Source organism: Rhipicephalus microplus, chromosome 5 (genome assembly GCF_043290135.1).
Source record: "Rhipicephalus microplus isolate Deutch F79 chromosome 5, USDA_Rmic, whole genome shotgun sequence".
Lineage (NCBI taxonomy): Eukaryota > Metazoa > Arthropoda > Arachnida > Ixodida > Ixodidae > Rhipicephalus > Rhipicephalus microplus.
In genome coordinates, this window is record NC_134704.1 from 30,832,511 (window position 1) to 30,888,024 (window position 55,514).

General features: G+C 45.1%; 2 protein-coding genes across 5 annotated transcripts in view; both read left to right on the forward strand.

Annotated features, from left to right (window-relative positions):
- Window positions 1-9,952, forward strand: part of LOC119174775 (SEC14-like protein 2) — a 33,803-nt gene extending 23,851 nt beyond the window's left edge. The window contains exons 6-12 of the mRNA XM_037425835.2: window positions 1,102-1,196; window positions 2,652-2,730; window positions 4,144-4,224; window positions 5,131-5,217; window positions 5,535-5,641; window positions 7,217-7,526; window positions 9,585-9,952. Of these exons, the coding sequence (XP_037281732.2) occupies window positions 1,102-1,196; window positions 2,652-2,730; window positions 4,144-4,224; window positions 5,131-5,217; window positions 5,535-5,641; window positions 7,217-7,526; window positions 9,585-9,697 (872 nt within the window). The 3' untranslated portion in view covers window positions 9,698-9,952. The remainder of the gene's footprint in view (window positions 1-1,101; window positions 1,197-2,651; window positions 2,731-4,143; window positions 4,225-5,130; window positions 5,218-5,534; window positions 5,642-7,216; window positions 7,527-9,584) is intronic.
- Window positions 9,953-26,265: 16,313 nt separating this feature from the next.
- On the forward strand, window positions 26,266-54,087 carry LOC119173934 (SEC14-like protein 4). Of its 4 annotated transcripts, XM_075895134.1 has the most exons (14): window positions 26,303-26,415; window positions 26,870-26,959; window positions 29,941-30,010; window positions 31,163-31,206; window positions 33,220-33,282; window positions 38,296-38,389; window positions 39,448-39,542; window positions 41,873-41,954; window positions 45,603-45,683; window positions 46,863-46,949; window positions 48,172-48,278; window positions 49,453-49,557; window positions 51,014-51,218; window positions 52,403-54,087. In XM_075895134.1, exons 2-14 carry the CDS (start codon window positions 26,945-26,947, stop codon window positions 52,528-52,530), a joined length of 1,176 nt encoding a protein of 391 aa, XP_075751249.1. In that variant the 5' UTR covers window positions 26,303-26,415; window positions 26,870-26,944; the 3' UTR covers window positions 52,531-54,087. The 4 variants fall into 4 exon arrangements, with proteins under 4 accessions (XP_075751248.1, XP_075751250.1, XP_075751249.1 ...); XM_075895133.1 differs by lacking the exon at window positions 26,870-26,959 and having other exon boundaries at window positions 26,266-26,415; XM_075895136.1 differs by lacking the exons at window positions 26,303-26,415; window positions 26,870-26,959 and adding an exon at window positions 28,202-28,382.
- Window positions 54,088-55,514: the final 1,427 nt, after the last annotated feature.

A 55,514-nucleotide genomic window follows, 5' to 3' on the forward strand; every position in this document is an offset into this window, starting at 1 on the left:
GCCACTATTTACTACTAATACCGTAACTCCCCCTCCTCCTCCTCCTCCTGCTACTACCACTACTGCAATCAGTACCAGTTGATTCGCTACTACATACTCCTAAAAGCGCGACTCCTCCTCTCTTTTTCATCCTCCTCCTACTAACACTATTACAATTAATCCTCCTCCTCCTCCTCTTCCTTCTCCTGCTACTACTACTACTACTGCTACAATTTGCTTCTACTTCCTACTAATACCATTACTCCTTCTATAGCTCCTCATCCTGCTACTACCACTACTGCAATAATTATCAATTGATTTGCCACTACTTACTACTAACACCCCGACTCCTCCTCTCTTTCTCATCCACCTCCTCCTACCACTACTACAATCAATACTACTACTACTACTACTACTACCACAATTTGCTACTAGTTCCTACTAATACCATTACTCCTCCTCTTTCTACTCCTCCTGCGACCACTACTTCATTCAATACCAATTGATTTGATACTACTTACTACTAATACCGCGACTCCTCCTCTTTCTCATCACTCTTCTACTACCACTACTACAATCAATACTACTACTACTGCTACTACAATTCGCTACTGCTTCTTACTTATAATGCTACTCCTCTTTCTCCTCTTCCTCATCCTACTACCACTACCTAAATCAATACCAATAGTATTACTACTACCAGTGCTCCTACTGTAATTAGCTACTCCTTGCTACTAATACCACGACTCCTCCTCCTCCTCCTCCTCCTCCTACTACTACTACTACTACTACTACTACTACTACTACTACTACTACTACTACTACTACTATCAATACCAATACAACCACTATTGCAACTTCTACAATGCTCTACTCTAACTACAAATACCACACCTCCTCCTCCTCTTTGCTGCTGCTGCTGCTACTACTACTATTACTACTACTACTACTACTACTACAATAAATATCAATAATACCACTACCACTTATACTTCTACAACTCGCTACTACTTACTATTATTATGGTGATTCATTCTCCTCTTATTTTCCCCTATACTACTGCTACTACTACTATATGGCGCACCACCTTGTTACTACAACAGCAACTGCTACCACTTGCAGGCTTTCTGGAGTTGGTTCCGGCGGATGACGTCAAGCGTCATGCCCTGTATTTACTCGAGGGTATCATGGATCGTCTCAGGCGTGCTTCGAAGCAGGTGAATTCTGGCTTCTGCATTAAGGAAAAACAAATCGCTTTACAGAGGTGCTGTATACGGCTAGGCTTCTGTTACTTATACCTGTGCACCAACAAAAACGTACGTACCACACTACTTGGTGAAACTTCCGCTACTCACCACCGGTTCACAGAAAAAGAATCAAGAGGGGAACACACGAGTGGCGAACACCAAATAAGATAGCGCACAAAAGGGAAAGCGTGCGCGGAAAACCCGACAAAATGACGCGTGTTGCGGAGCGAACAATGCCGCAAGAAGATGCAAGTATGAATGCGGTAGACTCGCTCGCTGCATTTATTTCAAATGGAAAGCTTTCAAAGAGCATACGAGAAACTCAAAATGAACTTTCTGAACAGAAATTTTTGAATTTAGTTGAAGGGTGCGTGATAGGCCTATGGTTCGAAATTCTATGCCATCTCAGTGTCCTGCGCTGAACAGCTTCGCTCTGCATCCGCCTTCACTGAATAAAATGGCTCCTCAATTTCGTGGCATAAACACGAAACTCGTATAACACGCATGTGTCACAACATCCACTACTCATTTCGCCGATCCCCTAAAGATTACCGATACCTCTCGATTGTTTGGACAATTTTGTAATGTAAACACAAAACACCAGGTTAAAGGACCCCTAAAGCACCAACAGACGCTGGGCGTGCTCTTCTGCTAGCAAATTTCTGTGTTTTCACCTTGGGCTTTGAGGAAAGGCATTCGGAGAGGTATAGACGGACGAGCCGACGAACAAGTTTGCTGTAGACTCACGCACAACTGCAACGCCACAACCAAATTTCGACCTCTGGGTGGTTTATGGGCGCTTAAGACTCTTGAAGGGAAATGGCACATCTTTCTTTGCAGTGAGGCATCCAACATAGAACTCAGTATTGGTTTCAGTAAAGAACCACAAAACAAGGCAGTAAAGAACCTGAAAACGATGGGAACATTTTCCCACACGTTCCCGGTAAAGAATAGGTTCCAGCTGATTTGCACTTCACGCGAGAGCTTTGAATGACGTCAGACAGCTCTTATTTTTTCCCGTGTGTGTTTTCTGCCTTCATATTTCAAAGGGAGACACATCTAGCAACTCATTCAGTTCATTGTAAGACCGTCAATAGCTTTACCACTGAAATTAAAGACAGCAGACGGACAGCGTCATCAAAATGCTCTACAAAAGGAACAAATTTGTCTTGATGAAAATGGTTGCGTAACCAATCCATGTTTACCACAGCGACCACGAAGAGATCGTCACTACAATTACTCTAAAGCAAAAGTAAAGCGATTCCATTATTTACTTCTGCCTTTAAAGTAACTTGAGTTTTTCGAGCGCATTCAAGAAAGGAAACATGAGAGAGGACAAACGCAGGGAGGCTATAAGAGCGGTGGGAGTGTGCCGTGCTCACTATACTGATCTTCCTTGTAACTGTTTGTGCGTGGACTTTTCAGAGGGACAAGGTGATCGAGACAGTCTTCTTCATCGCCGACTTTGAGAACTTCACGATGCGCCAGATCTACTCCTGGCAAGGTAAGGTCGCCCGAAGTCTCCTCACTCTGTTGTGCCAGATCGTTTACCTCGAACGAGCAGACAAAAGAATAGATCGGCACGAAATGCGGTGAAGAGAACTCGTCGTTGCTGTGTACACAACCCACACACAAAAAAAAAAACATCTGTCAAGAGTTGAAGGTATAGATTGTTTCACAATGACTGAAAGTTATTCGTGTTCTATTCTTTTTTTTTGTCTGAAACATTTTCACATTTCAGTGAAGAGAACTCGACGAATAAAGAATCTTGCCGCACCAAGGTTCCGTTTCAATTCAGGAGCAAAGAATGACCGTGTCCCTAATTCAGTACTAGTGTTAAAAGAACGCTAATGTTTATAGAGTAAAAGCTAGTCAATTTGACTCACGTTAAATCGACAAACTGTATCCCTTTGACGTTTTTTTCAGGTCGCGGCAAGCATGTGCATTGTTTAATGGCATCAAACTCTCGTTTATTTAGTCCCGTTTGGCCACAACGTGGGTTATTCGGATGACCTACAGATCACGCCAAGAATTGAGCGCCGTCAACGGGCGAGGCAAAGGAGCGAAAACGTCGTTTGAGAACAACCCAAACGGCCGTGGGTCTTCGCGATAGGCGCTTTCGCCATCTGCAGTCTTAAAACAATGACGTTGCTGGCGGCAAAGACGTCAGGGGCTGCGGGAAACTTCTTAAGCTTTCGTTTTCACCGCGTGCCTTCAGAGCCGTGTATTCGCCTTTTATGATCGCGCATCAGCGAGCCAGGCTCACTGAACAGCAGATGCGGTGCTCAGCGGTTTGGTTTCGACCCTGGGCGTAGGCCACACGTTCACCTTCGAAACTGCTTGGACGCTGTGATGGTGTCGTTAGTAAGCGCAGTTTCAATTGACAGCGGATGTGGCACTCCGTAGATTCATTTTGATTTTAGGTAATGCGCGCGCAATCATCACAAAGCAGGTGGAAGCTGGTGCAGATGAAGAGCTTCAGCCGCAGTTCACATGCTCGCATGAAACTTGCTTGCTACATTATTATGCGTCAACGATCAGTGGTCAGTCGTGTTTTTTGTTTTCTTTTTTTATTTCGAAGGAATTACTGTCACGGGCACGTGTTGGTGTTCATTGTGGCTGTACGTAATGAGACTCGGGATGGTCATGAGCCGGAGGTCACATTAGGAACAAAGTCAGGAATGACGAACATTACACGTTTTACACTGCTCTCATACAACATAAGTGCTAAAAAAAGAAAATAAAAATCGATTGATTTAACAGGCACTTGTTTAAAGCTTTCTTAAAGCTTTCCATTACTCAGCCTTCTTTTAATTCGGACAATTCTTCCGGTCCTGTAAAGTTCGAGCTAACGAGCTTTTTACGGCGTTTACGTAGATTCAGCCATCAAAATGGTTAAGCATCTTCTGCATTGCAGTCATCACCTTGCTGACGGATTTGCTCAAGGCATACGAGGACAACTACCCGGAGATCCTCGAAAAAGCTTACGTCATCAACGGTGGGTTTCCCGCCCTTTCATCCCGCGCTTCTACCACATAAATCGTGTTTTGACGAAGTATAGCAGCGTAGCGCTCGCAACTTAAACAATCTACAAACTATGCACAAAAAGGCCATTGTCTGCAAGGCTCTGTTAAGGACAAGCGAATTGAAAATGTTTACAAATCGAAGTTTGCTATAGGGACCAGTACATGCTGCCATGAAAGTACTGTCCTGTTCGGAATGTGCCGAAATTATCATACTGAACAGTCTAATAAAAAGTGAGGCCAAATTTATTACTTTGATATCATTAGTTATTAGTCATATCACTATTTAATAAACAGGACTCCTCTTGCTGCCTTTGTAACAAATATTAGAGGAAGCTACAAGTGACTCGCGGACTGTTACTGTGGCCATAGAAATCTATTGCCACAGCTCGACGTGCTGCTTCATTCTTAATTACTTCTACACCTTGTGAATTGCGTGAAAGCCCCGCCGCGTTGGTCTATATATAATGGCTAAGGTACTCGGCTGCTGACCCGCAGGTCGCGAGATCAAATCCCGGCTGCCGCGGCTGCATTTTTGGTCGAGGCGAAAATGATGTAGGCCCATGTGCTCAGACTTGGGTGCACGTTAAAGAACTCCAGGTGGTCGAAATTTCCGGAGCCCTTCACTACGGCGTCTCTCATAATCATATGGTGGTTTTGGGACGTTAAACCCTACATATCGATCATCAATCAATTGCGGGAAATATATAGTCGCCAGAGTTATGCTCGAAAGTCTGTAACGTTACTTGCGGTAGTCCTCATGGCAAATTTGTGTCATCGCACTTCATGAACATTGACAAAGCTGCTTTGCCGACAAGGTCCATGTATACATGCATGGTGCAGCATACTCCCAACTGACTGTTTGCATTTTACCTTCGCAGCGCCACGGTTCTTCCCGCTGCTGTGGAAGTTCATACGGCCATTCCTAACTCAGCGCACGGTAGACAAGGTGGCCATTTATGGCACAGGTGAGCGCCCGGTGTTGAAACACCTGCGGAAACAACGCTGCTTTCACTACCTGAAGCGAAAGAACACAGTGCCATGGCTGTTAATAGGTGGCGCAGCCGTAGTTTCTACTAGTGCATTCAAGCAGAGAATCTTGAATGAACTTTCATTAACAACTGTGGAAATCGCATGATCGTGACACAGAGCTCCACACCTTTTGCCAGGGTTTCAGAGATCCGGTTATACCCTGTGGTTTAACCGGAAAACCGATTTGCTCGTGGCTTTCTTGTCGACGCTACAATCGATAATCTATAGATTGATTAGCACCCGTTCAATGCAGACGACTGGAAAAATGGCCTGATGGAACGATTTGACCCAGACTTCGTGCCACAGCACTGGGGCGGGAACATGGTGGGACCGGACGGAGACCCTCGATGTCCTCACATAGTGAGTGGAACTCCTTTACGGAAGAATTCCGAACCTCTTTTGTCACGTTAAATATGGGCCATGTACTAACGCCACCTTGGATGTCATTTTGTGTACAGTTATCTCAGTCTCACTTTGCCTCTGTATGTTTGTTTCCGGAAGCATTGAAGAAGCTGTGAGGCTACAAAAAAACATTAAAAAAAAAAAACAAAAAGACGTGCGCTTAAGACACGCGAGCATCGTCTATGAAGGTACCTGTGTAGAATCTCGATGCCTAGAACGCTACCACCACGAGTGATATTCGCGCATTCTAGAATGTTTCTGCGATGGAGGGACATTGCGTGGCTATCGGAATATGATGATCATGAATTTCAATGGCATCTTTTTTTGGAATGGGAAGGCCACCAGTAGCGTCCCTGCCTGTTTTTGTTTTTTAGACCAGGGTGTTCTTTGCATTCCAGCAAATTATCTCTTTTTTTATTTAAAAGTATTGCAAAGATAGTTTTCAGCGTGACCTTTTGAATGGTGGTTTTTGAACTTAAAACCTCAGACACCAACCTTCCAAATGAAGCACTGCTTGGTGGCAATGTAACGGGACAGCTGGGCCGTTTTAACGTTCACATCAATGCAGCCAAAGCTTCAAGAAGATTTTAAAAAAATGCAGCATTGTTCCCTTTAGATCTCAAGCCAACAATTCTCCATTTTTTTCACATTTTTTTTTTGAAGACAATCCTATATACTCGGGGTCAACTTTCTGTAGAAATGAAGAGAAAGCTACAAGGGCGGAGCTACTTCTCCTGTACTTCTCCGCGAGGTAGTTTGATTCGGCTCGCGTTTCAAAGGACGGTCGTGTTCAGTCAGGTAATCCCACTGCACACAATTTGACACGTCCGCTTGCACAGCTGTTTGTGAGTGAAATTCGACACAACCTCCTTCGGCGAGTCGTCGCAATAGCTGGAGGGAGACCCGCGCTTGCCTAAAGACAAAGACGCCATTTTGACTGTGAAGTGCACGTAAAACGTGCGATTTTTTTTTAGACGCGCGAAAACGCGAAGCGACTCCTCAGAAACCAACAACAGATATGAATATCTCCTCGGTGGACGCAGCGCCTCTTTATAAACAGCACCCAGTAGAAAATTATGTATTCTTTTTTTATTATTTTCACGCGAAAAGCAGGGACGCATTTGTGGCACTATATTCTGCAGCGGTTGCACACGCCAACTTTGGCTCCGTAGCCTTCCCTTCATTACCGCAGAAATTTGTTCCCGAGTATAGAAAAACAGTTTGTACCAGAGTTAAGGATGCTCGTGACTGATTTGATTGATATGTGGGGTTTAACGTCCCAAAACCACCATATGATTATGAGAGACGCCGTAGTGGAGGGCTCCGGAAATTTCGACCACCTGGGGTTCTTTAACGTGCACCCAAATCTGAGCACACGGGCCTACAACATTTCCGCCTCCATCGGAAATGCAGCCGCCGCAGCCGGGATTCGAACCCGCGCCCTGCGGGTCAGCAGCCGAGTACCTTAGCCACTAGACCACCGCGGCGGGGCAAGGATGCTCGTGACTGACTTCATGCGTGTTTCCTCCGCAGATCTGTCCCGGCGGTGATGTTCCAGCCTCGGTCAGGGAAGAACTGGCCAAGCGAAGGTTATCCCGCGAGGCGGGCGTCTCAGTGCAACGCATCGAGCGTCGTTCGCGATGGGAGTTGCCCATGCGCGTGGCCCGGCCCGGCGAGCAGCTCTCTTGGAGCTTCCAGACGGCCACGGGGGACCTGTCTTTTGGCGTACGCTACGAGTCGCCGGGTAGCTCGGTCAGCGAGTACCTGATTGAGCAACAGAGGTTGCCATCGTGCTGCCTGGTGCCCGAGCGCGGTTGCCTCGTCTGCGAGAAACCCGGGACATGTGAGTTTATGAAAGGTTGTTTACTACCATAAATGTTGGCTGCCACCATTTAAACGAAGTCGTGCAGATGAAATGAATAGGACACTGACACAAGTGTAGCTGGGGAGAGGGAGCATGTTCAACGTCTTTGTTCCCTAAATATTCGATTTGGCACGTATATATATCTACAACCACACATACAAATGCATCCACGAACGAGCAATAAGTATGATTGAACCCTATTGCCTTCTGCCCACCTCCCCCGAAAAAAAATTAAGAAAAACAATCCTTGCTGCGCTACTGGAAGAGGACGTGGAAAAAAATGAAAAGAAGAAAATGTAGGGAGGTCGAAATGGATGAAGGGATTAAAAGAAAAAAGTGAGGGTAGGAGGTACTGTAAGAGTGCATGTGCGCCTGTCCACGCGTACAAGCGATTGCTTAACCTGACTGGCACTAAAAATCGCAGCATATCCACGGAGTGAATGATGATGAGTGGGGCGAAGCGTCCGTGCTTCCGTCCGTGCTTCCGTCCGTCCGCGCGAATACCCGTGCGTCAATCCATGTGTCCGTCCGTCCATCCGTCTGTCAGTCCGTTCGTGCGTCCATCCGTTCGTACGTATGTGCGTCCATCGATCCGTCCATTCGTGTGCTAGTCTGTCTGTCCGTCCGTACGTGCATCCATCTAGTGAACACTTCAAGTACCGCCATCTCTCATCTCGCAACCCCTGTATATGTGCCACCAGTGGCTACATACATACATACATACATACATACATACATACATACATACATACATACATACATACATACATACATACATACATACATACATACATACATACATACATACATACATACATACATACATACATACATACATACATACATACATACATACATACATACATGTGGGACGTTAAACCCTACAAATCAATCATTACATACATACATACATACATACATACATACATACATACATACATACATACATACACACATACATACATACATACATTCCTACATTCATACATACGGAGGAGCGACAGACCCACGTCAGAAGGAGCCTCACCCCTAAAGTAGTATCGATGCCTGCAATAAGAAAGACTGCGCATAAGGAGCGGTAAGCTCTTTTAGATGCAATACTCAGACCCGTTATGCATGAAAAAAATAACTCTAACCAAGACATCCAAATCCGCTGGTTTGCTGCACACATGGGGTCTGCCGATTCATCTCGGGCAATTTTAAACGAGGTGTCTGACGCAGCTGCACGAGGGCTTGCTATCCGTGCACTATGTGACCAGGTTCCCAATAAAATGTCAGAGCAAACAGGGACCGATTGCTTACAAATACAGTGAAATAACAAAGCATTGCTGCATGAATAGAAGGGAATTCCCAGGGCCACGCGCTAAGCTCAATAATCTCAAGCGGTGACATTGCGATTGTTACAAACATGAACTTACCCGAATGGAAACTTCATTAACAAGTAATATCCAGAAAGAAAGGGCTAACTTCATAGCGAGAAGTGTAATAGCATCATTACTCAGGATCGTACGTTTCCACGGTGTCCTGTGGCTTTCAAAGACTGTGATAAAAAAAGTGACTGGTGGCAAAGAGTCCTTTACAGTGGAGATCATTGAGATCAAGTACAGCCCGTCCAGAAGACCCACGATACGGCATAAGTTTAAACCTTACTGTTCCGACGTGGGGCCCGCCTGCGTCAACCTAATCGTTGATCTTCAGGGCCTAAATAACGTTTATCGTACCATACCATCGATCATGGGAACATTTCGAAAATAAAAATTATAAAAAGGTGTCGCTTAGGCAAAGTAATTTCGATTTCATTTAGATGGTAAAAATGAAGCGGGTGTTCCGGAGAGCACAGAGCAAAAATATTCCAAAAGTCAGTAAAAACCTAAATGCTCCAGACAGTTTCAAGACACATTGATGAAGCGTGTTCAGTTGGGCGATTGGTCTATTGCCGTATCTTGAATCGTGTATTAAATTCATGTGGTTGGAAACTATAATGTGCAACCTCCCCTTGGTGCCTAAGTAAGCGTGTTGCTGTCCACCTCTTTGCAGACATTCTGGAGTTCGACAACTCTTACAGCTGGATCAACAGCAAGACCTTGGCTTACTTCGTCAATCTCCTACCTCCGGGAGACGAGAAAGAAAGTGGCTCGGCGTTAACTTAACCGTTAGGACAACGCACTGAGTCACCTCTCCAAACACGGCGTCCATGGTCGATCGACCGAAACACTATGCGGCTCCCGGGTCTCCAGGCCACACCTGAGATGCAAGGCGTAGCCACGCTACCGAGAACTGACGCGTGCGAACCACCTTGAAACATGTGTTTTACGGTTATTTCGACTGTCCTGCACTTCTGGCGTATACAGAGCGACATTTACCTGTACTTGACTGGTGCCTGACGTTAAAATGAGCCACAGTTATGTTCTAGTGTGAAATCAACATTCAGTCTGCACAAACTTTGACGCACAACCATTTCGTACCAACGAGCTTTTTCATTCTAAAGCGAAAGCCGTAGGCACTTCATTAACAGCAAGAATTGCCAGTTGGCATCCCCCGGAGTGGCATCAACACTACTGACACAAATAGATCATCGCGCGATGACGTCACATTATTACGTCATCACTCGACGTTATCTCTTGGTGAAAGGTTGGCGGACCACGGAGGAAGTGCGAGACTAGGTAAGGTGTGGAAAGCTTTAGGAAGGAGTGCAGGGGATGACCCACACACTGAATGAGGAAAAAAAAAAGGAGATGGCGATGATGGCTATCGTATTCTAGTCGTCTTATGTCAATGCGTAAAGGACCCTGTGAATATATGTTTCCTGCTGCATAACCGTGCTCGAAGTTAATTGAATAGTAGGCAAACGAGTAAATGCGTTGTATCTGGGGTTCTCCCAGTCATTAAATTCATTGCAATATTCAATGCACTGGTCGTAAGGAGGCTCATAAAGGTTTAGAACCATTTGCACCATTTACTGAGTTTGTGCATTTACCGTGACTGTCCTCTGGACAGTCTCGGTAAATGCTAAAACTCAGTAAAGAGCGCAAACTCCTGGGTGCATCATAAAAATTATTGGGGTTTAACGTCCCAAAACCACCGTATGATTATAAGAGACGCCATAGCGGAGGGCTCCGGAAAGCCCCGCCGAGGCGGTCCAGTGGCTAAGGCTCTCGGCTGCTGACCTGCAGGTCGCGAGATCGAATCCCGGCTGCAGCGGCTGCATTTTTGATGGAGGCGAAAATGCTGTAGGCCCATGCGCTCAGATTTGTGTGCACGTTAAACCTTGGCAGGTAAACTGCAGAGCTGCAGGACCCATTTGAAAAGCGCCGGTGTTGATTTCTTGGGCATCAGTGATTTGTAGCGATCTGAATATATATGTCGCCATGACTTATGCCCCCCTCCCTCCCCTCCGATGATGGGAGACTTCAAGCCTTGGACAAAGGTAAAAAATATGGGTGAGTACGTTTCTCTAACTTCATGTGCATGAATCATTCCAGCATCCCCATATTACTTGCCTTCATCTGCTCGAGCGCAACCAAAGTAGACGTGTTTAGTCACTTTGTATGAAAACTCATGCAAATGCACTTAAGTTTGCTGAATAAATAATTCCGGCGAAGGATGTTTGTTGACCGCACATGTAAAAAATTGGCCCGAATCTACATGTTCCACTGTAAATGTCGTCGAAAGACGATAGTCTTGCGTCTGGAGAGAGTGAACAAAACGTTTATTTGATGTTCTGCGCAAGAAAATCTGGAGGCACTTCGTTGGAGGGCCTCGAGCGTGTAGCCGAGGTGAACAAGCGCATCTAGGCACGTTAAACACGAGCGCCATCTGGCAGTTATCTTCAAAAACGAAGGCATGCGCGACCGCGGAGAAAGATGCGTGCCAGTCACGGAGGTGATGATTGATATGTGGGGTTTAACGTCCCAAAACCACCATATGATTATGAGAGACGCCGTAGTGGAGGGCTCCGGAAATTTCGACCACCTGGGGTTCTTTAACGTGCACCCAAATCTGAGCACACGGGCCTACAACATTTCCGCCTCCATCGGAAATGCAGCCGCCGCAGCCGGGATTCGAACCCGCGACCTGCGGGTCAGCAGCCGAGTACCTTAGCCACTAGACCACCGCGGCGGGGCGGTCACGGAGGTGATAAGGTGTAGAATGCAAAGCGACGGGCAGGTGCCACCACCGTGCCGTCGTAGCGAAGCGTTGGAAACACCTTCTTGAGCATCTCGTTGCACTGTCACCGCAGTGCGTTAAACGCTACAGTCCTTAGAGTGTTTTGTGTGCGTCCTCTTCTAGTATAAAGGCAGACATAGAAATCATCCAAGCGTTGTGGCGCCTCAGATAAGCGCAATAATTGCTTTTTAATTGACAGTTGCACAACTATGAACGCTAAACCTTGAGCAATATTGGTGGGCGCTGCGGATGGAGTTGGCCGTTCGGTGCCGTTTGAGGTATCGTTAGAGCGGACAAACAGACAAATGTACAGACAGACCAAAATTTTTTTTTTTGTCGAAGGTCCCCAAGGAAGAGTATCGTCTTTAAAAACGAGGAATATTACGTCACTGTCAATGTGAAAGAGCCACTCGAAAGTCTTAATGACACGCGCACGCCACCTAGTTTTGTGTTGAATCTCGTAACAGGGTTAAATAATCATTAAGCTCAGTAGTTCATTTCCAGTAGAGCTCTTTAACAAAGTAGACCTGGCTGCCATCTATTCCGTAGAACTTTTGACGTGGTTTGATGTTACATGATATCTCGGATAAAATGCAGATTGGCATGTGTTCTTCAATACCAGCGGCGTGAGATTTTCTTAAAGGTGCACTAAGAAGAAAAAAAATGAATTGGTTTTGATTAGTCTAATCTGTTCTGAACATGTTAATGACGTTATTTACACCATTAATATTACAGAATGAAATCGAGAAGTTTTATTTCTGAATTTCTTCACCGAAATTCCATCACATTACGCCACGGATTTCAAAGTGTATAGTTTTGTATTTTGGAAGCACTGCAGCTAAACGAAAGTTCCTGTAACTTGCCATATGAAGTCTTGGGCTCCTTCAAAAGACAATGTATTTCAAGTTCACCGATCAGGAACTACGTAGAAGGTAGTAGGCGCCGTCAAATTCAATGACATCACAGTAACTGATGCAGAAATTCCACGGTGCACATGACATCGCCACCCTACCATTCCTTTTAGCGCATTTTCTCGCTTACAAGAAATCGGTATTGAACTTAGAAATTAGAAACTGGTGAAAATTGGTATTGTGAAACAGTAATAATAATGGTACAAACAATATCACATTTGTTCATTCTTTAAGCCTGCCTTTAAAGATAGACAGTCGATATTGAATTCACGACCTAAGCCGACTTGAGTGCCTGTTGTTAGGCGCACATAATACACCTAGTTAATCTGTCATCCACTCGTTAGTACCACGAGAGAAGTACACATAAGTGTGCGCAGGGTTCCCTTTCACAGGGGGAAGGGGCGAAGGTTTTTTGCAGCGCCCTCCTCCCTATTATGTCCATGTATGGGGTTGACTTTGCGCCCCCCCCCCCTCGCCATATGCGGTACAGGGCTGACTTTGCCACCCCTACGCTGACTAGAGCTCCCCTTCCCCTCTACCCTGCGCGCACGCCTATGAAAGTTCATATACATGGTTATCCCAGAAAGAAAGCTGCGTGTTGGAAAAGAGCTCTCCCCAGTTCAGAATTATGACGATTTCTTTCGGCAATCAGGAATTTACTTTCGTGCTTATGACTTCGTACGGATTTTCAGTGCCGATTTGTAGGCTACGGCAGTTTTTTTCCGTTTACTAACCTTGCTCCACCTTGTGGACTTCCCCAGAAAGTACACGCCATATTCACCCTTCTTCTATGTCGAGCTCAGCCGAAACGAGACAGCCACGGCAAGTAATTAAACGCGCGAACGCAATCGCGCGCATATGGGAGCAAAACGTGAACGCAACGGCAAGGTCGGCATAAACAACTCTCCTCAAGCTTGAGTGCAGTGGCCGTGACGCTATGTATGTTTCGCCTGAGCAGCGTCGCATGTTTCGCAAGTGAGTAACTTGCCGCCATAGTCACTACAGATCTTATATCGAAGGCAGAGCCAGAAGCACAGACCACTGTACCAAGGCTGCCAACACCACACGGAGGGTGTTCATGGCCTCTGAGATTCTGTGCGAGTTGCGTGCGTAATCTCGTAGGCAAGCGTATACGCCTCTCGCACCCATCACGTGGCGGCGCTTGGTCACCGCGCAGCGGCGCGCGTGTATATATATATATATATATATATATATATATATATATATATATATATATATATATATATATATATATATATATATATATATATATATATATATATATATATATATATATATATATATATATATAAGGGAAACAAGTCTATACTTAAGGGCTCGTTTTTCGTGTTTACACAATATTAATGAGACCTAACAGACAATAATGCCAAGGAAGGTATAGGGGAAGTTATTAGGCCAATTGTAATGTAAATGAGAAGAAAGAAAAGTGGGTGAAAAAATAACTTTCCTTGGGCAGGATCCGAACCTGCGACCTTCGAATAACGCGTTCGATGCTCTACCACTGAGCTACAACGACAGCTATACCCCCAGCCACTTTATTGGGTATCTATGCCAATTTAAACGTGGGAGTGTCAGTCAGCGCCACTAGTAGCCATGGCGGCGAGTGTGGCACACTCTTTATGAGCCTGTTTGGCGTCGCGTAGCAAGTGAACTTATTACTAACTGGCAGCTGACCAATAGTCCCTCGTATACAACCTAAAGGCACCAAGTCTGCCAGTACGAGACCCTCGTTAATGAATAAGGGAAACAAGTGTATACTTAAGGGCTCGTTTTTCGTGTTTACACAATATTAATGAGATCTAACAGATAAATAATGCGAAGGAAGATATAGGGGAAGTTATTAGGCCAATTGTAATGTGAATGAGAAGAAAGAAAAGTGGGTGAAAAAATAACTTGCCGTGGGCAGGATCCGTGCGTAATATATATATATATATATATATATATATATATATATATATATATATATATATATATATATATATATATATATATATATATATATATATATATATATATATATATATATATATATATATATATACTGATTTCTGTGCAACCCAAATGTTCCGCTAACTTTAACTATGACGTGAATATGCTGATGCGGTTGTATCAAATGGTGTGTTGCTTTTTGCTTTAGTACGGACGTTGCCGTGGAACGGCAGAAGTAGCTATCCAGATCACAAGACATCGCTGCATGTTGTTGACGCCGGGCTGTATGAATCATACAGCTCGCGATTCTACTTCATTGCCTACGTTCGTGCTTTGCAAGTGTTCGATTTCAGAGCCCATGACGCGCCAGCGTTCCAAATCTCGAGAAAACGCTGCCCCTTGAAATTGGATTGGATTGGATAAACTTTTATTTGGTCCTCCAAAACACAGATCACTGCGTTGCGGGCAGCTCCCACGTGGGGACTGAGATGCCAAGCTCCTCATCCACCTCGCGGGCTTGGTGGACAGCCCAGAGCTGATCTGCCAAGGACGAGCTGCGGATTGCCGCCTCCCATCTGGCAGAGGTGATGTTCGATAAATGAGCGAATTTGGTGCACTGCCAGAGCATGTGTTCTAATGAAGCTATTTCCCCACAATGTGGACAAAGATTACTTGGGTATAGGTCAGGGTACATGATGTGTAACATTTTCAAAGTAGGGTACATCCGCGTTTGCAAAAGCCTTAATGTAAGTGCTTGGGGCCGGGTTAGATTTTTGTGAGGTGGAGGGAAAATCCTTCTAGACAGGTAGAAATGTTTAGTGAGCTCGTTATATGTTGTAAGAATTTCCCGGTTATCCCCTTCACCGGTAGAACGCATCCCCGGGGAGGTGCGGTTGGAGAGTTCTCGCGCCGCCTCGTGTGCTGCTTCATTGAGATTGGGAGGGGAATCCTTGATCTGCCCAAGGTGAGCTGGGAACCAACTCAGAAGATGATGCGTTATGTTCTTGCCTTGCAGTATTCTCAGCGTTTGTTCAGAGACTGTCCCCTTGGCGAACGCCCGTAGTGCTGCCATGGAATCACTGTAGACGACTTCAATGTTATCCATCTTGAGTGCTAAGGCGATGGCCACCTGTTCCGCAATGATTGGGTCTTTCGTCCTGACCGTCGCTGAGTTGACGACATGGCCAGCCCCATCGACCACCACTGCCACAAACGCTTTCCCATTGGCGTAGGAAGCCGCGTCAACAAATGCGACCCCTCGTTCCTCGTTTGAGACTTGACGAAGTATAGTCCTGGCCCTCGCTACTCTTCTTCCGACGTTGTGTTCTGGATGCATGTTTCTTGGTATAGGAGACACCGTGATATTCTCCCTGATGTTGTCGGGGATATCATTGTAATTGCGTCTGATTGCCATTGGGTGTTGGCCCAGCTCCTGCAGGATCATTCTCCCCGACCTTGTTGTAGATAACCTTGCAAACTGTGCTCTCTCTTGGGCTTCTGCTATTTCTTCGAGCGTGTTGTGAATGCCAAGCTCAAGCAGACGCTCGGTGCTGGTATGTATGGGTAGGCCCAGGACCTTCTTGATAACTTTCCTGAGGAGCACATTCAGTGTCTCGGACTCTGCTCTTGACCAGTTGTGCATTGCTGCCTCGTACGTGAAGTGGCTTAGAACAAACGCATGCATCAACCTGATGAGGTTGTCTTCCTTGATCCCCTTTCTTTTGTTGGCCACTCTGCGTATGAGGTGCACCGCACTGTCTGTTTTCCAAGTTAACTTGGCTATAGATTTGCTGTTGGCGCCGGTAGACTATCAGCATGCCCAGGACTTTGATGGTATAGGAGACACCGTGATATTCTCCCTGATGTTGTCGGGGATATCATTGTAATTGCGTCTGATTGCCATTGGGTGTTGGCCCAGCTCCTGCAGGATCATTCTCCCCGACCTTGTTGTAGATAACCTTGCAAACTGTGCTCTTTCTTGGGCTTCTGCTATTTCTTCGAGCGTGTTGTGAATGCCAAGCTCAAGCAGACGCTCGGTGCTGGTATGTATGGGTAGGCCCAGGACCTTCTTGATAACTTTCCTGAGGAGCACATTCAGTGTCTCGGACTCTGCTCTTTACCAGTTGTGCATTGCTGCCTCGTACGTGAAGTGGCTTAGAACAAACGCATGCATCAACCTGATGAGGTTGTCTTCCTTGATCCCATTTCTTTTGTTGGCCACTCTGCGTATGAGGTGCACCGCACTGTCTGTTTTCCAAGTTAACTTGGCTATAGATTTGCTGTTGGCGCCGGTAGACTCTATCAGCATGCCCAGGACTTTGATGGAGTCGACCCTCTGGATGGCATCCCCTTGATTTGTATGGAGGTGGATGTCTATCTGGTTTAACGGCTTCCATCCCCTGGGCTTCGGTCCCCGGCGTGCAGTGCGATACAGTAAAAGTTCTGACTTACTCGAGGAGCACTTGAGCCCGGAAGGACGAAGGTACTCTTCTACGGTGTCAATCGCCTCTTGCAGAGCGCTCTCAATCTGCCCCTCGCTTCCACCTGTGCACCAGATGGTAATGTCATCTGCGTAGATGCTGTGCTTCTATCTTTCAATGCTCGATAATTTCTTTGACAGTCCAATCATGGCAATGTTAACAGCATTGGTGAAATCACTGCCCCTTGCGGCGTGCCCCTTGCTTCTAGTTCGATTGCTGCTGTCTCGATATGTACAATCTTCATCACGGCTTTCCGATCTGTAAGAAAGGACCATACGTAGTCATAGAAGGCTTTCCCCAGATTAAACTTGGAAATTGCTTCGAGTATGAATGAGTGGTGGATGTTGTCAAACGCTTTTTCTAGATCTAGGCACAGAATGGCTCTCACGTCTCTGGTTTCATTGTCGATGACCTGGTGTTTGATAAGCTTCAGTGCATCTTGTGTGGATAGCCCTACCCTAAATCCAACCATATTGTGTGTATATATATGTCGTTATCTTCCAAGTACTTGTTTATCCTGTGCAGTATGGCATGTTCTGCAACTTTGCCGATACATGATGTCAAGGATATTGGTCTCAAGTTGTCCAAGTTAGGGGGCTTTCCTGGCTTAGGAATAAGGATCGTGCTGGCCAGCTTCCACTGCTCTGGCACCCTGCCTTCTTTCCATGCTGCATTTATCATATCTTTCAGGGTTTCAATTGAATCGTCATCAAGGTTACGAAGGGCCTTGTTTGATATACCGTCCGGGCCAGGGGCCGACCTGCCGTTGAGATCATGCAAGGCTCTTCTGATCTCGATGTTAAAGTCGCCCTCAAGACCTGGATTGGGCCTGCCCTGGTACTGTCTACTTGGTGGTGCCAATCCTCTTTTGATTGGGAGGTACTTATGCACGAGCCGCTGCACAACTTGCTGTTCTGTAGTGCGCCCTATCTCTTTATGCAAAATTCGAGCGATAACATGCTTTTGATTTGTTTTGGTGGTGTTTTCGTTGAGGAGATGCTTCAACATATTCCATGTCTTGCCATTGCGCATCTGACCATCGACAGAGTTGCAGATTTCGTCCCATTGCTGCCTGGATAGTGCGCGACAATGTTCCTCGACTGATCTGTTTACCTCAGCTATCTTTTTCCTCAGTCTTCGGTTCAGGCGCTGACCCTTCCAACGGTTCAGTAGTGCTTTGCTTTGCCTCAAGAAGATGAGCGAGCCGGCTATCCATTCTTTCAACCGGAAAATCTGTGGTAATGGTGGAAGAGACGGATTTGATGTCATCTTTGCTGCTCCAAGCCTTGTCTGTGGCCATCTTGTTCCCTTTCCATCCTTATCTTCCTGAACTTATCCCAGTCTGTGAAGTGAAATTTTCTCTGCTTTTTACGCTCCACGGAGAAGGTAGTGGCAAGAATACAGTGGTCACTCCCTAGGTATACAGCAAGGTTCATCCACTGGGCCTTCTTGATGTTCCTTACAGATGTAAGGTCTGGGGTGTAATCCCTGCAGCAAGATGTACCAATCCTTGTTGGTAGGCTGGGGTCTGTGATTAGGGTGAGGTCAAGTTCACTGGCACATTGCCAAAGTCGATTTCCTTTCCCAGTGTTGTACTTGTAACCCCATGTATGATGAGGGGCGTTGAAATCACCTGCTATGACGAGTGGACATTCTCCGGCGATATTAACAGCTTTCTTTAGAGCCGTCTTGAACCCTTGCTTTTGTTCCTTTGGACTGCTGTATATATTAAGAATGAAAATGCTCTGACGGTTGCTGGTACCTGGCACGATCTCTACCATAACGTGTTCCAACCGGCCTGCTTCTATCTTGAGGTCGTGGGTTACGTGCGTTAGTTTGTTGCATACGAAGGTGCAGACTCCCCTCCCTTCAGTATCCCATATTACAGGCCGGAATCCAGGCAACGTTGCTTGCGGTGAAAGGGTCTCTTGTAATAATATAATATGAGGCTTTTCTTGGCTGCTCCTGATATACTGCTGTAGGGTTGCCTTCTTTTTAAGGTAACCTCTACAGTTCCATTGCCAGATACGAAATGCTTCACGTGGCGCTGCCATCATGGTTATTACATGGGCGGCCAGAGCCTGATGTTGCACCTGTCGACAGGTTTGGTACCACTAGTATTGGTGGCCGAAGGGGTGAGTTTGGTGCATGAGGAGGCCTTGCTGTGTTGTGCAGATATGCTTCGACCTTTGTAATGCGCAAAGTCATATGCTCTTCCAGTGCCGCCACGCTTGATTGTAGCCTACCCATCTGCTCGCTAAGATTAGCTACTACTTTGCTGAGCGTGTCAAAGACCTCTTTCATATCTGACATGGTCGTTTGGTTGGCTTCCACGTGTTCTGCCATGACTGCCCTCTTTTTTGTGGTTCTCGAGTCCCCCACGTTTTCAGCCACAGGGACATCAACTGGCTGAGGCATTGGCTGTGAAGACTTCGTGCTGGTTAGCTTAGTGAGAAGAATTTTTATTTCCTTTAACTCAGCTGATAGCCTCTGATTCGATTTTGTAAGTCTCGCGTTTTCTTGCTCTAGCTGTGCAATTCTATCATGCTCTGGCAGCTTACCTGTCATCACCTCTGCCGCGCCGTTGCGCACTCGCTCAGCCCAGCTGCCTTTCGATGTAACTGCAGGCGTCCTCCCCGGGTGAAAAGCCGTGATCTCGAACTGAACGCCAGGCTGCTGGCCATTCGGGTGCCGCCCAGGCTGATCCCTACCCTGATGGTGACCTTGAGAACTCGAGCGCCCCCGTGATTGGGAGCGGGCCTTGGGTCTAGAACCTCTTCTGGAACGCGACCTCCCCCTGGAGTGGGGCCGCCTTTCCTGTTCTTGTGTAGTCTGGATGCTCTGGGTCCCGTAGGCTGGAGTAAGCTGCTTGTTGTTGATGTCCGGACTCGATGTGATTGATGCATCCCGGGCTTCTGCGGCTGCTCGCGATCTTTCCCAACGTCTGCGTCTGACGACGTATGGCACTAAAAACCTGTTCTTGCACTCCTTGTCTGCCGTGGGATGGTGACCGTCGCACAGCCTGCATCTTGGATTGCACTGGTGCAGGCTATCTGGGTTCTTGATCTCGCAGCCTCTGCAGATGGTTTCAGCTGGGTTCGGACAGACGTCAGACCGATGTCCCAGCTTTCCACAGACGTAACAAATATCGATGTTCTTGCGGTAAAGGGAGCACTGCAAAAGTGAAGGTCCATATCTCACGAATCTGGGCACCTTGTGTCCTTCGAACGCTATGATGACTGTCCCGGTGTCCTTGATTCTCTTGGCCTGCAGCGCGAGCGGGTTGTTCGCGTTCACAATCTTTCGGGTCAAAATGTCCTGAGTATCGCTTACGGGGATCCCGCGAATCACTCCTTTACAAGTATCGTGGGGTGCCGTGGCGTACGCGCTAACCTCGAAAACTTTGCCTCCAATTTCAATTTGCTTGACGTTGAGGTATCTTGAAGCTCTGTCTTGGTCCGGAGTGCTTGCCACCATAATGTTCTGCTGCAAGTTGGAACAGATGATGTCCTGCATGGCCTCCTCCTCTTTGATGCCGGCCGCCAGTACTATCGCGTCTGCCACGGCTCCAGTGCCAATTCTCGAGATATTTAATCCTCCACGTGGTCGTAGCACAATTTTGCTGAAGTCCTTGGGTAGTGGCGGCATGCGTCCAGCTCGCACGATTGTATGCTTGGTATCATACCTACTACGACTGGCTCGAGCGTCTCCCGCAACGCCAGCCTTGGTCGACCCCTTGGCAGCAGGAACGCTAACCGCGGCTTGCTTATTCCTTGAGCGTCTCGTTTCGGCTTCCTTCCAACCCATGTCTTCCGTGCGATCCTCTGGAGAGATGTCCTCTCCATCTACTTCGTATTCCATTCTCAGTTGCAGGTCTTGGAACGCGCAGAGCGTTGCGTCACGTTGGCGCCGGGTCGGCGCATCGGCGACAATCGCCTCCTTGGTTAGGCTTAAATTCCCCGGTGGCGTTGCCGTGTAAAAATGTCCCAAAAATGGTTTAAAAGTCCACTCACCAGCACAAAGGTGGTATCTGCTGATTTCTTGAGAACTTAGGCACACGATGGGACTGAAAACTGGGCGACAAATTCGTGAATACCACAGGAAAACATTCTTGAAAGCAGGAGCCGATCTTCGCGCGTCCGCACTGGTCGGCACCTAGAGCGTCTCCCGCCCCTTGAAATGTGATCTCACTTTCCGGCATTCCACTACAAGCGCGGCTGCGCGCGAGTGCAGCTTGCCGCACTTTTAACGCTAGCAGCTCTGAGTTCAAGCTGGCGTGTTGTCCTTGTAATCACGTCATAGTAATGACACTTCATTTTGTTATTAAGTAATGTTATACTAAATTATTCTGCCTTCGTTTTTTTTTTCATTATATTTTTTCATGTGGCTGTCATATTGGTGTGGCAGTGGCAATCACAACGTTCATCTTCCTCGTGCCCGAACTGCTCAAACAACGTTCATTCACCCTCGAACATCCCTTCTGCATGATGGAGCAATGCTTGTACCTGCTGACTCATATTTATACGATTTAACGCAGTCACGGGCTTGAAGCATGACACATTTGTTCCTACTCGTATGTGACGTGTGTAATATCACATACCTTTCAACCAAACACAGATCCTGTGTGTCTAGAAAAGATGTTTAACACTTTCGAGTACTTTGTACTCAAATATGGCAGAACACTGAGCCATCCCGCTTAATGACATTCGGTTTTGTCTACCAATGTATACCTTCATAAAATCAGCGGGCAAGAAGTGCTTTAGAAAATAACCTGCTGAATTTCTACACTTTCCTTCCCTTATTTCACGAAATATATTCAAGTAAATGTTCTTTTGAGCTACATAAAAATTATTAAAATGTCCCTTGCACTTTGCGCACGTTCCTTTTATCTGAAAAACCAAACAAAGACTTTTTCCCTTTCTTGAAAGAAACTTGAAAACGTGCTTTTATTTCGACGTTAGGAGCTGGTAAATGAGGTGACCGGAAGTGTTTTGGGGTACAACGCTTGGATTGGATTGGATAAACTTTTATTTGGTCCTCCAAAACACAGATCACTGTGTTGAGGGCAGCTCCCACGTGGGGACTGAGATGCCAAGCTCCTCAGCCGCCTCGTGGGCTTGGTGGACAGCCCAGAGTTGATCTGCCAAGGATGATCAGCGGATTGCCGCCTCCCATCTGGCAGAGGTGATGTTCGATATATGAGCGAATTTGGTGCACGGCCAGAGCATGTGTTCTAATGAAGCTATTTCCCCACAATGTGGACAAAGATTACTTGGGTGTAGATCAGGGTACATGATGTGTAACATTTTCAAAGTAGGGTACATCCGCGTTTGCAAAAGCCTTAATGTAAGTGCTTGAGGCCGGGTTAGATTTTTGTGAGGCGGAGGGAAAATCCTTCTAGACAGGTAGAAATGTTTAGTGAGCTCGTTATATATTGTAAGAATTTCCCGGTTATCCCCTTCACCGGTAGAGCGCATCCCCGGGGAGGCACGGTTGGAGAGTTCTCGCGCCACCTCGTGTGCTGCTTCATTGAGATTGGGAGGGGAATCGTTGATTTGCCCAAGGTGAGCTGGGAACCAACTCAGAAGATGATGCGTTATGTTCCTGCCTTGCAGTATTCTCAGCGTTTATTCAGAGACCGTCCCCTTGGCGAACGCCCGTAGTGCTGCCATGGAATCACTGTAGACGACTTCAATGTTATCCATCCTGAGTGCTAAGGCGATGGCCACCTGTTCCGCAATGATTGGGTCTTTCGTCTTGACCGTCGCTGAGTTGACGACATGGCCAGCCCTATCGACCACCACTGCCACAAACGCTTTCCCATTGGCGTAGGAAGCCACGTCAACAAATACGACCCCTCGTTCCTCGTTTGAGACTTGACGAAGTATAGTCCTGGCCTTCGCTACTCTTCTTCCGACGTTGTGTTCTGGGTGCATGTTTCTTGGTATAGGAGACACCGTGATATTCTCCCTGATGTTGTCGGGGATATCATTGTAATTGTGCCTGATTGCCATTGGGTGTTGGCCCAGCTCCTGCAGGATCATTCTCCCCGACCTTGTTGTAGATAACCTTGCAAACTGTGCTCTCTCTTGGGCTTCTGCTATTTCTTCGAGCGTGTTGTGAATGCCAAGCTCAAGCAGACGCTCGGTGCTGGTATGTATGGGTAGGCCCAGGACCTTCTTGATAACTTTTCTGAGGAGCACATTCAGTGTCTCGGACTCTGCTCTTGACCAGTTGTGCATTGCTGCCTCGTACGTGAAGTGTCTTAGAACAAACGCATGCATCAACCTGATGAGGTTGTCTTCCTTGATCCCATTTCTTTTGTTGGCCACTCTGCGTATGAGGTGCACCGCACTGTCTGTTTTAGGAGCGAAGCTCCTTAAGGCGTGGGCTGTGCGTCCCCTGTATGTAGCCACCTCTCGTTCAGTTCTAAGTATTACGCTAGCCACCGCCCGATCTAAAGGGTACAGCCATATCCATCCGTCCATCCGTCCATCCATCCATCCATCCATCCATCCATCCATCCATCCATCCATCCATCCATCCATCCATCCATCCATCCATCCATCCATCCATCCATCCATCCATTCATCTATCCGTCCGTCCGTCCGTCCGTCCGTCCGTCCGTCCGTCCGTCCATCCGTCCATCCGTCCGTCCGTCCATCCATCCATCCATCCGTCCATCCATCCGTCCGTCCGTCCGTCCGTCCATCCATCCGTCCGTCCGTCCGTCCGTCCAAAAGATGCAAGATGTTATAAACTAGACGGCGGTACGTGTAGTTGATTATGAAAGATGCGAGGTGTTATAAAATAGGAATGATGCCACATATGGCGCGTGTCATCGTTCGATATAGTGCGGCGACGTACGCTAGGGGGAGCGTTGCAATAAAATCGAGTGGGCAAAATGTACGGAGGATTCATGGTTTACCAGGTTTACCTCCGGAGCTTCGCCCACTCATCATCATTCACTTCGTGGATATGGCGGCATTTTTTCCCAAGTTAACTCGGCTATAGATTTGCTGTTGGCGCCGGTAGAATCTATCAGCATGCCCAGGACTTTGATGGAGTCGACCCTCTGGATGGAATCCCCTTGATTTGTACGGAGGTGGATGTCTATCTGGTTTAACGGCTTCCATCCCCTGGGTTTCGGTCCCCGGCGTGCAGTCCTATACAGTAAAAGTTCTGACTTACTCGAGGAGCACTTGAGCCCAGAAGGACGAAGGTACTCTTCTACGGTGTCAATCGCCTCTTGCAGGGCGCTCTCAATCTGCCCCTCGCTTCCACCTGTGCACCAGATGGTAATGTCATCTGCGTAGATGCTGTGCTTCAGTCCTTCAATGCTCGATAATTTCTTTGACAGTCCAATCATGGAAATGTTGAACAGCATTGGTGAAATCACTGCCCCTTGCGGCGTGTCCCTTGCTTCTAGTTCGATTGCTGCGGTCTCGATATTCAATTGTAGTTGTTCTAGGCGAATCCATCGCAGTGGGAGTGAGCCACAGCTGATAGGTGAACATGGTAAGGACAAGAATGCCTCACAGTCTTGCACGCGACGCATACTGATAAAGTGAGGCAGTCGGGCGTCTCTTCCGAGTAATGTGCGCGAGAGAGAGAGAGAGAGAGAAGGAATGTAGGAAAGGTAGGGAGGTTAACTAGACTATGCGTCCAGTTTGCTATCCTACACATGGGGAGGGGGAGAGGGGAGTAAAAGAGAGAGTCATCCAAGCCAGTAATGTGCGCAGTTCGTGACAAACCAAGGACATATATATACGCCAAAAACGGTTTATACTTCTGTAGTTTCATCTGTTGCCCCTGCCCAATCATAAACCTAAACAATGACACAAAACCCGTTGCAGTGGTCTATAGTGTTTGTAGCGCTCGACTGCTGATCCACGGGTCGAGAGATGGAATTCCGAAAGAGGCGGCCGTATTTTCGATAGAGGCGAAACTGCCGAGGCATAGGTTTAGGTGCCTGTTAAGGAACCCCGGGTGGTCGAAATTTCCGGCACCCTTCACTATATACGGCTCCCTCATAGTCATATCGTGATATCAACGCGTAAAACCCCAACATTTACTATATAACATAATAAAACAACGTAAATGTTGCCTTGACGATAGTTATAGCGCGAGAACAGAACGACGACACGGAGACAAGAAGGACACGAAGGACACTGTGTCTCTGTCTGTGTCGTCGCTCTGTTCTCGCGCTATAACTATCGTCATGTCGTACTAACTCGCCCAAGCTGCCACACTTCTGAGTAAACGTTGCGTTCCCGACGGCTAAACGTGCGCAAAAAAAAAAAAATGGCAGCATATCCACGGAGTGAATGGTGGAGAGTGGGGCGAAGCATTCGTCTGTTCATTCGTTCTTGCTTCCGTCCGTCCGTGCGTCCGTCTGTGTGACCGTCCATGCATCCATCCGCCCGTCCGTGCGTGCGTCTGTTCGTGCGTCCGTCCCTGCGTTCGTCAATGCATCCGCCCCTGCGTCCGTTCATGCGTCCATCCATGCATCTGTCTATGTGTCCGTTCGTCCATCTATTCAACACTCCAAGTACCACCATCTCGCATCTTTTCATCATATATTCCCCATATAGAAGCACCGCCATCCAGCGAACATTCCAAGGACTAAACGAGAGGTGGCACACGCACACTTTCTTACGGCTTGAGCTTCGGGTCCACTTCCCACCTTTAACCACCTCGAGTTCATGGTATATACTAGTTCACTGTATTCATGGCACTGCGGTTCAACGCTCGCTAAACCTTTCTAAAGCTAAGGAGGTTACACCCAGCGAGTATAACGTAGCAACCCTTTCTTGTCAGATAGTGCTCAATGTACATGCTAATGGCTGCTAATGGGGATCGCAGCCTGCGCGTTAACTAAAAGCCAAATGCTCCTGTCTCTCATTCCTCATTAGCAGCCAATGACATGTACATTGAGGACTATTTTTTATATTTCAACAACGTACAGAAGAAGTCTCTCACCGGCACCACCTTGAAGGTCAAAATGTTATACTTGTTACATACTACGGGGGACGAACGGGTGCCGCTAAAGAAGTTTTGTTCAAAAAAAAAAAAACGCTCAAGCAGCTGTTCAGATGTCGGGGCTCCACGATGAATGACATGGTGCCGTCGTGAAAGACACACGATTGACGGGCTCCGTTCGGCGCGGGCATGTGTGTGTGTCTCACTTAACGGCGACCTACAGCGCCGCCGCGGAGCGCAGCGCGAGACGACGGTGATACGTATACGGCTCGCTACGCTGGCCTTGGCACAGTGTAGGCGCCGTGAGCCGCCATGAACCCCGAGAACGCTGTCGCCACCGAACAGCTGAGCGCCTGTGAGCGCGCCGCGCTTGACCAGGTGAGACACCGCATGCGCGGTTTTTAATTACCACGTGTTTCAATTAGCAGCAGGCGAACGCGAGCGGAGAGATCTGTAACATTTTCCATTCCCTATAACGAGAAGGTGATCGTGATGCATCTGGTTCGAGCTGTGTTCGTATCAATCGGACAATAACAAGGCAAAGAATAAGCGTTAACTGTACCACCATTAGCTTCTCGGGGTTATGTCAGAGCCAGTCAATGTTTTAGAGGTAGTTCCGATGACTCGAATCAGTTTTGCTATAAGGTGCCTCAGGGTTTTGGCTTATTATTTCCCGAGAAAAGTAACAAACAGGTCCCCAATCACCTGGAATAAGTTTAGAAGACGCCTGGATAGAAGACACAGCGGACACATATTTATTACGCGATGTATTTACTGTCGGAACTCTTACATTATCACTCGTATAATTATATTTTCACATGCACCTTTGTAGTGTGAACGTCTTTGGCTGTCTTATGCTTCAAGGACTGAATGAAACTGCCTGGAGCAGCTTTTTGTTCTGAAGACTATGAAGAATTTTCCGGTGAAAAACTTTTTGATTAATTGATTTCGGATGGTGCCAACTCTTGAAAGAGGGGCGGGGGGGGGGGGGGGGGGTTCGCAGCCCTTTCCCTGCAATGGTTTACTTTCCGCAAGAAAATACGTGTAACCTAATTGAAATAAGACATAAGTTCCCTGCTCACCCCTCCCCTAAAAAACTCACCTGTCTAAGCCCTCCTCCCCCTTTACGTGACAAATTTCTGTGAAACACGTAAACATATAAGGTTGTGATTTTCTCTTTCGAGTCAATTTTCCTTACTATGACAATCGTGTATTCAAGACGCCTAGAAAAGTCTGAATGACTCTTCAGAGTGGAGCTGACTAGTTGTAGTTGGAGAACGTAGGATGCCCACGACATTAACTTATAAAGTATCTGCGAGAAATTAGCGGTAGGAAAAAAGTGCTTGCAACATGTTAATAACGAGTGTACAGCTGTGCGACGAAGGTGCACCTCCTGTGTGTAAACTAGTCAAGCTGGCTTACACCCTACTGTTGCGGTGTTTGACAAAAACAAAGAAAAAGGTAATCTATTGGGCGAATTGGGAATGCCTATTTGACCCCATAGGGACACGATTGCAGGTTTCCGGAAAAGAAATCAATCAAATCAAAAGAAACAAAAAAAATCAATCAAAATAGAAGGCGAATGTTTGTGGCAACTCGTAAACTTTTTCGGTGTGACCTACTTCGAGAAAAAGTGCATTTTTTTTATAGGTAGTGGTACACTTCGAGAAATTGTCCGAGATCACACTCTCAAATGCTATTTTTATTTTCACGAGAAAATGTTACGCCTAGTACGTCGTTAATAACAGGGATGACTTGAACAGTACTGGCTGGAGTCATTCGTCAATACCTCAGTTAACGAAATTAACTGCGTAATACAGACAAAAAAAAAAAACAGCTGCGTCATGAATGTTTGGAGTTGGGACGCTAAACCGCACATATCAATCGTGAATGGTCGTTGTCTTCGATGTAACTGGTACATGGGCGCAGGGGAAGCATAACAGATAAGGTTTCAACAGGCCCTAGTTATCAGTAGATATCAATCCTTTGTTGCGAAAAAGCAGAACACGCAAGACGCTATAGAGTCGTATCTGATATCGATGGAGGTAGTATATACACAATGGAGAGCTATCCGCGTTGTTGTTCCCGCTGCTCTCAATCAGTACCTATTGATTACGTTTTGATGCCTCAGCTGTAAGCTTTGCGGTAAGATAAACTCTGTCAGCCTTTTCGTGTGGCTTCGCTGCTGATAGAGACACATATCATGTGCTCCTTGCTGCTTTTGTTTCAAAGTACAGTGACCTCTATTTTCGAACTAAATCGCGATTGACTACAGTCTGGTACAACTTTAGACCGCAGTGACATTTCTACTTAAAAGGCGGGAGAATACGAACGTGCACTAATAGGTAGGTGCTCTAGAGTGACATCATAAGTTGGGCGGTCAGTGAGCGTACCGTCGGGTAACGCGGCCGAGAATATGATAAGGACGTTTACTCTTAAATAATTGCAGGCCTTACTATTTTATCACCGACTCCTTTAACACTAGCGCAGTAGAGGCTGAATCACTATTACGCTAGTTACTGACCGAACGACTGACTAATCAAGAAGAGAATGGCGGGGCCATTCCTGCTTCTTAAGCCGACTGTATAACGAACTGTACAGTGCATGGTTGGAGCGTCGCGCAGTCACAGCCATTCGCGAGTCTATATTCGTCTCTATTCATGAGTCTCATTTTGATCTCCAAGCCCCTTCTGGTTTGTTTCAAAGTAGCTGATCTGTTTTGTGATGGCTGCGTTACGACTGAGCGAGGCGCGTCCGCTGCACCCAGAAAGGCACGATCTTTAATTGCGCACACGTACGTGTGCACCAACTACGGAGCTGAAAGTGACCTTCTACGTGTCAAACGAATACTTTAACAGACCGATATTATGTGAAGCAGCTGCGAAGTTTGTTTGAATTTTGCGCTCGGAGTGCTCAATAACCACTCGTACCGTTTCGTGGAGAGTATGGCCGGATAATCGTTGCGCGCACAGACGCTAAACCAGCTGGTTCCTGCCTTCTACATGAGTGTTTTATGACAACAGACGAACAGGCAACATCACTGACTTATTTTGTGCACATTACCAACGTCGCGTGACCTGAAAAGCACTGCCAGTACAGTATATATACGGCCTTTCACAGAAACAAACGTTTGACATGTGTGACATATATATGTCATGCGTGTCATATAGTATATATGCCTATATACCACAGTTGCGAACGTATTCGTCCACATGCCTCGACAGCCCACAAGGCAGTGAAAGCCCTGCTTTGTTTCCTGAGAAAAACAGGCTTGTGTGAACGCCTTTGACATGCGGTAGAGTTCTACACGCTGCAGCGAAATTACTGTCAGTCTCTCCCCCCTTTTTTCTTTTTCCTTTCTTCCCTCTTAATCATCTTTCTTGTCCCCTTCCCTAATCCCCCAGTGTAGGGTAGCCAACCGGATGTCTTTCTGGTTAACCTCCCTACCTTCTCTCTTTTGTTGCTTCCTCCTCCTCCTATTGGCCCACACATGCCAATACGTTCACAATACGTTTCAGTAGATCCCGCTGTACTGCTGCTGAGCAAATCAATCTTATTACTCGAAAAAAAAAAACCTTGAATTATTTGCTTACCTAAGTGCAACAGACGTATTCCACTAAATCACGTGTGCGTTCAGTAACGTAGCCAGAATTCATTTTTCCCGGAAAGGATGGGGGGGGGGGGGGGGGAGGTCAGCCATACTTTATGTTCGTGTGTGCGTTTGTGCGTGTACGCGCATACATGTACTTGTGCCAAACTGAAACTTTTCGAGAGAATAAAATTTAAGCCCCCCCCCCCCCCCCCCCCCATCTCGTGTGCATTGTGTGCTACAGCACTGTGTACCTTGTTTTCCTTATCATGCGTAGTGCATGGGTAACATGCATGCCGAAACAAATATTGCAGTTTCGAGCCGCAGTGGCCGATCTTTCACCGCCATGTAGAGAAGACTGGTACCTTCTCAAATGGCTACGAGGTAAGTGCTCTGATAAAGGCGATGACTTGCAGTATAGTGTTGGATTGACTTGGTATATGCTGGAACTAGATATTGTTTGGCGGTTTTATGCTCGGAGGATTATGCGAGCTTTGTAACAGTGAACGAAATCTCGGGACTGCATGGATAGCCTTTGCTTTGAAATTAAAACAAAATGTTCAGACTAAGTCCTAGTTTAACAGCGTTTTGTGTCATCATACTATCTCAACGTTAGAGTATGTTTATATCAACTGTGAGCTCTTGTTTGGTGTTTCGCGCGAGAGGCCAGGCAGCTGATAAGGTAACCACGTGTTGAATTTTTCTTATTTATGCTGGTGTTAGCCGTTAAATTCTATTAGTCTTTGTTAGCAAGGTCGCAGTCTGAAATCAATTGTCAAGCCTTGGCCGTTAAGAATATTGTCTCTTATGGTAGTATTACGTTCACGTAAAAGGAATGCTTGGTAATTCATTGCGTTTGACTAGTGCAGCAGACGTCTTCATTTGCAGAAACAGATGTAGCGAAAGGAACAGAAGTAAACCAAGGCTTGACAACATTATACAATGGCATAGATGAGGATAAGTGATCAACTCTCGGACACTAAACACATCTAACCAAAGTGTCATGCAAAGCCTTGCTGCCTTCAAGAAGCCTACAGTGCCCATTGAGTGTTTAGCATTTTGCACATTTGTATAACTCCAAGGCAACGCTACCAAAATAGTTTAAAACGCTTCAAAAATTTGTGTTAGACCCAGTACATGCCGTGCCTGAAACATCGCGTTTTCCAAGACTGTCCACCAACTTACGGTTACAGCCATAATCCGGACAGAAAGCATGCCTACATAGTGAGCTATATGGCGTGGCCTCTATTACGTGCCGTATAACAGATTTTATATCATACACGAACGACAGAGGTGCGGGCTTGTGGTACAAAATGGGTAGAATCCCGGCTTCTTACAGCAAGCAGAAATATTTGCATATGTAGGCAATATAAACAAACGCACGTGCTTTTGTTGGACTCGTGCTAACCTAGTTAGTCGTCACACTCACAAACTCCTAACAAATACCTTTAATATTTGTAACATTGCAATGTTTATACCTCTTCCACGAGCGACACACCTCTTCACGATTCATATGTATTTTTTTTTTTTTTACAGCCAGGAAATTTGACCTGGACGACGCAACGAAAATGCTGCGTGAGGTGAGTGAGATCGGAGATGTGTTATCAGAAGGCCGAGCAACTTGTCTTGTATTTACTCGATCGTAGTGATTCCACCAAGGTGGCGCTAGTGTATCATACATGGTTGTGTCGGTGACTGTCAGTGACAACAAGCTAGCGGAAGGAATCGGGCTGGCGCGATGTGGATTCACGACTAATACAATTCAAGTGTATCGATTCAAGTGTATCGAGTCGTAACGAATAAACTGGTCAAAACATTGTGAGAACACGTCCGCTACTGTCGTTTAATTGAGAAACAAGAAAGAAGTAGCAATGGGGGGAGTGAATGATGATGATGCAGAGGCAGGAAAGTTAACCAGACGTCCGTTTAGTTTGCGGGGACGTACGCATCGTAAACTGACATCACCAGACGCTTGTTGACGCTAGGATATAGCTCTATACTTATAGATGCTAAAGTACAGAATTCGACATTTTTGCTTTATTTACAACATGATGTTGTCGATGCATCCATATGTCGCGAAATATCCGGAGACTGCATGGGGTTCAGTTACTCGGCACTAATTAAGCCCGGCCAAGGAAGGAAAATAAGAGGAAGAAAAAGACAGGGAGGATAACCAGCCTATAGGCAGCCTGTTTGCTACCCTGCGCGTGGGAGGGGATGGGAAGATGAAAGATAGAGAGCAGAGAGGGAAGAGAGATAAACACGGCACATTCGGCAGCACACGCGCGCACACTCAAAGGTTTGCGTAAAACACGCATAGTTGCTGAAAGGACACGCACCAACCGTGGGATGCAAAGAATAATGAAATTATGTAATGATCACCCTGAAATAATTGGACTGGCACGATCGTGCACCGACTCTCGAAATTTAAAAAGAAAAAAGAAAAAGTCTATCTCTTTTCAAAATTTTGGATACATTGTACTTTTGGGCTCACTTAAGTGAACTGCAGGCTCCTACAGAATGTTTGTGTATATATATCTGTGTCTACGTGTGTAAACGCATGTACAGCCGCGGCCACGTTTGTAGAGCACGCGACCAGCCGGTTTTTGCTCTGCGGGGCGAATGCCTTCGGACAGTATCAGGCTCTGAAGTGGTCAGCCTGACAAGTATATGGCCGTGCATGCTCCCGATACACTACTTCAGAGCCCAAAACTGCCTCAAGGTTTCGGCCCGCAGATCAAAAACCGGCTGCTCGAGTGCTCTACACAAACGTGGCCGCCCGCGGCTGTACAGTGTCGGTCGAAAGTTCGTAGGCCAAGCTTCCATAGCAATACATGAGATATTGGCCTAAAAACTTCTGACGCCTCTCCCCCTCCCTCCCAGTATATATACGCGAATTGTAATAATTTTTATTCTGCACTTATTTTACCTACGTGTACCCCTGTGCAACAGGTATATTAAATAATAGTAGCTGTTTCTTTTCACCTGTAACATTGCATTGTTTAGAACTGCTTTGTTGTGTAGCTATAGCTACTTGTTTGGTGATTTTGCATATTTTATGCATTTTGCATTTCGATTGTGTATAACTAAGTAAGCACTGCTACAGTTACACATAGTGCGAGCACGCATGATTACGTCAGGAGGCTAACCACCTCCTTAGTCTTTTTGTCCTGGCTGTGGACAGCTGCGTGTCGGCAAGATTTTTTCTCGAGAGGGGGTCGGGGTGAAAACACATCCTCCATTGCAGCTGGGGTCGGGGGGAGAAGGGCAGAAGCGCTGGTGTCGCCAGGGTAGGTGCAAGTACTGGTGTGACTTGTGATGACCCCTTGTGCCTCTTTTGTACCCCCTTGCCAACGCCCATGGCCTTGTATGACTAAAAAAAATAAACAAAGAAAATAAACTGCTGGAGATTCCAGGTAGCTTCTGTATATAGGTAACGTATGATACAGGAAAAAAAAAGGAAATTGAAAGAGAAAAGCTCGCAAAATAGAAACTAAGCGAAACTCGGCTTTCGTGAGGTTTACCGCACCCTGAGGAATACATGCAGTGTAAGTAGGTTGATTATGAGTTGCTGTCAACGTGCCTCTGTGCAGCACATCGCTTGGAGGAAGAAGTACCAAGTGGATACTTTTCTGGACGACTACAAAGTACCTGAAGTGAGTGTCTATTCACTCAACTCGATAACCTTTTCTTCTAATGTCTCCGAAATTCAGGGCAATCAGTCTGCTATATTAGCTACCCTCCTCCCACCCCACTACCCACTGCAAGCCGACAAGTGCTGACCATACAAAGCTCGTCCGAGACACTGCGTCCCCAGACCTATCACTTCCTGATTTAACAGCCAGTTTTGATAGCTTCAAACTTGCGAGTATGGGCAAATGTTCGTGTGCCTCATTTCCCAAATAGCCTTCATACGGGTGGCTTCGGTGCGCTCTTTGCGCCGCTCATATACTGTTGACGTGTCTACGTAGCGGAAGCGAGAGGCCTTCACGCCGCCTTCGTTTTCGTACTACCGTTACATGTCGAAATGCGACGAGGTTCATTCAAGGAGGTTATGTTTTATTCTTCGCATTTTCCTCAGATGAATTATAGGAGCACAGCACCCCTTTTTTCAACTGACCATAAAACGGCCGCCGTTGAACGAATTTATTGCCTCGCGAACTAACCGCCGCACAAAATTTTTCAGAACCCATCAAATTTTTCAGAACCCTTCACTAGAGTATGCGTCAACCATCTGGCATCCACACACGGCAATGTTATCTGATATGCTAGAATCGGTACAAAATAAAGCAGCTCGGTTTATCACCTCCTGTCATTCTCGCCACTAAAGCGTAACATGTCTTAAGCGTTCTCTGAACCTTCCATTGCTTGCCACGCGCAGAAAGTTGTCCCGCCTATGTTTTTTCCATAGTTTATATCATAGTGACTCGTCATTTTCCCGATCATTCATTCACCCAGCTCCCTACGTTTCTGATCACTTTGGTCATGCACATAAGGTCAATACAATATATTCACGCACTAAGAAATACCAATTTTCACCTCTGCTGTTATTCATTAACGAGTGGAACGCGCTGCCCTCAAACATCGTCGCTATTACAGAACCCTCCCTTTTCCAGTCTGCAGTACAAACTTACTTAGAAGTTGACAATAATTTGTAACCACCATTGACATTTAATGTGTAACGCATGCTTAGAGAATGTTTATTGCTATTTTTTGAAATATGTTTCCTGTTATGGTGGGCTGCTTACTGTGTTTTTTGCTTATTGTGTTATTAGTAATGTTGCTTGAGCTATCGGTCTGTTTGATTACTAGTATTACTCCCTGACATGTTGTTTTACTGATGCTATAGTAACCTGTTGTATGTATCCCCCCTTATGTAATGCCCTCCGGGCTCTTAAGGTATTTAAATGAATGAATGAATGAATGAGGAGAGGTTTGTCACATGTTGTAAATGCTTTGTTCTCTCGTCGCGAAAAACGCCCTAGAAGCTAAGCAGGGCGGGATGGCAAGGGGGAATGAAGCTACGTCACGCGCACGACTTAATTCAGCTTGAGCACTTTTTCTTCTTTTTTCTTTCTTTGAACGCATGGCCTGCCTTCATTAGGACCGCGAGTGCGCAGACAGGTACGTGGTGGCCTTCCGAAAGCGATGTATTGCTGACTTGGAAAATTAATTGTGAATAATTCCACACCGTGTGCGACGGGAACCCCGTCAAAATGTCGTTGGCCAGTAAACAACAAACAGCAGTATATATATATATATATATATATATATATATATATATATATATATATATATATATATATATATATATATATATATATATATATATATATATATATATATATATATATATCAACCGAATGACTACCACCTAGCCGGGGTAAGACTCCCTTTGGGGATGCCTCAGTGCATTTTTTGAAGCTTAGAAAAGTGATAGAAAAGCGTATTCGCTGCGACCTGCATGCTTCTACCTTAAAGATGTATACTGCTACATCAACAGTACCTAAAGGTTTAAGCCTTAACCTAAGGCCTGCTACGTCTGAAATGACTAGCAATAATCTCTCCAGGTGGGACAACACGCTCAAACAAGCGTCTCTGGAACTCACGCGCATTGTGACTAACCATTATGAGTCATCGGGAAAACAGCTAAGGAACAAAGAGAACCAACTCTTTGCTACGCGGAATTTCACTGCCGATGAAAGAGCGTAACTTGATAACTACAGGCAAAAAAAAAAATCGCGAGCTCAGCGACAAAAAATATAAAAAGTTGATACGCGATAACATTTGCACAAGCGTCAGCACTCTTGATGACGCAACGTCTTCAGTGCATTCGTCCTCCGCAGAAGCTGGAAATATAGTAAATATTTCTAGTGCCACGTTATTGGACGAAGAATTGAGCGTTCTTTCCCGTGGTTTGAACTTTTGTCCTGCCACTGGAGGATACAATGAATTCCAACTAATCAGTGACTTACACAATTTTGAAAGAAGCATGCGTTTACGCGAATACTTTCATAATCAGCCTCCATCTATCAAAACAGCATTTTTTCTACTAAGCACTGGACTCCCCCTTCCCAAAGGGATAAATGTCTCGATATTTACATCCGAGCAGTGCAGCGAGATGTACTCGAAGCATACAAAAAGCAATCGCCGTTTCACCGCAACCTAAGCGACAAAGAAAAACAAGCGATCCAGACCCTGGCTTCTCGAGACGACATCGTCATCAAACCGGCCGATAAAGGGGGAGCAATCGTAATAATGAACAAGGCTGATTACCTTCGTGAGGCCTACAGGCAATTAAATGACCACACATTTTACAGACATTTGAGCTACGACCCAACCGGGGAATTCAAGACCAAAGTAAAAGAAACTTTAAAAGAGCTTGTAAGAAAAAATAAAGTTCCAGAAACTGTGCTTAAATCCTTAGTCCCCCTGAGTCCGGTAGCTGGTAGATTTTATTTGCTTCCTAAGATTCATAAACAAAATAATCCAGGCCGGCCAATAATTTCAGGAATAGGAACCATTACGGAAAGCCTGTCTCGATATGCAGACAGCCTAATTAGTTCAATTCCTCCTAACTTTTCTTCATATGTCAAGGACACTAATCACTTTCTGCATGACATTGTAAATATGCGTGTTCCGAGTGAGGCTCTTCTGGTCACACTAGATGTGGTGTCACTGTACACAAATATACCCCATGCGGACGGGATTCGTTCTGTACTCCAAGCATACAATGACTTGGTAAATGACAAACCCATCGACGGTTCCACCTTGGGCACTACTTTATCACTGATACTCGAGCTTAAGAACTTTGAATTTAACGGTGAACATTATGTTCAAACCAGCGGCACCTCTATGGGCACAAAAATAGGTCCCAATTATGCGAACATCTTCATGGGCATTCTAGAAAATAACTTTCTCGCCACTCGTGACCTTAAACCACTTTATTACAAACGCTTCATTGACGACATTTTCTTAATTTGTCACCATGGTGAAGCGGCATTACATTCTTTCATTGCAGACTTTAACAAAGTAGAACCATCCATCTCCTTTTCCCACTCTTATTCACCAATCACCATAAACTTCCTTGACGTCAATGTAGCTTTAAGCAATGGAAAACTAACGACAAACCTATACAGGAAGCCCACTGACCGACAAAGATATCTTCATTTTAAAAGTAGCCATGTCAAACACTGCAAAACAAGTATCCCCTATAGCCAAGCTATCCGTTTTAAAAGAATTTGTTCGGACAACAGGGATTTCACTCGCAACTGTGACCAGCTCCGTAAAGCATTAACCGAACAACAATATCCTTCACAAATAATTGACGACGCTCTCCAACGGGCCAAATGTCTCGATCGGAAAGAGCTCATCAGTAAAGACAAGCGATTAGCGCCACCTTCCCGAACCAACCTCGTTCTAACGCATTCTGCATCTATTCCTAACGTGTCGCATATACTCAGAAAGCATTACAACATACTGACACAGAGCGATCGGCTTAAGGACATCTTCACTGAATCACCACGGGTTGTATATCGGAGATCAAGGAACTTGCGCGACATGGTAACTTCTTCCAAGACTAGATTCATTGCTCCCGTTGGTTGTCACCCCTGTAAAAAAACGCGATGTAAAGTTTGTGCGCACATGACCACTGCAACTGTTGCTAAAAGCACGGCATCTAACTTTTCACTTAGGATTAAAGGGGACTTAAACTGCGATAGTAGCAACATCATTTACTTACTTGAATGCTCAATCTGCCACATGCAATACATTGGTCAAACCGAGACATCTTTTCGCATCCGTTTCAACAACCACAAATCACACGTAAACAGTTTGCCACATCTTCCATTGTCCAAGCATTGTCATCTACCAGGTCATTCGTTTGACAAGATTATGGTAACACTATTAGAATCTGGCTTTAAATCGCACCATGATCGCGAAATTCGAGAATCGTTCTTGATTCACAAGTTCAACAGTCTGTTATCCGGCATTAATGAATGCGTAGGAAAAGTGTCATGCCTTTCTACGATGCCCTGACGTCCGAAATTTTGAGAAATATTTAAAGAAGCATCCCTGAAGTATAGTATACTTCCTAAAGGTTATCACATATTTATTTTTTTTCATGCGTGATCCTCGTCGTCAATGGTGATGTTAAAAATGCCTTTTACATGCCCACAATCTTGTCTATTGTATTCGATTTTATTGGTTTGTAGTGTAGTCCCGGCTGTTTAAAAGACTTTTTGTGACACTCACATGCTGATCGCACGTGTTTTGTACTGACGTGTTCATGCCTGCCCATAAAAGCGGCCACATACTCGTATTTCTGTTAATCCTGACGAAGGCCGTGCCAAAACGTAGAGTAAACAATATATATATATATATATATATATATATATATATATATACAAGATGGCATGGCGCCGAAGTACTGTAATAAATATTTATCACACATAAGTGTGGTGGAAGCTTGCATTTTTATTCGTGTTCATATTACAATATATTAATACCAGTAAAACTGTACGGTAGAAGAAAGCACTGCCGCGTCACGCTTGAATACGCATTACGATGGCACTGCGTGGTTGGCACACTACAGCGGTGCGCGAGCCATGTAGAATGAAAAAAGAAAAGCAAGAAATTTGTTCTGATCTGTGCTTACCAATCATGTGCAGCTTTTTCGGAATCACTGTCCAGGCGGCTTCGTAGACTGCGCTCCTGGCGGTCAGCCGGTGTACATTTCGCCCACTGGAAACGCAGACATTAAAGGTATGCGTTCGGACTGATGGGACATACTGATGGGCTAGTTGTTTGAGTTTTGAGTTTGAGTTTGAGTTTATTTAATCACGTGACAAGTACACGAGAATACACTGTATACGTGGTTTGGTGCGAAGGGAAAAAAGCTGCATTTCACAGCTTGACTGGCCCCTTCACCAAGCAAAAAATCTAAACTACAAATTTACAAAAATACAAAATACAGTTGTTAGTACAGAATTCAGGCAGTGGCACAAAGAATCACGCGGATGAACAAAAGATCAGAAGCCGCGCTACACACTACGTGGCGCTGTGTTTCGTCTTGATCTTTAGTCCGCCCGTGTGATTCTTTGCGCTACTGTGAGAAAAGTATGCCAGCAATTACGTGTAGCAACTGATGTGACATCTGGTGACCCACTGATGAACGCTTCTCCTCCCATTTTTTTAACTGTGTTCACAATAACATGAAGCTACTCCACCGTGTTCAAAAACAAATCCTTTGTGGCAGCCAAATATGTTTTTGTAGAAACGTAGCAGATAGCCTAGAATTACATTGAGCGAAATAAATAGACCTCAGCTGGCCATGTAATGCATAGAAACGACAACGGACGGACCATCAGGATTGTTACGAAGGGATGTCCTATATGAACGAGCGTGTATTGCGCATTTTCATATAGTTGACATTCCACCGCTCACAAATCGATGCATAGGAGGCGTTAGAAGCGTGAATCACTGGGTCGATTGGTTCGTGCTGGAGCGAAAACACTCTGACTCGCAGGATCAGAAGAATGCATAAAAGTTTATCCAATAAAAAAATAAAAGTTTATCCAATTCAATACAGACCTACCCGCACACAACATATAGCTACTAGTGATATGTTGAGGAAAATTAACATATATAGTTCATTTGACCGATTCCTTAACGTGTTATGACTATACTAACAATTAAAAAGTTTTTCACCTAAACACTTTTTCTTGAAACGCGGGCATCCTGGTCTTGGCTTAGTTTTTTTTTTTTTTTGCCTGTAGTACTGGCGTTCACCTGGACACGCCTTTCTTCTCTGAAACACGCAGGTTTGCTCGAGGCAGCATCACGCAGCGACTTCATACGTCACCTCATTTACATTCTTGAGACGCAAGAGGAACTCAAGAGGCGAATTTCACTGCAGGTCAGTTATATAGGCAGCTATAGACCATAAATTGTCAGATGGTGTGCACTTTTTTTTTGTCTTTTGGGAAGGAGTCTTCAACAAATGCACACGCTAAAGCGACCTGAGTTTAAAGAATTTTGAATGCGCTAGCTAAAGCAAGTGTAGCGTTTATGCCATCAGGTTAGCTGCAAGTTTTCTGCCACATAGTTTCCTAATAATGCGATAGAGCCCCGCCGCGGTGGTCTAGTGGCTAAGGTACTCGGCTGCTGACCCGCAGGTCGCGGGTTCAATTCCCGGCTGCGGCGGCTGCATTTCCGATGGAGGCGGAAATGTTGTAGGCCCGTGTGCTCAGATTTGGGCGCACGTTAAAGAACCCCAGGTGGTCGAAATTTCCGGAGCCCTCCACTACGGCGTCTCTCATAATCATATGGTGGTTTTGGGACGTTAAACCCCAGAAATCAATCAATAATAATGTGATAGAGGAAAATCCGGCGCAAGTGTCTATGTGAACTTCTACGCATGGCGCTTCAGGTAGCATGGACGTGATGTTACACTGATTTGCCTAAGCGTCGTCCTTTCGGTTCCATTTGGCTCAGTGCATCCTGTAGCCACTTTCTCGCAATGGGAAGTTCAACGAACGTTCAGCAGTTCCACTCCACAACCATGCATGACCCTTTTAAGTTCACCGATTCAGATCGGCTCACTTAGTGCACAACCAGTCATGAATTTACGTAACCATAGGATTAGGAGACTTGGGCGTATAGCGCTATCTCACGTCAGCTGCAGTGGTGGCCTGCCATAACTGAACGGAACATAGGTGAAAAAAAAAATCGTATTGGACAAAAAGGGCTAGTTATCAAAAACGACTTCCGGTTTCACACCACAGAGACTTAGTTAAACTGTGTTGCAAAGTTACAGTGCTGCGACATAGACTATACTTAGCTGCCCAGAGCGTTTAATATTTAACAATGAGATCCGATGTGTTTCTATGGGTGGTATTAGTTGTACTGGAAAACCACAGGTTTGTACGATATACTGCAGTTTTGCTAAAATGTACCAATGGGTCTCTGCTACACGTAACCCGAAGTCGTTTTTGATAACTGACTTTTTTTTCAAGATATGTGACTTTGATAACCTATTTCCCATTCAGTTATGGCAGGCCGCCGTTCCTGCTGCCGAGAGATGGCGCGACGTCCAGATGTGCCCCATTCCTGGGAATGTGTGAAACAAAAGTCAAAACACAACATTAACAAAGCTACAAGTTCATCGAAAGCCATAATCTCGAAGATTAAGCAGACCCGCGTACTGCCCATAATCCCCAAGGTGTCTGAACGAACGCAGTGCCAGAGTGTATTCCAGTAAATATTGTTCAAAACTGTATGCCTTGCCCCTTGACTCGCTAGATCATTCACTCAATCTGGCGCAACCCTTTTGATTCATTAGCTTGCACCGAAAAAGGCATTTGCAGCAAAACAGACACTCGAGGTTTTGAATGTCTTACATGAAAGATTCTGCAAGATATACGGCGCCGAATGTTAGCGCATTGCAAGAGAGTGAATCATAAATGCACATTCGCGTTCTATGTGGGCTTGAACATGGCGCCTGCAGTCGAAAAAGAGGTCCAAGAGAGAGTGGAGATGGCGACCTACAAAACATTGGTAAATAAATACCTGTAATAAGTGATTGAGGGGCCCTACGTCCAGAAATACGACATTATCGTGATAGACTCTGTAGTGGAGTGCTCCATAAATTGAAATCACTCAACATTTTTTTTTTACGGGCTCCTAAATGCAAGTACGTGGGCCTCGAGTGTTTCGCATCTTTGGAAATGTGTCCACCACGGCCGGGACCCGATCCCGCGTCCTTCGAATCAGTGGTCGAGCGCCATAAGAACTATACCAAAGTGGGCAGTAGTATAAATACGGGTAAATGAAAAATTGGTCACTTCTGATTTTTATATCTGTATATGTCTCTCTCAGTGCGCGCCCGACGTTTTCGAGTTTTTTTTTTTTGTTTCACGGGAATTATGTTGCTGTATATCAAGAAGGCAACTGTTCGGCCATTAACTAGTGTTCAAGCGGTCGAGAGAAGAATCGCTCACTACTTGTGCCAACCCGACGCCCCCCTCCCCCCCCCCCCCCTCAATAAAAAGCCATGCATGAGTTGGACACATGGCTCAGGCACAGGAGAAATTGGAAGAGCACCCCTTTCATAGTATAGTATAGTGGATTCCTAAATAAGGGACACACATTCACGCTGGGAGGGGGGGGGGGGTCAAGAGGTGGGCAGATTTTGAGAAATTTCTAAAATTAGAAATAAGAACATGTTAACCATGGGTATCCACGCAGAACGGAGGCCGTCGTGTGGAGACAATGTACGTTGTGGTAGACATGGAAGGGTTCTCCTTCTGGCAACTTTCATCGATTGAAGGTGAGCGTGTCGTCGACATTCACTATTTCGTTCCTTTCACCTAATTAAAAAAAATAACTGTCAACATCGCTCTTTCTCTCTCCCTCTTTTTCTTAATCATTGGCCACCGGTGAGCCACTGTAGCTTCCAGTGTTGACGGCGGTTCCAAGTAAAAAAAAAAATAATGTCCCGCGGACACTTTGGACTTGCGCTCATTCAAGCTCACCAGCGCATAAATTTCCATAGTAGTAGAACGACATGACAACTACAGGGTAGCATTCCTCTGGTCAACCTCCCTGTATTTCCTTTATCTTTCTCCCTCTCTTTAACACGTTAGTGACTACATTGCTGCGTGGCTCGGACTGCGGGGCACGATATTCATGGATTTGTTGAGCTACACCTCAGCGCCGATGCACGGGCACACGAGAATCGTGCAGAAATTTAGGATGTTATTCAAGCTTGACCAACTTGCGATGCTTTTGTTTGTTTTTTCATCAACCTAATTTTACTATCAGTTATTAGTCACATTTATTCATCAAAGACATGTCAATACCCTTACAATTTCCCTAATTTGTCTATTGGCTTCATGTAATGTAACTAATACAGAGCCTCTTGATTTCACTTTTTTTTTGTTTAGAAAAAAAGGATGTAAAGATAACATGACTACTGCCAGCCGACAGTTATGTAGCTCTCCAATACGAAGAAACCAAATATTTATTTGTACTATTTAGCACAAGTACCGGAAGCTGAAGATTAGCAAGACAGTGGAGCGGCATGGGTATACTCCTGTGGAGTAACGGTACATTATTGGTCCAATAATAATCGCCGCTGAGGTTTTACGTCTCAAAAGCACAATATGATTGTGAGGGACGCCGTAGGAAAGGGCTGCGGAAATTTCGACCCCTTTGGAACAATTAACGGGCACCTAAGGCTAAGCAAGCAGTCCTCTTGCATATTCGCCTTCATCGAAAATGCACATGCCATGGTTTTCATCGTCGGTATGCATGGTAAAAATGAACGTATACGTGCAATTTCCCTGAGATTCGCGAAGCTCGATCATTTATTTATTTATTTATTTATTTATTTATTTATTTATTTATTTATTTATTTATTTATTTATTTATTTATTTATTTATTTATTTATTTATTTATTTATTTATTTATTAAAATACTCTCAATGCTATTTGCAGCGTTACAGAGAGGAGTGGTGTTACAAGTCAGAAATGGCAGTCTCGAATGATGCATGATCAGGGTCGCCGGCTATGGAGGCAGGAAGACGGTTCCATTCAGATGAAGTCTTGGGCACGTAGCAGCAGAAGTACATGTTTGTATATGACAGAATGGCACTTTGGCACGCGATCATTCGTAGAGACACTAGGGGTCTCCTCTCGTTTTTTTTTTTAAATTTACGCGAATGAAGTCCTTGTCAAGCTGGTAGCACAGTTGAGAACACTCGAAACGAGGTCATGAAAAGTTTTCCTTATCAGCACTTGGGTGCGCGTGCAGCCTTCTCGGTGTCGTTTATTCAGTGACGACTGTTGTTCCTATGTGTGTGCATAAGTCTCCCATACGCCTTTTTGATATATCTGCAGCTCGCCGTTTGCACAGGAGATCATATACGCTACCTGCATTATCCTTGTTACCAAGCGAGCAAACAAAGCGATCTGGCCAAGGGCATGCTCTTCTACATTTTTTTTTTATAAAGCTAGCTCCAGAATATGAATCAGACTAATCTAGCCAAGTTGTCACTGATGAATTGAAGCAGCTGCTAGAACAAAGATCGGCTCCCGCTACTTTCCTTGCGCGCAGAAAAATGCCCTTGCAGCCGACACAGAAATGCGTCCGGTCATCCGCTTGTCTGTGTCGGCGTCGTGAATGTTGTTTATACGTCTCAGCCAGAGCCTACTTTTCGTTTGATGTGAATGAAAGTGAATCAAGTGACTCTAAAAAAAATCACCAAAGACACTCGCTCTTAACCTCATCACATATGATCAAGCTTGACATGTTTGTTTCGCTACGGTTGCAAGAGAGAGAGAGAGATAAATAAAGAGGAAAGGCAGGGAGGTTAACCAAGCTTGGCTCGGTTGGTTACTCTACACTTGGGATGGGGGAAAAGGAGAATAATAGAACGGAAAGAGATAGAAAAGAAGAGGAGTAAGAAAGCGAAGCATGAATAGTCAGTTCGAGACTACACAGCACGGTCTCGCATAGTTCTTTCACAAGCGGTCGTGAAGTCTTGTGGTCCTTAAAAAGTACAAGAGGGCTTTCGTGACTTTGCGCCTATGGGAGGCCGTCGGCCAAGGACCCAGGATCTCTTCTTCTGTAAGCGGCCGTGACTCCGGCTGAAAGAGCTTGGCTTCCATAATACGTCACAAAATTGTTGCACCAGTTACTAGGCTTCGTTGTGCGATGCGATAGCAGTTATAGGGACACTTTAAACGAAAATTCACCGTCGGCGTCGTCGCTGGTGTAGAGGTCCGTATAAGGTGCAGGCGCGATAACTTCCCATCTCGTCCCGCGTGCGGTACGCAGTGAATCGGTGGGAAGTAGAATGCGTGCAACAGAACACGCCGCACGCCCGAGGATAGCCAAGCCATTAACGCGTTCGGGCGGAAATGGGGTAAGCGAGGCGCATTAGGCAGGGTGGGGGAGGGGGCAGCATATGACGTGTGCACCTTTCCTCTAGACAGCATGAATTTGGGGATAAAACGGAAGCGATATCTATTAATAATGATAACTAACAGACAATGGGCTCAAATGACGTGCTGCGCTGTCTCTAAGTCTCATTAATATTGTGTTTAAGTGCCTAATAAAGAAAACGAGCCCTTAAGTGTACACTTAAGTCGTATCTAGTAATTGCTTCAAATATATTTTTTTATCAAAGAAATAAAGACTGGAGCTCATTGAAACCTACTGTAACCTAAGAATCATCCATGTATTAGTTTACAACTGCAATTGAAAATGAACCGTTTTCTTCAAAAAGGGCTCTAACGGCTTTTAAAGCCAAATAGACACACTAAGCGATGAGTCTACGTCACCAGTGCATTGCGTTTCTTCTTTACTTTTTTATTATTCTGAGTAACCTATTATTTGACAAATTTAATGTTTTCATGATTGATTTAATGATGTCTTCATATAATAGTGACGTGTCACTTTTGATACTTTTTATTGTTACAAATGCATACTTTATTTTTTTGTAATTGTTTTCAGTGATGGTCTAGTCCATGATTTTGTTGTTGCTAAAAATATTTTAATAATGTGTCCTAATGGTACTGTGTAACGTCATCCATGCATGATCTTGTGTAAACAAATGTTTCACTTGTGCCTTCCCTGCTGTACCATCTGAAGATATTAAGAGTTTTTCTAGATAACATAAATACAATTCCTTGTATATACACTCCAAGAATCTCCAGACCACTTTCGTAAATGGTTATTTGATTTTTGCGTTTTTTTGGGCAACTACACGAGCACGAATTTTGTTATTCACGCCGAACTAGTCCGGAAACTTAATGTATTGTAGTCAGAGCTTGCCATTTACCCGCTCTCGCTAATATTGAAGTACACTTATCAATGTAAGGTCATTAGCATCACTTTAATCATTGGGATATCGTTAATGCTCACACAGGGTATCTGTGTGAGATGTGCTTTTGTTTGCACTGAAATATGCAGTGGTGTCTACGATCACTGAAGCCGTGCGAATATACGAGGCCAACTATCCGGAGATTCTCGAAGTAGCCTACGTCATCAACGGTGAGATATGCGCTCTGTTGAATTAAGCATAGTGTGGACGTGCTTGCAAAGGGAGGATCGAAAGCTTGAAGCAGCTACGGCAGTCATCCGGGACGCACAGTTGCTGCTGATGTAATCGGGGTTCTGCCCAGAGGATCGGAGTCAGCCAGAGTCGGAGAGCTTTCACTTCGACGCTCATGACAATACAGGATTTATCACTGAGTTGATTCGTCTTGAATGCTTTGAACGACAGAAAGTTGAGCGATAGTTGGTGCGGGTTCGTGGTGACAGAAACTAGTCGTACAGTCACGACCACAAAAGAAGAGACCAAAAGAACATAAGTGCTTGTGTTGTCAGCACCTTTTTTCTCGCGTTCGTGTCTGCACTCCTAGCTTCATTCATCACTGCATCGCTTCGGTTACACAGCTAAGGTGAGCAATTAAATGAACAGCTACGAACGTTCTTGATGTGACCTTTCGTTAAGGAAATTTTATTTCTTGTTTAAAATTTTATGCATTGTACAATTCACACCTGTAAGAAAACTACTGGTTGATTTTCATGTGTGCTTTCATGCATGTTTTCGTGAATGTCGTCGCTCAGCGGCTGCTGCTGTATGGGTGGCATGGTCAGCCAATGTTTGCTTTCAGTAGTGCCTCCGGTCGGACAAGTAAACATGGTCCTAAATAAACCAATAAAAATGTAGTAAAAGAAAAAGGCACGTGATTGAATCGCGGTTAATTAGTGACTGCGCTTTCGAAGAAGTGTACATTTTTCAAAAGAGGAAAACTGATCACGAATTACTCTTGCATTGAAGTCGCTCAAAGACACAAAAATATCGTTAATTAAGTTACACCCAACGAAAAGAAGACCTCTTCCTGTATCGGAATGGCAGTGGGCTGTCTCTGTATAAAGTCATCTTTTTTAAATGAACTCGCGTGTTCTTGCATTTTGCTCAAGGTTTGTTAATTATTTAATACGTCTACTCGAACACATGAGTTACCACTTCTAATTAGTTTGGAGCGGGCTGACATCTCAGCATTAAATTTTTTTTTGCTGGTTGATGCAAGGAGGTTGCGTTCAACTTAACTTCTTCGCGATAAATTTGCCCAATGGTAGTAATGTTGCCAGTGTAACAAACTGTATTCTGTGTAAAGTGTAGATCACAGACACGCGGAGTTAATATGTCATTCTGTATTTCAGCCCCGAGCTTGTTTCCCATGCTGTGGAACATTGTCAAGCCACTGTTGTCTCCGAGGACTATAAGCAAGGTTAATATCTTCGGAAAGGGTAAGCAGTGCTTCGGCCGGGTCGAACGACAAACGTGCTTCAAGTGGAACATGCAAACAAAGAACGAAACGTGTTACAATCTGCTTGCCATGGCTGTTAACAAGTAATCTGAAGTCATTCGTCAAGGACCTAACTGGTACGTGTCTTGTTCATGAAGTTTCGGTTTTAGATTGGTGTCATAAAGTTCAGATAAAGGTGAAGTGCTGAGGCCCTTGTGCTGTCCCTCACGAAGCATAGTAACCTAACGGGAAGTTACTTTGCATAACGCTGTTGAAGTGGCTTGAAGAGAGGAAAAATGCTTATTACTGCAACCCATAATGTCAAGCCATCGATGTCAAGTGAATGGAGAGGGAAAAGAAGATACCTCCTTCGAGGAACCACAGCACCGAGCACAAGGCCGGGGTACATCTCTCCGCCTCTCCCCACCGACGGGGAATCGGAACTCTTCAACGCAGGAATACGAACCCAGGGCCTCCCCACAATGAAGGCGCATGCGTTTTGTCATTTATTTCTTATTTCTCTCCCCTCCCTCTTTCTCGTGTACTCAGATTGCTCACAGCACCTCTCCGATCGGTCCAGGGTACCGCCATTGCAGAAGTTGACAATGCGGCGAAATTTCACAAACATAAACATTGAACCGTATCCAAGTTTTGCTAAAATGGCATTCGGCAGCGCGCACTGGTTTAAACAACGAACACGCACACAAGGGGGCGACACAAGCGCTTCTGTCGTCCTTGTGTTGCGTGTTCGTTGTTTAACCCGTTGTGCACTGCCACATGCCCTAATGGCTTACCAACTATTTATAAGCAAATTTTTTTTTCTAAAATATGCATAAGCCACAGTAGGCTAACGTGATCAATTGATTGATTGATTGATATGTGGGGTTTAACGTCCCAAAACCACTATATGATTATGAAAGACGCCGTAGTGGAGGGCTCCGGAAATTTAGACCACCTGGGGTTCTCTAACGTGCACCCAAATCTGAGCACACGGGCCTACAACATTTCCGCCTCCATCGGAAATGCAGCCGCCGCAGCCGGGATTCGAACCCGTGCCCTGCGGGTCAGCAGCCGAGTACCTTAGCCACTAGACCACCGCGGCGGGGCGCTAACGTGATCAATGTGATCCCGCATTTGTTTAAGTGTTAGCACGTAAAATGCACGCAAGAAATGTATTGCATCAGAATGTCTGACTCAGGAATGTCGATTTTTCGGCATTGCAGATGGCTGGAAAGATGTGCTGGCTGCGCGATTCGACGTGGAGCGTCTTCCCGCTCACTGGGGCGGTCGCCTGAGAGGACCTGACGGCGATGGACGCTGCACGCATCTGGTGCGCCAGCCTTTGGTTTTCTACGCCACATTGATTACACTGTGGGGGTAGCCCGTCCTGTGGCTATCCTTCAATATTGACCTCATGGTCCATAAGTTGCATTTATCAAAATGCATGAAGCAAGACTTGAGGACCGGGCAAACAAATGTTTTGCCCCATCCAGATAATTTCCATATATTATATTCTCGTATTTTCTGTCACTCTTTTTGCCACCCTCCCCACCTACTTGTAGTGATGTGCGGTCGTACTTTAATATAAGGCAAGAGGGGACGGGGGTAGACTAGTAATGTGCTCCTGCGTTTCTACTCTTTCACTCTCGCTCTCGATCCATTTTATTATGTGAGAAGTAGATTGCCTTTTTCTTTACCTTTAGAAAGTGATCATTCTCGTGCAGGTGATGGGCAGTGAGTCGTAAAAGCCGATGATAAACTTAGAAAAGAAGGTGCTTCTTTGTCACAGTCTTAAATTTTCTTGGCTGAACCACATGTATAACTGAGAGCCTCTTGTGGGATCACAATATTATTTCTTTTGAAGCTTACATTTCCACGTATTTGATATTTTTGATATGATACTTATTTTTCGGGCTTTAGATTATTTAACATTATAATAAACGAAAACTCAAAGTCGCTTTATACCGATAAATAATTATTTGAGAGCTCTTCGGTAGCTAAATCTGAGACCATAACTTGTTTCATTATTAGAAAATAGCGAATAAAATTAACTTCATAGCTTCATTTCTTGAATTCAACGCCGAAATTGAAACATATGAAGGCCAATGTGACATCAGTAACTTCGATGTCCCTTTTCGCATCTTGGCTCTATTAGCTCAATACATTATCCAGAGTTTCGCAGTGCTAATCCTTCAAAAGATAAGACCATGGGTTTCTAGCTAATACTTACGTAAGGCCCGGCAGACATTGTCAGAATTTATAACGCCATGGTAAGTTAGTGCTGGAAGTTGAAAGTGGCGTCACCAGACTTCAATTTTCTTTTCGCGCATTTTTTTTTTTTGGCTCCCCAAGCGCATTGGGCCGGCATGATTGGTGTTCGTGGTACTGTGGAAGAGTGGTTTCGATACCACGAACAGGATCCGTTTTTTTTTCAGCGTTCACCGATCTAAAGCAGGCTTAAACTAGCACGCGGACTGACAGTATTCTCTGACTTTCGATCGCAGATCTGTCCAGGAGGTCCTGTTCCGGAGAAGTACCGAAGAAAATGGTGCGGAACCGAAGGCACTCGCACGTGCACCGTTGGAGCCGGGTGCTGCTGGTCCCTCCCGGTATGCTGCCTCCAAAGTGGAAAGTTGGGAGAGTTGGTGCAGATTCGTGGTGCTGCACGGCGTGACTGACAAGGGACCGGTTGAAAGGAAATCTGGACAGGTGCTGCCAAACAGGCAGCGCTGCCAGGCAGGAACGGGCGCAGAACAAGCAGTGCCTGTCCCGTTTTCCTTTCAACCAGTGCCTCGTCTTTTCCGCTGTTCCACGTAATGATGCCTCTATTGTGGGTAATCGTCCGAGAGCCCTGTTCACCAACGTTGAGAAAAAAAATAAAGGCAGGTTCGCCCCAGTGTTGCCAAGCCTCAACGAAGTGCGGAGCTAGGCTGCAGCCTTCTTTGTTTCTATTCGGTTTTCTCTTTTATTCCTCCTTTCTTTTTTCAGTTTTTTCTCTGTTTCTATTTATTTCTTCCTCGTCTCTTTATCTTCTTTCGCTTACTTAATATTTCTATTTATTTTCCTATTTTTCTTTTCTCTCTTTTTTCGATCTCGCGCTTGATTGCTCTGGCCTTCTAAATTTATACGCTGTTTTGCCTGGGTTGCACCAAATGGCTTATCATCATCAAGGCGCTCGAAGAACAAGAGGAACAAAGACTTCTCATTGGGCGCTAGAGTGCGCTCAATATGCCACACATTGAGCATTACGCCAAGCGACGACGACGACAGCATGCGACGACCCGCCCTCTTAATTAAAAGGAACTGGTTAGCGTGTTTTGTATACGGAAAGACGGCGCTCACATTTGGCTCGTCCCAGGCATTGGGGCTGCTTATCCCAAGACTTTTCCCTAGATGAGTGAGTCTACGCTAAATTGTTCGTCTACATCTTCTAGTGCTGCTGACAGTTATTCGCCCAGAATCGGTTTGCAAGACTATGTATAAAACATGATTGAGGTAAATTAGTGAATGTCAGTTCAAAAGGAAATCGTTTGCATTTGCTACGGCGAGGGCGGTAAACATGTGCTGCTATAGGACTTCGAGGCGAGCCTGTATTTTTGGTCTACAATGTTCACGGCCGTCGAGAGATGTACATTGTTGGCGCAAAAATCTGGAACAGGATCCCTTTCCGTGACGAAACGTCTGCCAAACATTTGCTTAATCGGTCAGGAAACTATTTCTATTAATGTGGTGACCAGTCACTACATTATTAAAGTATTCGGTATATGCTACTAAATATGCGTACATAGTTTGTTTATTCCCCGTTTTTCTTTCTTTTCTGCATGAGTGTATTTGAAAGTATCATGCGATTAGCGATTCAATTTATATGGTTAATATTGTACCCACTAATAAATATTGTACCACAACACGTAATTCGTAATGGATCAACAGATAGCCATAGAAGCTTTGGATTCAGTGAAAAAAAATTTTTTTTTCAGTGAAAATGAAAAAAAAAAGGAACATTTTTCGAATCCTTTTAACCTTGTACTCGTATTCACAAAAATTTATTCGTCGCTGCTCGTTCAGGTTTCAGTGGATCACGCTGGCTCCGAGCTGCGATGGAATTTCAACACAGCGTCTGGCGACGTGGCATTCTCCGTGCGGTTCCGGCCATTCAGGAATACCGCGGATGGCGAGAAAGAGACACGTGACCTGGTGGTCGCCAAGAGGCTTTCCTCCTCCAATAGTGAGCCCCACAGAGGAAGTCTCTGTTGCAACGAGCCCGGAACTTGTGAGTGCTTGCGAGCAGGCCCAGAACCAGTCGCTTCATGAAATTCGGGGAGTTGCCTACTTGTTTCTGCGCCTGTACCTTTAAAACTTGAACACTCATTCCGTAAGAATCTGTGAGGCGTTGGTGGCCATAGCGTCAAACCATTGGCTTGCGCACACTGACGTGGATTTGGGGGGGGGGGGGGACGCGCTCTTTCTGACACACCACGTCGTTGTTCAATGCGCCGGATAATAGTCTCGCATAATTTTAGACGATAAGAGCGGCCGAGTACCAGTGGTTGCTGTATAGCAAGAACTGCACCCCTGGAAAGCCGGCGACCAATGGCAGGTCATTGTGAGAACTTCATTGCTTTATATTTATTGTAATTTTAAGATCGATTTCGAAGCTTGCTTTCTTTAGGTTTTGTCCAATGTTCGGTGGGGGGGGGGGAGGTGCGTTGTGGTGAAACTTGCCTCCCCCAACCCCTTCCAGAATGGAGAATCCGCGCCCTATGACATCAAGTATACCCCAGTAAGATCTCTTCAGTAAAAAACGAGTCCCTCTCTTACGCATTAACTTGAGACGACTCAAAGGCGAATGCCATCTTATTTTTTCCTCTTCATCGATGTATTGATGCTGCCTCGTCATCATTCGGAAGCTTTCTGTACCTAACGTAATTTTTCGCTGCCTCCAAGATCGGAGGCACCTCATCTGGTTTCGCATTGCGTCCGTAATCGGATCACCTTTGACTAAGCAATGATGCGATGCCATGGCGTGATCATCGACGCTACGCCAGGTGGAGTCACGGTGATGTCATAATGACGTCACGAAAATTTTGCGATGTGTGACTTCATTGTGACGTATATACGTTATCTCGTCATGATGACGTTTCGAATCACTCGTCTGTGGCGCTGCGCGAGGCCCATGGTCAAATTTCGCGTTCGATGAGGTATCCAACGCTTTCGCCCTAATTTGTTCAAACTGGAATACAGTAGCAAGGAATACAGTTACCATGTGTATGACAGACATTTTTCTTTTACGTTTACTCGCGTCTAACGCTGCTGTTAAGCTCATTGAATTGATCGTTATACTGCAGGTGGCTATAATCGAATGACGATATCTCTTCCTTAACCTTGCTCTACTCTCTATTTTGCTCGTAAAATACAAATAATTCCTTTTATGGTGTCCTCGCGAAACTTGCGCAGATGAGCTTGTATTCGACAACTCCTTCAGCTGGCTGACTCGCAAGAAGCTGAGTTACAGCGTGGAACTGCTGCCTCCAGATGCACAGCGAAAGAAGCCAGACGACGCCGCGAGAGAAGTCAAGGATTGAGGCCACCCTCGGGTCGAACGTGCGCCTTGTACATACACAGGAAGAACTTTTCTGGCGTCTTGAACAAAATTTGAAGATATAGGGTTTACGAGCACTGAGGCCAGTATTGTTCGCGCACGCTCACCGGTTTATTAACGACAGGATGTTTCACGAACCTAGCGAAAAGATACTACGCAGCTTTCTAGAAGCTGTGTGCGTACACTCAATGTAAAATACTCACCTCAATGACCCCGTGTTCTTCAACGCGCGTGTGCTAGCTTTTTTTAGTTCATTGCAAAGTTAACTTCAGGAACACTCTAAATATTGAAAAGTTGTGTTGTCCGAATTCTTTTCATATCACCCGTGAATCATGTAAAAAAATTGCATAAGCTCGGCGTGGACTCAACAGTTTACCTGGCTTCACCTAAACCATCAAACTATAGAGTGCTCTGTGATAACAACTTGGTTTTAAGTAAACCAAAATCAAGCAGTGTAATACGTTAAGTACATGCACGGGGCTACGCTAGTATTGGTGGTGACAAATGCACCTGGCCACAAAAAGAACCCGGTGGTTCAGATCTCATACAATCTGGAGGCGAGAAAATTCGCCAAATAAAATCACGGAAAACAACTCACCCCCGGGTTTCAGGCAATCCTTCTGTGATTACGGTAGAAACGACTTTACACTTCGTGAATTCGTTCATTTTTCCACAACGTATTGAAATAAGCTCACTGGCCTTTACCGTTACGCACATTGAAGTTCTTCGAAAGGCTCCCACACAATCACTTTGCGTGCACTGCCTCTTGCGATACGGTACCTAGATGCAAAGCTCGAAATGTCTTCTGAAAGCGTTCCACAAGCATCTTGTGTTCGTCTTACTTTCCTCTCTCATATAAACCAACGATGGTTTACTGCACATTTTCAAGTATTTCAGTATGTTTTCCAACTTCAAGACAACTTGCGTGCTAATCCCCAAGGACTTGGAACAAGTCTGACGCACCAAATGTGAACATCCATGAAAGAGCCTTAACGGTACAACTGATTAAAAAAATAACAAATTGATTCATGAGTCCCACTTCTGTTTCAGTCCTCCCTAATTAGGTGCGTGCTGTCGTGGCTGTAGTGAGCGGGCAACATCATTGGAAGTCATTAAAGATCGCGGAGCTATGCAAGCCACAGCATCTATGAACGCGTAGGTCTGGAGGGGGTCACAGCCCTGGACATGCAACAGTGTCCTGTTGAAAAGGCACTCCTACGATCTTTTTTACAATTTAGTCATGTAGTTTCCGAAGTTGCAAAACTTTCAAGCCTGTTATGTACTCTTCAAAGTTGCAAAAACTTTCAAGCGTGATATGGTGTCAAGTTATGAGCTATGTTCTGATATCATTTACGTCCGTCTCTATTCTACCTACAAAACTATGCTTCTGAATGTATTCTTGGATAGAAGTATTTGTGTTTACTTGTGTTTTATGTATGTATATGTTATGCGTATATGCGTTGACATGTATTTATAGTTGCCTTGTCTCTCGACTGAAGTGCGTAATTGTGTTCGTATATACAAAGTTTATTTTGCTTGACACTTTTGTCATCCTGCATGACAATTCCTATGACGAACTTCGTTACAATCTTTTTTCCAGAAGTTAGATGCAGCCAATGGCTGCATCAGTGAGTAACTATCACCTTACGTCACCTATTATATAATATAATTAAAAATATATAATTCGAAATGGCGATTGTGGTACAACCGCTTTTGGGTGAAGATGCACACTAAACCTTGGTTCAAACAAACAAACAAACAAACAAACAAACAAACAAACAAACAAACAAACAAACAAACAAACAAACAAAACAAACAAAGTTGAGAGTGGCTTAAAGGAAATAGTTTTACAATGTTATGAGGGAATTTGAAAAACAAAAGTAAAAATGTATTACTCTTGCAGGCTTGCGCAGTGTTAATTGGTCACATTCTGTATTCAGGAGCTCGGGCCTCCCTCCGCATCCTATTTTTCTATTCAGACAAGTTCAGATGACAGAGCGAGCAGCCTGAAAAGGTAAAAAGTGCAATTGCGCTAGTTGGCACCTGAAAATGTGTTGGTACTACAGGTTCGATGGCCTGAGTCATGTTTTATTTAGACAGTAAATATTTTTGCCTGCGAGAAGCTTGCAGTGGATTTCGTATGGCTTAGATTGTGCTTACTGTTGTATGGAAAACAATAGTTTCACTCCACGAATATCACGACCGCAATAAGATAAACATATCTCACTCGACCGCTGCGACAATGACGTATACTACACGACAGTATGGGTAATGATTAAGACAACGGCAGCATCAGCAGCTCACCGGCTGGTACCTTATTGACCTTAGATTGCGTACCTCACGTATAAAATAAACTTTTTAAGTAAGCAACATCATAATATTCACCGTGCCTTGAACACACTGGTGACCGGCCTTCTATAAGAAAGAAATATCTCGGAAGCCTGACGTCGGCTGGCTATCGGCTCTGAAAGTAACAATATTGAAATACTTCAAGACGGTTCACTTATACGATCTCGTGTAGTTACATGCTGGCTTGCTTGCAGTTGCCCCTACTCGTATCTTTTCCTGTATATATTACTCTTCCTTCATTAGCCAACCAAACTGGACATAGCATATTAGCATATAACCACGACTTTCCATCACTCTCTATCTGCTTCCGAAAAGGAAAGAAGACACCGCTGAACCTCGTTATAACAAAGATTTTATAGTAAATTATCGGTAAAAGCATACAATGTACGAACTTAGGCTGGTCACGCTTCATGTCGGTGACATTTATTTCGTGTATAACGAAAATGAGAATGTGAGAGCAGCCGAGATATCATCTGAAACGAAGAAATATTTGGTTCACGAGAGGCTCGGAATCGGAAACACAGTTCCTAGCCACTTTTTTTTTTCAATACTTTAAAAAAGGCGCAAAAGTTTTGGTAAGTCAACGCATAAAAAGCACATATGACTGGTCGCGCCATC

What these genes read in the sequence shown, in the direction of transcription:
- LOC119173934 (XM_075895133.1), top strand. Translation starts at nt 26,350, where the DNA reads ATGAACCCCGAGAACGCTGTCGCCACCGAACAGCTGAGCGCCTGTGAG. An exon ending in AGTAGCCTACGTCATCAACG is followed by an intron (nt 45,684 to 46,862) that starts GTGAGATATGCG and finishes TCTGTATTTCAG; the next exon opens with CCCCGAGCTTGTTTCCCATG. An exon ending in ATGGACGCTGCACGCATCTG is followed by an intron (nt 48,279 to 49,452) that starts GTGCGCCAGCCT and finishes TTTCGATCGCAG; the next exon opens with ATCTGTCCAGGAGGTCCTGT.